The sequence below is a fragment of the Rhinolophus sinicus genome, chromosome 15, assembly GCF_057876585.1.
Source record: "Rhinolophus sinicus isolate RSI-liver-muscle chromosome 15, RSI-T2T, whole genome shotgun sequence".
Lineage (NCBI taxonomy): Eukaryota > Metazoa > Chordata > Mammalia > Chiroptera > Rhinolophidae > Rhinolophus > Rhinolophus sinicus.
This window is the reverse complement of record NC_142515.1, coordinates 62,394,089-62,465,993: the sequence shown is the minus strand read 5'-3', so window position 1 is coordinate 62,465,993 and position 71,905 is coordinate 62,394,089. Positions and strand designations below refer to the sequence as shown.

Sequence of the window (71,905 nt, the reverse complement as noted above, 5' to 3'; positions counted from 1 at the left end):
TCACCAACATTCTTCCCAGAAGATATGACTGTACTAGGTCAGGAAATTTCCCAGGCTTAGAGAGAAGCTCTTAACATCATGGTTCTGTGCATGGATTTACCTGTCTGTATCATCTATGTATCTGTGTGTGTATGTATGTATGTATGTATGTATGTATGTATCTATCTATCTATCTATCTATCTATCTATCTATCTATCTATCTATCTCCATACCAATATCTAACTCCATAACTATATCTAGACCCATACTTACATCTATATCCATATCTATGTCTGGATACTTTCATGCTTACTTTTCTCCTGTAGACCCAGGGCAGCACCTGGCAGTCGGCTGGACTTCCTTGTTTTGGCCTCCACGTTGGCATCACATTTTTGTAAATTGCATGTCCACATGTTTCCACAGATTGTCTCACTAAGCCTGAACTTCCTCCCCTCTTCCTGCTAGTGGCACTCAAAACCCCTCCACTGACCCCTAGCCACTGACCCCTCAGGCTGTGCAACTTGTATTTGGAGGGTTGTGCAGTGTTTTTTACCAACTGTGGCTCCAAGGTGTACCTGTTTTCTGGATTCATCACATGTAATTTTTTTCTGTTTTTACTTTTCGTTAGTGTTTCCAAGTGGTTTCAGAAGATAAAGACAAAGACCCATTCCTCTATTATCATCATCCTTCTACGTAATTACATATCTTCATCCTTTTAAGTAATTAGAGATCTACTCGCGATTCAGATTTTAAAGAAAGGACATAGCTTGCCATAAAGGAATGAAGAGCACATTCCAATTAGAGAAACCAGAGACCCTATAATAACAGAAGTCCCCAGGCAGGTAAGGGGTGCAGGTTAATCAGCAGGCAGTTTGTGAACAGAAGGAAAGGAAAGTGAGGCTGGGGAGAGGAAAGAGCCGTTCCCCTAAGCTAGGGATGTGAGTGGGTGCAAAAACGAGTAAAGGAATAAACTCCACAGGAGAACTTAATGTAACATGGTTGTTGCAGGGAACAAGAAGGAGGAGGAGGAGGAGGAGGAGGAGGAGGAGGAGGAGGAAGAGGGGGAGGGGAAGAAAGAGAAGGAGGAGAAGAAGAAGAAGAAGAAGAAGAAGAAGAAGAAGAAGAAGAAGAAGAAGAAGAAGAAGAAGAAGAAGAAGAAGAAGAAGGACTCTTCAGAACAGGGCCTTTCAAGAGGCTTCCTTTTAAAGTCTTTGGGGAAAGGCTGGGATTTCCCATCTTTTGCAATTATCTCAACACTAGATCTCAGCACCTAATCCTGAGATTGACAGCAAGGAAAAAGAGATGTATCCAATCCCATAATTCAGGTCCTTCCTTAAGGAGAGATGATGCGCTGAGTTTCACTGCGGCACCATGGCTGGAGCCAGGCCACCATTGCTCAATTTTATAAAAACCTGCCTTTTCCTTTGTCTGAGGGGCTGGAAGTCTCCATGTACTGCTCCTGCAAGGCCAGTGCACACGTTTCATCTTCTTTACCCCAGACAGCAAAGAGATAGCATTTGTGATTCTCAGGCTCTATCTCTTGCATTTCATTTGCTGTCTTCTGACTTATCAGCCTCTCCAAGAGATCTAAGTACTGCTGCATGCCACTGGTTCTCCAACTTCTGTGTGCATTCACGTCACATGGAGGACTTACTAGAATGAAGAACGCTGGACCCACTTCACACTTTCTGCTTCAGTAGGTCAGGGGTGAGGGTTGAGAACTTATTAATAACTTGTTATTAACAAGTTCTCAGAAGACACTGATGCTGTTGGTCCGGGGAAAACCATAGAACCAGGTGTGTACCTTTCTATGGGCAACTTCACATTCCTGTACCTGCTGAAGAGTCAGGATCACTGCAAGGAAGGACTCCATACTTTCTGAAATTAAAGATAGTAAGAAACTGTCCAATGACTGTCCACACTGCTGAACTTCAAACCGAGTAAGGTTCAACTTGTTGCTAGTTATAACGTGGTGGGTAAGTATATAGTTTTGGCCATTAGGGCTTTGAGAAGGGCACCACCACGATGGGAGTTGGGAAGAGGCAAGGAGGTTTGCTTAATTATGGTGGAGGTAGGGGGAATAGGGAATAAGGGAGACATTTGTGATGGGCCCAGAAGCAATGTATTAGGTAGGTGCAAAATCAATTGCGATTAAAAAGGTTAAAAATAATTGTAAAAACTGCAATTACTTTTGCACCACCCTAATAGATAACATGGCAAAAGAAATTAGGCCATGAATTGTGGGTTGAATTGTCCCCAAAAACAATATTTTGAGATCCTAACCCCTGGACCCTGTAAATGTGACCTTATTTGGAAGTAGGGTATTTGCAGGTGTCATTAAGATGTAAGTTAATGCCAGGTCATACTGGAGTAAGGTGAGCTCTTATTCCAACATGACTGGTGTCCTTATAAGAGGACAAGCACATAGACACACACACACACACACACACACACACACACACACACACACGAGAATGCCGTGCGAAGACACATTCACACAGAGGGAAGAAAACCATACCATGTGACAACAGAAGCAGAGACTGGAGTTATGCAGCTGTAAGCCAAGAAACATCCAGGATTACTGGAAACCACCAGAAGCTAGGAGAGAGAGCATGGCACTACTGATGCCTTGATTTTGGACTTCTGGTCTCCAGAACTGCAAAAGGATAAACTTCTGTGATCTAAGCCAGCCAGTTTGTGGTTCTTTGTTACAACAGCCCTAGGAAACTAATACCAGCAGGAAATGTTGATTTTCTCTTTCAAATGCAGTAGAGTAGACAGATCATCCATACCCTCTTAGGAGGCTGGATCATGCATACTCTCATACTCCCAATTACCTCATACAGAAAATGAATAAGGCAGATTGGGGGAGGAAAGGATTAATTTGAATAATGATATTGGAAGAGAGCTCTACAGATACCCTGGACCACAAGAAAGACAGACAAGTTGGTCCTAGGGCTAATTAAGCCTGAAACATTACTGGAAGCAAAAATGACAAAAGTGAAACTGTCCTACTTCGGGGACATCATGAGCAGTCAGTGTTCTTTGGGAAAGACAATAATGCTGGGAAAAATAGAAGACAGCAGGAAAAGAGGAAGACCAAATGTGAGATGGATTGACTCTGTAAGTAACAGAAACCATAGTCATGAGCCTACAGGAATTCAGTGGGGCTGTTGAGAACAGGAAATTGGGGACATCACTCATTTACAGAGTCGCCAGGAGTCGGAACTAACTCAATGATACATAACACACACACAGAGCAGGAAGGAAGCTAAAGGCAAGAATCCCATTTGCTTACCTTTGAGATGGGTCAGCTGAACCTGAAAGAAGCACAAGTGACCCCAAAATGCTTGTTTCAAGGTCAATGATCTTGCTTTGCTGGCCCTTCCATATCTGCCTGTTCACGTAGCGTCCTGCCTTGCTGGGCTTAAATGCATGGGTGAAGCTCTTACCCCTATGTAATGTCAAGTTCTGAGTGGACTAGGTCCTGTCCATGATGATGAGAACAGTGGCCAGTCGGCTTTGTTAAAAGGGATGGGACTCCAAATTCCTTGAAGAAAGTCAGTGCTATAAGGACTGGAAAGGAGTCTGTGAGACTTGACTCAGCCTTCGTACTCAGCGCTGCACCATCAACGATTCTCTAGACCTGACAAGACAGAAGGGCCAGGGCATCCTCTCCATTAAGCATTTTCATCACAACTCTGGCCTCATAATCTCCAAGTTGTTCATACTTGGACTAACTGGCGCTTGGATCTTCTCATTACTCTTCTTCCTTAAATGCAATAAAGCTCACAATGTGATGCTGTTCATACCACTAACATGTCTAGAATCAAAATGACAGGGAATAACATGTGTTGGTGAGTATGTGAAGAAGTTGGACTCTCATACGTTGCTGGGGAGAATGTAAAACTGTTCAGCTACTTTGGAAAACAGTCTAGCAGTTCTTCAGAAAGTTAAACATTGAGTAAGACCCAATAATTCTACTTCTAGGTATATACTCAAGAGAAATTTTAAAAATATATTTTCACACAAAAACTTGTATGCGAATGTTCCTAACAGCATTATTCATAATAGCCAAAAAGTGGGAAGAACCCAAGTGTACATCAATGAATGAATGGATAAACAAAATATAGTATGTACTTACAATGGAATATCATTCAACCACAAAAAAGGAATGGGGTACTGATATATGTTGTAACGTGGATGAACCTTGAAAACATTATGCCAGGTGAAAGAAGCCAGTCACAAAAGGCCATTTGTTGATTCCACTTACAGGAAATGTCCAGAATAGGTAAATCCATAGAGACGGAAAGTGGATTAGTGATTAATGGCTAAGGGGAACAGAGAAGAGAGAGTAAATGCTAATGAGTATGGGTTTTGTTTTGTTTTGTTTTTTAGCGTTGTGATAAAAATGTTCTGAAATTAGAAATAATGGTTGCACAATTTTGTATACAAAGAACAACCAACCATAAAATTTAAAAGGGTGAATTTTATGGCTATGTGAATTGACTCAGAAAACATATTAAAGCCGTCTATAGTGTTCATGGATGAAATACAGATAAATGACTTTTGACCTCATACGGAGTTGATGCACTTTCTTCTTCCAGAGCCTCTCATTTGCGTTTTGTACTTCATTCACATCTACTGCAGGCTCCTCTACAGGAGAATATGAAGCTAAGAGCAGCATCTGATGATGATTATCCTGGCTACCATGTGCCCCATGGATTGGAACAATGAGAAGCTAGAGGTAGTCAAAACAATCAAAGAGAAAATTGCTACAAAAGACGAAAAGCCAAGGACTGACAATGAAAAGTTGCTATGGAAACAGAATAGCAGGACATGTGGAAATAGAGAAGAGTTGTCTAAAGAGCATTTCAGAACATAGTGAGAGTGGGCTAAACCAGGGACCAGGGAGTCTGCCCAGACGTGACCCTAGAACCCCCAGGACTGTGGGAGTCTGCCTGTCAAGCCAAAGGTAGTACATCAGATGACCCCCTTTGGCCATTTTGCCTCACAATGAGTGTAAGAAGAATTGAAGATTTCTAAGCCTCTTCAATCTTTAGTCCCTCTCTTTCTACCTGTGGTAGCTGGTCTCCAAACATGGCCTCCCAATGAACCACGTCTACCAAGATCCACATCTTCATCTAATCCACTCTCACTTTGAATCTGGCTGGTCTGGGCCAATGTAACCAGTGAAATGCAACAGAAATGACACAGTGTGACTTCCCACACTAGGTGAGAAGCCTTGAGTGAAAAAGGTATGAGTGAAAAAGATATCTTGGATGGCCAGCCTAGGTTAGACTTCAGATAACTCTAGCCCCAGATGGCATCTGACTGCAAGTACATGGAAGAGTATCACCCCGCTGAGCCCAGTAAACCCACAGAAACACGAATAGTCATGACAAAATGTTTTAATTCTTTACATTTTGGGTGTGGTTTACTATACAGAAATTTTAAAAAATGAAACATTAAACCAGGAAGCCATGTGAGGGCCACTGTCTCTACATACACTCAGACCATTTCCATGGATCAGGGTAAATGGGGAGCTGTCATTCCTCCCCCTCTCCCCCCACTGAAGCTATTTAATAGCTTCACAAGATGTGCAATACCCATTGATACTAGCCTTTTCCACATTTATCTCTTGTCCCAGATGATCCAAAGCTCTTCTGAGCCCATGGACCCCACTGGTTTTGCCTAATTCTGGCTACTAATTTCTGTGGCAGCACACATTTATTTGGGCAATGCCAAGGACCCTGTCATTTGTCACCTGTCTGAGTCTCCATTTCTCTATCCCAGAGCTCTGAAATACCCTGCTGCTGCCTATCCCAGACATGGGGAGGAGACCTCGCTGTGTGAATCTGGAAAAGACCTGGAAAGAGGCTGTAGGAATCAGTGCCAGCAGAACTCCCTTAGTCTAGACTGGAACCCACTACATGCCCTGGCTCTCCCTGCCTGTTGATCCGGGCTCTGTGTATTTTTTTTTTTTTATTTTATTACTGGTTGCCTCGGGTCCAGGCTGCACATAAGTGTTTATGCAGGCAACAGGGGGAAGAATTTCCTGGACTGTGTTTTGGGGGAGGAAAGTCATGTTTCAGAGGTTTAGTCTCTGTATGTTGTCAGTTTTCTCCTCCTAACCCTGTGTCAGAGTCAAAACAGAGCCTGCTTCTTGGGGTAAAAATTCCATTCTTAACACCCACGCCTGGCCTTTTTGGGAGACGCACTAGCTCACCCCATAGATGAAGCACTTCTCCCCCAACATGGGCACGGTGTGGTTGCTCATGGGTGTGTCAATTCTTCAATCCTGTTCTCCAGAGTTTCAGGGCCAGGTTCCCAGAAAGATGCTTGTATGTGACACTGAAGGCTTAGCTATCAGTGACGTTGTTATTTAGACCCATGATTTCCAGATTGGCTGTCAGAGTCACGGTTCTCCTGACAGTGTTACTGGTGGTCTTCACCTGAGCTGACCCTGATACTAGCCTTGTTTAACTGAAACAAGCACACCCCCTTGATGGTTAAGACCTGGGGGAAGTAGATTAGAGACTTGAGTAGAAACTGTAAATGCAAATTCTATTAATGCGGTCTGTTTTAAAATGTCAACCAACTCATTAACACACACACGCACACACACACACACGCTGAATGATTTGGGTGTATGTAGGCAAAAGAGAATTACATTTATATTTCAACTGGCTACAGACTGGGACAGTTTGCAGGTTCCACATAACTGGATACTCGGCTTATTCTGGGATGGGGAATCTGACCAGCTCTTAGCCCCTAATCTGGCTCCCCTTGGACCAGTGGTCTGGAAAGGAGCAGCTCATTGACAGCCAGGGAGGTACCAGTTTAACAGCTGAAAACGGCCTCTTTGTCTGCCCATGGGCTCTTCCCAGAGCCCACTCTGTACCACCCAGGGAGGTTTCGCTTTCTCTGACTCCTTTGCATACTCCCCAGTCCTGACTCCAGTTTCACAGTAAGAATGGAAAAACTGAGCCACAGGAAAGGAAATCCAGTTAGTTGGACATTCAGCAAAGAGCAAGAGAGCCAGGTCAGAGCCCGGGAGTGACCCAGTTGCCCAGGAGGCCTGGAGAGAAGCCACCAAGACTTGAGGATGCTGGGGCAAGAGGACATTGAACCCAGAGAGGGTGTTTACTGCCAGGATGAGTGGGCTTCGAGCTTGGGCCAGTGGCAGAAGACACATGTTGTGTGAGGAAAGTCACTGAGCTGCTTTGAGCCTGTCTCTTCCTCTTTAACATAGGAACACACAAGAATGCTCTGCCTCTTACTAACATTTTGCTCACTCTTCATCAAATCATGTGGATATAAAAAATGCTTTGTAAAGTACATATGTGATGTATACTCACTGTTATCACTGTTGTCAACAGCAACGTCTAACAGGGCCTGGAGAAAACCCTCAGACCAGCCTTCCACATTCTACTTGGCAAGTCCAGGAGGAGATGATTTCAGATGGTCGCCATGTTATCCTTACCTCCCTGTAAGCATATGCTACTCTTTATGTCTAAAGGAGACATCTAATACACTTTCTTGATAATGGGCTGGCCTCAGTGACTTGTCTGGCCAGTACAACATGGTGGAAGTAACATTCTAGGATTTTTGAGACTGGGTCAAAAGGAACCTTGTAGCTTCCACCAGGCCTCTTGAAACACTCATTTTTGGAATGCTCTCTTAGCTGCTCACCTCCATGCTACATGGGGAGGCCACAGGTAGATGTTGACAATCCCAGCTGAGCTCCTAACCTATGACCTGTGTTAACAGCTGGCCATGTCAGTGAGCCATCATGGATGTCCAGCCTAGCTGAGCCCTTACACCCTCCAACACAGTCACCATCAGACTGCAAGGGCATGAGACACGCCAAACAAGAACCACCCAGCAGAGCCCAATCCAAACAGAACAGAACCAGAAGAAATAATAATAAATTGTTGCTGTAAGCCACTAAGTTTTAAAGTGGAGTATTTCAAACAGATATACGAACAGTTCTTCATATACCTACCGTGTTTTCCCGAAAATAAGACCTTGCCGGACAATCAGCTCTAATGCATTTTTTGGAGCAAAAATTAATATAAGACCTGGTCTTATTTTACTATAATAAATATAAATTCTGGTCTATATAATATAATATAATATAATATAATATAATATAATATAATACCGAGTCATATTAATTTTTGCTCCAAAAGACACATTAGAACTGATTGTCCAGCTAGGTCTTATTTTCGGGGAAACGGGGTATGGACATCTGGGCTCCTCATTCTCTTGTCTGAGCCCTAGAGTCTGAACTGTTTTATCCTCTTCCCAGTATGGCCTCCTCTCACTTTGTCCCTTGACATCACTCCCCACTTTCTGCTGTCCCCCCAGATAAGACCTAAGACCAGGTGTCTTTCTCAATTTAGGGCTTACTACAGGTCCCCTGTGAGAAAATGAGATAACAGAGTCACAAATACAGGGAACTGACTTCAAGTGGATCCAGCTGCGCCCCACACACACTATTCCTAGCCTGAGGTGGTGACTTCCTCTTAGATGATAACCAGGAGAAACTCTTGAAGACTTGCCAACAAACTCTGCTCTCCTGACCTTAGCACCCCTCGCGCTTCCCCCAGGAGCACCGTTGAGCAGAGCAGAGCAGGGACCGCCATGTGTGGCCCTGTGCTCTGGAGCATTTCTGGCTCTGCACATCCATATCACCTCTGCACACCCTCTCTCAGCTTTGACCTTCGTGGCCCAGGAGCAGGGAGACTGGCCAAAATCATGGCTTTCAGAAGTGACCCCACCGAACAGGCTTTCTGGCTCTGACATCTGTGAAAGCACCACAGATGTTAGGGCAAATTAGGCACATTCAGCAACACCAGACCTATCAAACATATGAGGCAGAGAGGTCGGCTCTGGGCTGAAAGGTGAGCTGTTTGTTTAAGGAGGTGGGTGGTCTCTAGCAGGACTTTCAGATTAACCTAAGCCCTCTGAAAATAGAAAATGGAAGATTGGGCAGCCTGAGTACTAATCAAGATAAGTGCAAGGCAGGCGTGAGGTCTCCTTTGATTTCAGGAACCTGGGGTAGGATGGGGTGGGGGGGTGAAGGGTGAGGAGGATGGAAGAGGAAGGAGGGCAGAATTCTTTCTGGCTCCAGTCAGAGACCAGAGGGGCAGGCTGTCTTGGGGCAGGAAAGATGCAGCAATCTCCTGCAGGCCCATGTTGCATTTCTGGGAAGTTTCTGAAGCGCTTGATTGTTAAGCAGCCCCACAGGCTCTCAATTCCTTCCTATTTCTGGGAGCAGCAGGAAGATTTGGCCCCAATGTCCTGGTTTAGAGTCCAATTTTCTCGACTTCCCATAGGACCCACACCAGACCCTGGACTTCTCTCTTCTAAGGAAGGAGGTCTGTGGTCTCCATTGGCCCCCTAGGACAAGCTACAAAGTTTTGCACGTGCAAATCTTGCTGGAAGTCTCTGGACAGATAAGAAAACCTAAGTGTTGAGGTTTTAGGGGGTTCAAAAATATAACACTGCTCTTACACATCCACTAAGAGCTAAACACAGGCATCACACTGAAGGATGTCAAGATATCACTTCTGTTATCACTGACAAAGCTGTTTGGAGAAAGTGGCCTTAGATGTGCAGCAAAATGGACCTGCCGTATAGACATTTCCCTTCCCCTAATCCATATGGTCAAGAGTGCACAGAGCACATGTCCTCTGCACAGCAGGCAGATCCCCAGAGGGGAGGAAAGTCTGAACATGGACTGGTAATCCCCACTCTGAGCCCTTCCACCACAGGGAGCAGAGTGAGGCCTGGAGTGTGACTCAGTGGGCTTCTGAGTCGGAGCAGGAGGTCCTCCCCACCAGCAGATAGGAACAAACTAAGGAAAGCTGGAGGTTTCCAGGAAACTCAGATTCATCTTCTTAGTAGGTTTTGAAAGTTTCCCCACACTCTCAGGAGTGACAACACACAGTAGTGAAAAGCACATGACCTTGGGGACCCCAGGCAGGATAGATGGCCTCATCCAGTCTGTTTCCTCCTTCGCAATGTGCAGTGACAGTTCCCACTTTGTGGGAGTTATTGAAGCTGGATTACAAACTGTCCCAGTGTTAGTGCCCCAGAAACCCTTTTATCTCAGACAAACCGAGGTAGTTGGTCACATTATTGAAAGCACCTGGTACACAATGGGTAATTTGGAATTATTTTCCCCACTCCTTACTCACACTTCTATTTCAAGAGAAAGTTGGAGGGTTCCTCAGGCCAAGAGAACAGGCAGCCCCTCACTCTCTCAGGTTCATCCTAAAAGCCCCTCTATGGAAGGGCAGGAGAGAGGAGCAGGGCATTTGAATTTGTAACTTTGTCATGCAGGGAGTCACGCAGGGTCTCAGCTCCTGCTCCCCACATAAGAACGCAGGACATTTAGGGTTAGGGTTAGAGTTAGGGTTAGGGTTTACCTAAGGAACACCCACGGAACCATAGGTAGGGGGGTCATACCACTATACTCTTGCTGGCAGCTGGGTTGGAGACACACGGAACAGGAGCCACACAATTCTCAACCCTCACTGCCCCGCTTGCAGGCTCAGCCACCATCTTCTTGCTAGGCCCCATTTTCTGCTAGCTTAGCCACAGCAGTTATATTAGTGGCCAATGGCTCACTGGTTACAGCTGACGGCCAACTAGCCACAGCTGATGGCCATCCAATCACAGTTGATGGCCATTTACTACCTGAACCAGCACCTTTCCATGTGAGGCCGAGAGCCTGGAAACTGCACTCCTGGCTCTGGCCCCACACTCCACCCCTACAGGCTCTCGCCTCACAATCTACGCGACAAGCATCTTCCGCAAGGGGCCCTCTGCGAGGAGCCTGGCGGTGAATGCAATATCCTGAACACAGCCAGGCTCTCTGGGCACAGCCAGGGTTTCTCAGGGCACCACCAGTGCTTCTGGGCACAGCCAGATTTCCTGGGCTTCTTAGAGCACCGCCACTCTCTCTGGGCACAGCCAGACTTCCTGGACTCAGCCAGGGCTCTCAGGGCACTGCCACTCTCTCTGGGCCTCTCAGGGTACCGTGATGAAACAACAGCAACTCACAGTCAAGGTGCTTACATATTCTCGATGGTGGCCGGTCAAGACGCAAAAGCAAACATCCGCCAGTTCCACTATATGGTGGTATGTTCCCAAGCAAACAGTCAAGCGGTCCATTAAATTAGGGATAGAAAGCAATTCCCCATAGTCCAGTGTGGGGGCAGAGCCCCAGAAAGTAGTTTCCAGGCTCTCGGCCTCACATAGACAGGTGCTGGCTCAGGTAGTAAATGGCCAACTGTGATTGCATGGCCATCAGCTGTGGCTAGTTGGCCGTCAGCTGTAACCAGTGAGCCATTGGCCACTAATATAACTGCTGTGGCTACGCTAGCAGAGGAGAGAGGAGGAAAAAAGAGAAAGAATGGGGGCTAGCAAGAAGATGGCGGCTGGGCTGGCAAGTGTGGATGGCGGTTTGCAGACAGTGTGGATCCAGCCTCCAGTGAGAGTATAGTGCCGCCAGAGAGAATATAGTGGTATGACTCCCCCATCTATGGCTCCGTGGGTGTTCCTTTTTGGCCTCACCATATCCTGCGTTCTTGTGTGGGGAGTGGGAGCAGAGACCCCACAGGCCGTCCCGCACGACAAATGGCGCAGCGAGCAGGGTCTCCCGCACGACACCATAGTCATTCACCAGGGCTTTCCTGGGGGTGAGGGACAACCTTGACCTCACCCTCATCTCCCATGTAGGACTCAGCAAGCGTTTCCTCCTGGGACTACAAGTCCTGCATCCAGGCTGCCTCAGCAAGCAATTCCCAGCCCACAGGGCCACAACGACCTTCGCTTTCTCCAGCCTATGCTGGTTGGGGAACAGTCCATGTCTTTCCACCCCTCCACGGGGGTCCAGCTTTCCGGCAGCTGCTCCTCCTGGTCTTCCTGAGACTGAGGCACAAACTGCTCCACCGCACTTCGGAGAGCTTTGGCCAGCACCATACCCTGCTCGCTGAGCCATTTGTCATGCAGGGTGGCCTGCAGGGTCGCCTGCAGGGTCGCTCCCGCTTCCCACATAAGAACGCAGGATGTGGCTAGGCCAAAAAGGAACACCCATGGAGCCATAGGTAGGGGAGTCATACCACTATACTCTCGCTGGCGGCTGGGTTGGAGACACAGGAAACAGGAGCCACACAATTCTCAACCCTCACTGTACCACTTGCAGGCTCAGCCACCATCTTCTTGCTAGCCCCCATTTTTTCTGCTAGTGTAGCCACAGCAGTTATATTAGTGGCCAATGGCTCACTGGTTACAGCTGATGGCCAACTAGCCACAGCTGATGGCCATCCAATCACAGTTGATGGCCATTTACTACCTGAGCCAGCACCTTTCCATGTGAGGCCAGGAGCCTGGAAACTGCACTCCTGGCTCTGTCCCCACAAACATGCTCTGGAGGTATCACTCCTGTGATATCACCCCCAAGAAAGGTCAAGTGGGACAACTTCCTGGCACACAGTTCAGTGCATGTTGCTGAGAAAATGTTTGGACTTCCTTTTGTGGGTACCAGGCAAAGCAAGGGGCAGATGAATTGGTTCATTAACCATATCACCTTCCCAACCATTGACCCCACATGGCCCAAAGCCCACCTCTCTACCCCTTGCAGCCAAGTTCAATGTCAGAATTTGCAGCCTGCTATCTGTGTGGGCACTGCTACAAGTGTCCATGATGCCAAAATGTCTCTGGAAAATGGGATTCTCTGGGAGGTAAACAGTCATTACCTAGAAGGTGTTAATAAACAAAATTTAACTGAGTCAATGTGAAGATATTATCAGCTTTATTAATTCATGAATCGGACAGTATCTCATCTAGCAAACAGAGAGCTACTTCAAAGGGCAATAGAAGATGGAAGGCTTTTATATACAGGAGGGAGGGACAAAGAAGTCATCACCCAGAGAAAAGTGGAAGTTCACTGGAGGAAAGTAAGAATTCAGGTGACGATAGCTTTTCATTGGCTGAGCTGTGGCATTTCCATTGGCTAGGCTTGTTGCTGAGCAAGAAAAAAACCTTCTTTCCTCCTGCTGGAGTAATAAAGCAGCTGCACTTCCTATTTGGGGGTGCAAGGTATGTCTCTTCCTATTGAGGTCATAATGCAATCGACATCTTCTATTTGGAGTAATTGATTTTAAGTGGTAAGAGATGAATGCCTTCCCAACTCCAATTTTCACTGAGGTTCCTTTACTAATTTTCACAAAGCCAAATTGCCTTTCTGATGGATGTTCCCCACTAGGTAAATTTCCCAATCCAGTGACTGACTTTGGACAGCGTTGACCAGCTGTCTGGGCATATTCCGTAGGAGGCCACCAGGGAATGTGCTATATCATCTGTGTTATTTTGTACAGAGTCAATGGCACCCGGCCATCCCTTGTAATAAAGCAAAATGACCAATGGACCTCTCCAAGCCCCCTCTCTGGAGCTCAAGGGAGCCTCTCAAACTGGGCCTGCCAAACCCAAGCCACCCAGGAAGGGGTATAGGGCATGTACAGGGCAAGGCCCAGAGCCTGCTTCAAGGCCTGGCTATGGCTACTGATAGGCTCAATCAAAACCCAGATGGCATCTCACCAGTGTATCATGGAAGCCAAGCCACACCTCTCAGGACCCACAAAGGTTCTTGTGACTTTGGCCACAAGCAAGGCATGGGTGAGGGGTGGGGCTCACCCCAGAGACTTCTAGCCAGACATTTGGAAATTACTGCTCCACACATCAACCCTTGCTTTCCATACTTGAATGACAGTCCCACACTCTCCCTCGGCTTCTCATTATAGTAATAGTTAATATGTCTGTGGCTCTTTAAAGTGTATATCATGCCCCACATCCTTTCAACCACACTATGAGGAGGCATTATTAGTCCTGATTTGCAAAGGAGGAAGAGGAGACTCAGGGACGCCAAGTCACAAGCCCAGGTCAGCGGGACTGTAGTCGGTTCTTGCACATGTGGATGAGGGAGTCTCTGTAAGGACTGTGCACCATGTGGATTCTCAAGCTCTCAATCAGTGATCCTTCTGCTGCTGCCTGTTGTTCCTCCAATTTCCAGGCTGAATGATGGTGGTTCCTCTGCCCCCCCCCCATGAAGATGTGGTTGGGGGAGATGCCCAGGATGAAAGTGACATACGGGCCCAGGCTCACCTGCAAGGAGCCAGAGAATGGCACCTTCTGTTGGTGGGGTTTGGGGTTCTTTGGATGTCCATCCTCATGTCACCCACTTTCTTATCCAGGTGAGCATGGTCTAGATGGATGCTCAGCTCCTCAGTAACCCCCACTGAGCCTCAGAGACATGGGATGGACAAGTCTCTTCACATGCTGGTCCCAAGTCCTGGCTGCTTAACCCCTGGAGGCCTTTGGAGAATCACCAGATTTCAGAGCCTATTTCCCTACCTATAAGAGGGGGTCGTAGGGGTGCTGTGGGAATCAACGAGAGAGTGACAGCACCTCATGTGAACAGACTCAAGCCCATGTCTTCCTGAAGGGGCCTCAGCAGCTTGAGCACAAGCATGAGCCAGCACTGTACTGGGCTGGGGTTGCTTTGGTACTGAGGGTCAGACCTCTAAACACATGCCCAGCCCCAGCCTTCTTGAGACCAGGCAGATGGGGCCTCAGGTGCCCCACAGAAGGCATGGCCAGTGAGCAGCACTTTGAACCCCCCCCTCCGTCAGAAGGGAGGCCTGGCTGCAGTCTAAACAATGCGAGCATGTCATTGGAAGTAGATCTCCAAACCAAAGTATCTATGCTCATCTATGCCAGGCTCCCTGGGCTTTTGTGATAATCCTCCGGGACAATGCAGGCCAGACGGGGCCAGGGCATGAAGAGCTCTCAGAGGTGCAGCTGGAGCCCACACAGGCTGCCAGTGTCCACTGCAGAGAGCCCCACACTCCTCTACGATGTCCTGACCCCAGGATGCGTGACCCCAAGCAAGTTCCTTTACTGCTCTCCATCCTCTCTCCCGAGAGGGATACAATAATGAGATGGCAGCTAGTCACAGTGAAGGCTTTGGGCTGTGGCTGCAGAATTGTTCTGGAGCCCAGACCTTGGCCCTGTCCAGGAAACTGCCAGGAGCTTTCTTGTTCAGGCTTTTCTATTCTGCCTGAAACCATAAGCTCCTGGGGCTGTCCCAAACTTGCTTCCTCTCCATCCCCATCATCTTTATTTGGAGCGTGGGACCAGAACATGCAGGCCCCACAGCGGGGCTCTTGTTTCTTGCAAACAGCCTCGGCCTTGTCTGCCCAGGCAGGGGTGCTGGTTGCGGAGGCCAGGCTGGCCATGGATGTTGCCCGCTAAACCCAAACCCTCCATTAATACACACCAGGAGGAGCTATTGTTTTTGGCCTCGGGAACCTGCTCAAAAGCCCAAGTTGATTTTGGTCATAGTTAGCCATCAAACACCCATGTGCTCAAGTTCTGCAGGCCCAGTTTGGGTGAGCAGAGTATGAGCGTCAGCCTTGAGAGGCAGAGTGAAGAGGGCTGGGAAGGAGGTAGCACCCTGGAAGACCCTGACTTTGGCTGGAATTGGGGGTGCATCCAGCCCCTCAAATAAAATCCTCCACATTTCCTTCTCCCAGAGTGTTATCAGGCACAGGTCTGGCCCCAGACTGTGGATGGGAAGAGTTCAACCCCGAGACCTGCCCACCGCTGGCACAGGCAGACATTGACACTGCTGCTGCTTTTCCCCTTTGATTTATTCTCCCTGGTAGCCCACAGAGCTGGGGCAAGAGTTACTTCCAAACAAAAATCTTTTTTGTTTGCTGAATATAAGCTTCTATCCCATCAGAGAAAAATATAAGGCTCCTTCCATCAAATTTCTCTTGGAAACTGGGCCTCTAAAGTACCTTAAGAAATCAAGTTCCCTGACTTTCTTCTGCTCTGCCTGAATTGGGTCCCCAGCAGGCCCTCACATCCTGTTGTGGTGTGTGTACACCCCCCAGGGGGCCTTGTCAAGACACACATTTGGTTCAAGCCCAGGGGTAGGGCTGAGACCCTGTGTATCTGACAAGCTCCCAGGTGACGTGCACACTGCTGCTCTGCAGGGCACACAGTAGCCAGGGTCAAAGCTCTTAGCTGAACCCTGCTTTCCAGGGGGTACTCTGCTCAGACCCCAGAGGGCAAAGTCTTCATGGCACTCCTGGTAGAGCAAGCAGACACTCGCAGCCTGACCGCCATGCTGGGGTGGTCAGAGAGCATCGGCAGGCTGTGACCCACCCTGTGCTAGGAAGGGGGCAGCCACCTCTAGTCCTTCTAGACTATAGGAGACCTCAGAGTGGACCAGCTGACCCAGGGAGGGAAGAGGTGCAGGAGAGAGGATGAGCAAGGACAGAGCTGGAGGGGATCCAGTTGTCTAAGTTACTGGTAAAGAAAGGAACCTGCAAAGGAAGTGGAAAAGGAATGCCCCCAGAAGGGTGATGAAACTCACGGGTGAAGTGTCCCAGTGGAAACCAAGGAGGAAATGATCTATGTGCTCCAAGTCATGGGAACTGAAGGCTGAAATGTGCCCTTTGGGTTAGGTTCACTCGGCTTGTGGGGCTGCGGGCCCCACCCCAGCACAGCAGCTCACTGATGGGGTGGGATGGAAGTCAATGAGCAGAGGAGAGGCCTGGGCATGAGGCTGGGACGTGACAAGAAATTTGGTCAGAAAAGGGAGAGAAAGAGTGGAAGCAGTAATTGAGGGAGTGGAGGGAAATTCGAGCTGTTTTCTTTTTAAAAAGGAGTGAAGCAGAAGCCAGCAAGGAAAGGGTAAACAAAGTAGATGCCAGGAACAAAACTGTGCCACCAAAGAGCAAAACCCCAGAAGGTGTGAGCACAAGGAGTGCATGGGAACTAGTCAAGAGAGTATGCTTGGCTGCCATTATGGCTGCAAGGTAGGCAGTGAGGCCACCTGCTGAGAGTGCAAAGGAAATTTGGAAGTAGCCACGCTGGAGAATGGGGTTCTGATGGCTCTGGTGGTCTGATTTTCTCCAGCAGCAACAAACAGTCTAATATCAGCTCTGAGAGAGGGGTGGTTTGGTCAGTCTGTGGCTGGGATGTTGCCAGGGAGACTCAACACGAGGAAAGTAAAGCAGGAGATGTGAAGATACCTATAAGAGAGCAGCTGCCATGGTGCTTCATTAACTTGAAAAAGGAGAGGAACAGAGAAAGGCTGGAGGGATCCCAGAGGTAAGGAGAAAGCAGAGGGAGCAGTAGTCCGGGACATCTGATGCTGTGTTATCAGAATGATTGATTGAGATAGTTATAAGGAAGGAAGTTATGGGAAAAGTGAAAATATTTAGTTCTGGATGGTGACATACATGAGTAGTGAAGCAAATACAATCATCAGAGCTGATCAGGTAAGGAACTGGAGTCCAGGGTAACGGACAATCCCAAGGGTGGCCACCTAGAAAAATGACTACTGAACCCCCCAGTTCAGTGGGGACCAATCCAGCCCTCTGTTCCCGAGATGTGGACCTATAGGAAATCACATTCTCAGGGCAGCACTCTCTTGCTGATTTACAGGGTGGTGTGTGGTGGTGGCATCTGAGAACAAGTCCTTCACTAAGGGGGAGAGACCCAGAGCTGGGCCCATGGTGAGACACAAAGCACTGTGGTCTCAGGGTGGCAGCCTTGCTTTCCGAGGGCTCTGAGGGCTATCCTTGTCCACCCAAATCATCCAGCGACAGGAGAGATGCTACCAGCACACATAAGGTGGATGTGAGCCGAGCTATGGCACAGAGGTTTGGAGTAGTCATTGAGTCAGAAGGAAACAAACATAACACAGCATGGGCAAGTGAAGCTCTCCTGAAGGAAGGCATTCCTTTAATTTTTTTCCTGCTAAAGAATCTGATAATTTATGTGCCCTAAACTGACTATAAGGGCCACTATTAGATCCCACTCAACTCTACTACATAAGTGTTACATACATTATCTCATTTAATCTTCATAACAACTCTGAACTGGAAAAATGTGAACTGGCTTACATGTATTTCTATGTGGACACACTTGTTTACCCAAATAGAAAAATTCATAAAAACTCTGGCAGAGAAATCAGGTTACAAGCTCCCTTTCTCATCCAATCATCCATTCAAGTGGGACATCTCAATATCCACATGCAAAAGAATGAATTTGAACTGACCCCCACAATATACAAAAATTAATTCAAAATCAATTAATGACCTAAATATAAGAACTGAAGTTATAAAACTACTAGAAAAAAAAAACACATAGAAATAAATCTTTATGATCCTGGATTTGGCAAAGGATTCTTAGATATGACATCAAAAGCACAAACAATATAAGGAAAATTAGATAAATTGGACTTTATAAAATTTAAAGCTTTTGTATATCAAGGACATCATCAAAAATATAAAAAGACAACCTATGAAATGAGAGAAAATATTCACAAATCATATGTTGTTAAAAGTCTAGGATCCAGAATATATAAAGAACTCTTACAATGCAATAATAGAAAGACAAACAACCCAATTTAAAAATGATCAAAGAATATGGATAAACATTTCTCCAACAAATGGCCAATAAGCTCATGAAAGATGCTTGACATTATTAGTCATTAAAGAAATGCAAATCAAATCAACAATGAGATACAATTTCACACCCACTAGGATGGCTATCATCAAAAAGTCAGATAACATAACAATGAGTGTTGGCAAGGATGTGGAGAAATGAAAACTGATACACTGCTGGTGAGAATGCAAAATGGTGCAGCTGCTTTAGAGAACACTTTGACAGTTCCTCAAAAAGTTAAATAGAGAATTACCACGTGACCCAGCTATTCCACTCTTAGGCACATACCCAAGAGAAATGAAAACATCTGTTCACACAAAATCTTGTACATGAATGTTCATAGTAGCATTATTCATGATAGCCAAAAGATGGAAACAACCAAAATGTCAGTAAATATGAATAAACCAATTCTTGTTGACCTAGACCATGGAATAATATTCAGCCACAAAAAAGAAATGAAGTAACGATCCGTGGTACAACTTAGATAAACCTTATAAACATTATTCTAAGGAAAAGAAATCAGACACAGAAGGTCACAAACTGTATGTTTTGGTTTATATGAAATATCCAGAATAGGCAAATCTATAGAGACCAAAAGCAAACTAGAGGTTACCGGAGGCTGGGAGGAGAGAATATAGAGTGATTACTTAGTAAGTATGGGGTGTTTAATGGAGTAATGAAAAACCTTTAGAAGCTAGAGATAGCTGATGGTGGCACAGCATTGTGAATACATGAAACACCCTGCATTGTACATTTCAATATGGTTACTTGTATATTATGTAAAATTCACCTGCCGGTGGTGTGGAGAGACTGCTTAGAGATGGAAAGGATGAGCCAAGTCCCAAAGGGACATCGCAGCTCACATTCCCCACCGGCTTCTGGACAGGTGGACTTTGGCTGCAGCAGGTGAGACAAGGTGAGGCGGGCCCTGGTCACTTCACTGGGGCATGGTGGTAAGTGAAACCTCAAATCAGTGCCTTGACACCCTCTACCCATCAGCAGCTACCCGGTCACCAAGGTGACAGAATTCAGCTCTAACAGTTCTGTAGCCCCAGGCCAGGTGGTGTAAGGAAGAGTATCAAGGAAGGAAAAGCAAGGGAATTCACAGCGGGATGAACAAGGAGGCATTTCGTATCCTTCCTTCAGTTGAGCACTTTGTTGCCTCCCTTCCCAAGATTAAACATATTTTCTTAATTAATGTTGTTCATTCCACTAAAGATCACCTCTAGATCCCTGACATTTTAGAACTGAAAATCTCTCCGAGATCATCTCATCTAACTTTTCTTTTCAACAATGAGGACAATGAGGCCCAGAAAGGAGAAATGAGTTAGTAACAAAAACAAGATTAAAACTATGTGTTTTGTCACCCAGGCCATCCCATATTTACTGGCACATAATAAGTTGTTGCTTCAAAGCCAGGAGAATTGAAGAATGTTGGAAGGCAGGAAGGTATGCTAGAGGGATAATGTCAGGAAAATGTTTAGACTGGTAGGAAAGGGAAATTGTGACACATGCAAGTATTTCCGGGATCTCTCCATGTAATGCGTTTGAGGGGGGCAGGGAGGGTAAGTGTACAATGAGGGAATCAGGACACTTCAGTGCAAGCTCTAGGTCTGTAAGTTACCACCAGTATTTTCTCAGATGAGCTGCTTGACTCATTTCAGCATCTTGACTATCTTCGTTCACCTGGGAAGAAGTAGGTCAGCAGCATAGGTCGTGTTGGGTTAGAGTGTGACGGAAGGCTGTGCCAGCCTCACCCTAATCATCACAGAGGCTTATAGGATGGAGGAGCCAGACTGTGTCCTCAGGGAGAGGCAGAGGAGCCGTCACTATGGCCATTTCCTAGTCCTCTCCTTCCTGCTCCCACAGTGCTCCCACTGTGGCCTACTCCTCTCCACACCATGGCAGGACGTGTGGAACCAACCACCCCGCAGACGCCGTACCTCCCAGGTCTGGCTGTGAGCAGCCAGCTGGCCACAGGCATGTTTTTTCCCGCAGCCGGCCAGGGGCCTCTGTGGCTGTTCTGACCGGGTGGTGACTCACAGCTGGCAGGCCTCTGGCCTGGCGTTATTTTGAGATCCGGCTCTGTGATGGGCTGATGTGACAGCTTTGTTCTCTCAGACCCCTTTGATTTGTGAATATTCCTTTGTGGCTGGTGGGGATGCTCAGGCCCTGCTGTTTCTGGGCTCTGGCGTCCCCTTGGCTGGGCAGACCAGGCTGGCTGCAGTGGGGGTGGCCGACTGGAGGAGCAGGAGCAGCAGAACCCAGGGCTGAGTAGTGTCTGGCTTGGGCAGCTCGGGCTTCACTTCCAGGCAACGTGGGGCTGCCTGGGTGGTCGTGGAAGAATGATAAGTGTCTGCTCAAAGCCAGTTACGAATGGCCAGATCACAAACCGCAGAGCTAGACAAGGGCTGTCCTGCTGTGCTTGGGCCTGGGCCCAGAACTCTCTACAGTGTCTGTGAGGCTCAGAGTGGACCAGGAGGAGCAGCCCGGGACTCGTGGGGCAGCCAGCCCTTGGGAAAGCGTACTTGGGGCCTGGGAGGGCCCCACTAGCCAAGAAAGACTCCAGGCCTGTCAGGCAAAGTCTGTGGAACCCAGTTTACGGCATTGAACTTCAAGGCAGGCACTGTTGTAGAGAAGAAAGACCTTTAGAGCCAAGGTCCACGGGGTTCAAATCTCAGCTCAGCTCCTGGCTGATGCTAAGACCCTAAGCAGGTTACTTAACCTTTAACTTCTAATCTCTCAACTATAAAATGGAATTGTAAGACCCACCTGTCTGAGTTGTGCAAGGTTTAACTGAGCTATAACACATACAGATGTGCCCTGCATTATATTTGCTTGGTAAATATAGTCTCACACACACACACAAACAGACACACACACACACACACACACACACACACACACACACACCATCCATTCCCATCAATCCCCAGCTGCCTGCCTCCTTCTGTGATCCATGGAGTAGAGATGGCTTGTTCTCAATTGCTACCTGGCTAGGTGTCCCCTCCATCCTCACAGTTCCATGAATGCTTCCTAAGATTGATGTGTTCCCAGGTCAACGAAGGCCAGTCTCTGTGGACTGGGGCAGCTGAATTCAGTACACACACTCTCACTGCTGACTCCCAACACCAACTCCACAGATGCTGACGTCAACAGGGCCTTGTTCGGCTGCTGAAAATTTCATGGTCACAGGTGTCACTTCTAGCTATACAGCTGGCTGCCACTGGGCAAAGCATCCTACAGAAGAGGGAAAATGCAGACCCCTAATCAAGTCTTGCTGAATGAAAGAAGGAGAAGCAGGAACCAAGGAGCTTCACAGATCCAGGAGGGTGTGGTTTGCCTTGGAGTTTCAGGGCCTCACCTGGAAGAGACAGCATGAGTCTCTTCTTATGATACAAATGTCTGGGTTGTAAGAAGTCTTTTGTGTCATCGTGCCCAAGCTCAATGAGGTGGTGGACATCTATACTGTGGGAGGAATAACTGTTCACTTCCCTTTAAGCAACTGGAAGTATCAACAAGCCCTCTAAAATGGTGATTCTTCCCCCTGTAGCTTACTGTGAGTGGACCTATTCCACTGCCTGGGGCCATACAACACAGATCTGTTCCCTGTTCCTCAAGACAAGCTGATGACACCCTGAAGCTTCCATTAGTCTTCTCAGCCCCAGAATAAGCCATTAACCGAGGACCCACCTTTCACTGCAGGAAATGGTTAAGAGCCCTGTTTCTTTCTTCTGTCCCTGGCAAAGAACAAATGCATCAGCTTTATCCTGGACTAAGAGGGCTCTGAGGAGGCCTCCAGGAGCAAGTGCTGATAACCCTCCCCTGGGTTCCCTCTATTTGATGACCTCTTTAAGGGCCAGAGGCACCTCCCCTCGGGGGTGGGGCGCTCTCTTTTGTCCTGCACAAGGCTGGGAGCTGGCCTGACTATCTGGGAGCTCACCTTCACCCCCAACTGTGGCAGCTTTGATCCTGTAACTCTCAGCTTTTCCATCAGAATTCAGAGGACAACAATAGTAACTGTTTGCTTATAAAGGGCTTGGAACTCAGAGGAGAAAAGGTGTCAGACAAGTGTGAAATGTTATTACTGGCATAGGCCAAAGAATGGAATGGAAAATCACCAGTGAAAGTTGGAACTCAAGGGAAGTCATTTGTCAGCTCCTCTGAACAGGAAAAGGGGTCTCCCCACTGCAGGCAGGCACACCCCAGGTCAGCCTGAAGAGCTGGAGGAGAGGCAGGTGAACCCAAAGGAAGTGTCTGTCCTGCTTCCTGACTTCAATACTACTAAACCCATTCAGTACCATACCTTCAACCTGACGACCTGCTCTTCACTGCCCCAAAGGAGACTATTAGCCAGACCAGGAACCCAGACCTCCCAAGCAGTCATTTCAATCAGAGTTTTCTAGCCTCCTAGAGAAAAGGGCCACCATACTGACCATCTGGAAGAATCAGCCCCATTCTCAAACAGAAAGGCACTAGGCAGATAAGCAAGTCAATGTGTGTGACATGGACTGAAAGGGCAGACAATAGAATGGACTCCTGCAGAAATGTAGATAATTCAATGAACAAAAGAAAACTTTATAAATCTCTAATTACTACTCTCAGAAATTCAGGGAGATTGTACATTCATTAAAAATATTCTTAGAAGGAAATACCTCCCTAGACATTATAAATGTAATCCACCATTCCATGTCCGCAAAATAAATATCAGTAAATGAAACCAAAGAGAAAGTCAAGGAAATCTGCCACAACATAGAACAGAAAGATAAATGGAAGGAACTCCAGATTAAAATGACCCACATACCCTATTAGGATAAATGGGAAAACAAATACCATGTAACATTTTAAAATACAAAGGATAAAGAGAAAAGAGAATCACCTATAAATGAGTAAGACTCAGAATGGCTGTAGGATAAACAAAAAATGTTGGAAACATGGGTTATTTTAACACATACCATATTTCAAGATGGGAAGACTTAATATTATAAGGATATCAATCTTTCCCAAATTAACCCAAATATCAGATTATTCTCCCTGACTCCTGACAACTAAACCTGTGTATGGACAATAAGAAAATCCCACTGTTCTTTGAATCTGCAGCCAGAACTGCAAAGGATCAGGAAATAGTTCAGAATTCACTCCAGTGGTGGTGGTGATGGAGATGGTGGTGATGGTGATGATGGTGGTGGTTGTGACGGAGATGATAGTGGTGGTGATGGAGATAGTGGCGATGGTGATAGTGAGATGGGAGTATCCAGCGTCCAGAGTCTAGTGCAGACAATGTAAACAGAGTCAAGAGACAATGGTAACAGAGCCTCTTGGCAGCAAGCCTCCAGGGACAATGGTACCAGACTGACCCCATGGTATCATTTCACTGTGTTCTTAGTTCTCTGGCCTCCCTCTAAAGTTTTTTTTTTCAAAGCTTGTTTCCAAACACCCCATCCTTTCACTAAGATATCTAGTATTCTTCTAATAAATCCCTTTTCTGCCTAAGTTAAATAAAGATGATTTCTCCTCCTTGCAACCAAGAACACAGACTAGCACAGAGGTGTTTTCTTTTTATTTTTAAGTTTATTGGGGTGACAATTGTTAGTAATATTACATAGATTTCAGGTGTACAATTTTGTATTACATCATCTATATATCACATTGTGTGTTCACCACACAGAGTCAGTTCTCTTTCCATCACCATATATTGGATCCCCTTTACCCTCACCTATCACCCCTCACCCCCCTTACCCTCTGGTAACCACTAAACTATTGTCTGTGTCTATGAGTTTTTGTTTCTTCATGTGTTTGTCTTGTTCTTTTGTTGTTTTCAGTTTTATATACCACATATCAGTGAAATCATATGGTTCTCGACTTTTTCTGTCTGATTTATTTCGCTCAGCATAATAATCTCAAGATCCATCCATGTTGTCACAAATGTTCCTATATCATCTTTTCTTACCGCCGAATAGTATTCCATTATGTATATATACCACAACTTCTTTATCCATTCATCTATCGAAGGACACACAAAGGTGTTTTCTAATCTTGAGTAAAGGACAGGCTTTTGTGAGCAAAGCATGAAACCAGAAATACTATTTTAAAAATAAAGACTGACTAATTGAACCACAAGGGCTTTAGACAGTTCAATAGAAAAAGAGGAAAGTCCAAGTTATTAAGTAGCAAAGCACATCATGGAGAAGAGGAACATACGATAAACATATGGAAAGATGCTCAATTTTCCTAGTAATCAAATAACTGCAGATTAAAGCATCAAAAATACCTATTTTTCCCTTTAGGTTAGCAAAATATGTAAACAATACATAATATTCGACGTGTGACAGGGAGAAAGATGGGCTCTCTTACAAAGAATTGGGGAAAACAAGTATGGTTTTGACTGGAAAATGAATGTTATCTCTCATAGTTGAAGTGGGAGTTTCTTCTACTCTAAAATGTTATTTCTAAGTATGTATCCTTTAGAAGTACTTGCATAAAACACAAAAAATGTTAATGACTGACTGGATTGTTTATAAGAGTCAAAAATTGCAAACAAGCTAAATATCACCAATAGGGGAATGTTAAACAAAATATGGAAAACACAGGAGGAATTAAAATGAGTTAAGTTTGTCTCTACTCACCTAGAAGACCACTTGATTTATTGTTTAGTGAAAAAAAATGCAAAACACTCTATATGGTATGATTCAATTTCTCTTTAATTTTTTTTTCAATTGTAAGGAGATAGCTGTGAGCATGTTCATACTTATATACTTCTGTAACAAGTAACATTGTACTTACTGGGTCAAATAAATATTGTACAATTTCTGTACATGCACACACAGCACATTCTATAGAATATTACGAGGAAGCTGCCTATATTTTGCAATTTCCGAGCAAAGCTAAAAGTAGATAGGAATTGGAGATGGCAGGAATATCCTTTCAGGGATAAATCACCATTTTCACATGTTATTGTGAACCTGTTGGGGGCACTAGGCTGGGTGTGGGCTGGACCTTCAGCTGTGTCCTGCAGAGCTGTGTGGAGAAAGACTGAAGAGGCTGAACAGGCGTTTGGTTTTATTCTACAGCCTCAGGAAGACTCCTCCGGAGCCTAGCTCAAGCTAATGGGGAAACACTGAAAAGAGTAATATTTAACCTTCCTTAAGAATTTCCGGTCCCTTGATGTTCCATCAGAGGAGAGATATTAACCGAAAGGAATACCCCCATGCAATAAACAAAATCAGACAAATGAAAGCTGTTGATTTGACCCAGTAAGTACAATATACTATGCCCGCAGCACATCCTGAGGGGCTATTACTAGGGGGTTGCCTGTGTTTTGCTGCCTGACTTATCTATGATTTATGGAGCCAAAGTAAATGACAGGCAGGGCCAAAAAAAATTCTTTAGAGATTCCGACTTACTTTCCATTCCATTCTGTAGAGAAGATGAAAAGACGTGCATGTTATGATGAGACTGAGTGAAACTCACAAACCATGGAAGGGGGCATCCGTGCATCTGTATCAGGGACTTTTCTGTGATCAGAAGGGGACTTCCAACCAAGGTGAGTCCTGAGGCAGGAGCAAAGCTCCATCAGGGGTGGCCTGAACTAGATGACCATTTTGTTCATTGCTGGGAGTTTGCTGAGCAAGACTCAGGGGGAGCAGTTCCTGAAAACTGATACACAGCCCTGTTCCCAGTAGGTCAGCTTGCCTTTCAAAGAACCAGAAGGGGAAGTTCCTTAAAAGAAGTGAGTGTTTTCATGAGTGAATGATCTGTCCCTTCCCTAAATTGAACACTCACGCGAAGCCTGAGAAGAAATAGCCACTGGAAGTCATGGGATGTAGTGGGCTTGGTTTCAAACCCTACCTTTGAGTAACGTTGAGTAAGTCACTTCTCTGAGCCTTGTTTCCCTCGTCCATAACATGGGCATGATTCCATCTTCTTCATAGGGTTGGCAGACGTATTCAGTGCAATGATGTATAAATTTGCTAGGGCTGCCATGACAGAGTACCACAAACTGGGGGGCTTAAACAACAGAAACTTGCTGTCTCCCAGTCCCGTCAGCAGGACGCCTGAGCTAGACAGAGGCCTGAAGCATCATCTCAGGAGGCTAGTGTTGGAGATTAAGGTGACAGCGCGTTGAGTTCCTTCCGAGGGCTATGAGGGAGAATCTGTTTCATTCCGTTCCTCTGGGTTTTCTGGTGGTTTGCTGTTAATCTTTGACATTGCTGATTTGTTGAGGAATCACCCCAATTTCTGCCTTAATTTTCACATGGTATTTTTCCTATGTGCATATCTGTCTCCAATTTTTTTTCTTTTTTTATAAGAATACCAGTATATAGAATTAGGGGACCACCTTAATAACCTCATCTTAACTAATTATATTGGCAATGACCCCATTTCCAAACAAGGTCACATTCTGAGGTACTGGGGGTTAGGACTTCAACATATGAATTTTTGGAGGACACAATTCAACCCATAACAAGTGTCATATATAAAGTTACTGGCATATCATAGCTCTTCAATAAATAGTATTTATTGTCCAGGAATCCTCCTCTTGCCAGCATCTGGGTTTAAAGAGGCAATGAAGGGGGACAACGGACACCCTTGTGTGAGGCAGCGGCTCCAGGTCAGGAGATGCCCACCCCACACTGCTCTTGCCCTACCTACCTCCCCTCAACGAGGCCGCCTGGTGTTCTGCCTCCTTGGTTGGCACAGCAACTACCCCAGCCCCAGGGGCTCCTTTCTGACCCATGTTGTCATCCAAGAGCAGGTCTGCCTCTCCACTTGTCCTATTACCATGCTGTCATTGCTGAGAGCCAAGATCTGCCACGCTAGCCCTAACCTAGCCAGGGCCTGGCTGGGAGTGGTCTATAGTAAGTGTCTGAAGGATGCAGCAGCTACAATAACAAGGTAAGACCTGTTCAAATGCCGCCTTCATCCCCGGCATTCCTCCCTCCATCACATGCAAAGTGCTCTTGTCGCTCTGGGTACAGAGGCCCAGTGGACAAGCCACCAAGCACTTAGCACAAATGATGATCCGAAACCTGTTAAAACCTGCTCAAAAAATCCACAATGACAAGAGTATGCAGAACACAGCCCATGCTCACCTCAGTTCCCCCAGGAAATAACAATATGTCATTAGCAACTCTTCACAAAACAGAACATAAGAGAGAGCCCTGGGCTCAGAAGCCAGGGTTTAAGCCCTGGCTCCTGCTCTGTCTGCCCATGTGATTGCCAACTTGTCACTAAACCTTGGAGCCTCAGGTCTGAATCTCATACACTGGGTTAAGGATACCTCCCCATGCTATAAGGACGGAGGAAAATAAAGACTGCAAAGAGTTGTAAAGGTCCGCTTTGAACCAAAGTCTTGGTGTGTCATTTGAGTCCAGCAACATGCAGGACTCACACTACACACCAAGAGAAGTGTCCAAGTTGTCCTCATGGGTGATCCCAAGGAACATGGCATCACTGAGCACTGTGACAAATGTCCTCACCTACATTTTATTCAGTGATGTTATGGACTGAATGTGTCTCCCCAGAATTCATATGTCAAAGCTCTGCCCCCCAGTGTGATGGTATTAGGGGATGGGATGCTACCTTGAGAGGTAATTAGGGTTAGATGAGATCATGAGGGTGAGGCCCTAATGGTGAGATTAGCGCCCTTCTAAGAAGAGACAGCAGACAGCTCGCTATTCACACTCTATGACGACTCAGAGAGAAGGTCGCTGTCTGTCAGCCAAGAAGAAGGCTCTCACCAGAACCTGACCATTCTGGCACCTTCATCTCAGATTTCTACCATTCAGAACTGTGAGAAAATAAACATCTATCATTTAAGCCACCCAGTCTGTGGTATGTTGTTATGGCAGCCTAAACTGATTAATACAGGTAAGAAACAATTTCAGTTTCACTGCTTTCGGAATTCATTGACTCTTTTTTGTAACATTCAAATGTATTTAAAAGCATTAAGAAAAATGTAATTGTCTTTAAAGAATAGCTAAGAGGAAAAAACAAAACAGCTATTTTTATATATAATAGCTGAGCTGTGTCCTACGATGCCACTAGCCACATATGGTTAGCGAGCCCTTGAAATGTGGCAAATCCAAACTGAAATGTGCTAAGTGTAAATCACACAATGGATTTCAAAGACTTACTACCAAAAGAGAATGTAAAAGTAATAATTTTAATATTGATTACATGTTGAAATACTAATATTTTGAATCCATTGAGTTAAATAAAACATATTACCGGGGTTAATGTCACCTGGTTTTCCCTTGTTTCATGTTGCTGTGAGAAAATATAAAATTACATATCTAGCTCATAGTTGTGGCTCACATTCTATTTCTATTAGACAATGCTGGTCTAGAATCTGAAGCATAGACAAAGCATGGGCTTTTGAGTCAACAGCTCTGCATGCCAATCCAAACTGTCGTTAGCAGCTTCATGGACAGGGGCAAATGATGGAACCTCTGTGACACTCGGTCTTTCCACATTGAAATGGAGATAAGACAGTATTGCACAGTGTTGTGGTGCGGACCAAGTGGAAGAGGTCCACAGAATGCAGTTTTTTACCTAGTAGAAACTCAGTAATTGTTCGTTTCCACTCCCTAGTTATAGGAAGAGAAAAACCATGCTGTCAACGCTCTTAATCAGCTCCAGCTGCAGTGCTGGTGGCTTTGCAAAGATGGAGTTCAGAGTAAGTATGGTGAGTGTGAGGAAGTTCAGCCACACAGAGAAAGTCCTCAGTGTTACGCTGCATGAAAAGTTTATAGTTGTATTGGGGGTGGGGAGTCTTTATTTAAATGTACCAGCTTGTATTTCTTTAAAGCTGGCTCTACAGCATGAAATGTGTTCTTGATAAGTAGAGAACTGTGATGGATCAACATTGGTGCTATGTGTGCTACGAAGAAGTCACAGCTGCACAGAACACATCTATTGCTCTCCTCCCATCCTACACACACACCTAGAAGCTCTGTGTAGGTCCTCTCATCTCCGAGTTTGCAGGCATCAGCTGTGCCTGGCAGCAGTCCCAGGAACTATGTATTACCACACTCATAGAGACTTGTTGGAGAGGACCAGTCTCACAGAGCCAGTCTTTTAAATAGAATTGAGATGAAATACAATTGAGAGAAATTGAGTATCTGTTGTGGAGAGAAGGGTCTTATCTTGGCTTGGTTGTCCAGATAATTCATAGTAAAGGCCTTGAAGGGTTTACTGACTGCATACTGGGGCTAAGGCCATGGTAGGCTGTGACTCCCCACACTGCTCAGTGCAGCACCTGGAGTCTGAAGGCACAATGCGTGGATACCAACAGTTCCTGTGGGGGAGGGGGGTGTCTGAAGGGTTGTTTAGTTCTTCACACCACATTCTAAGAAGGAAATTGAAAAGTAGAGCTTGTCCTAAGAAGCATAAGCAGGTAGGAACCAAGCCTATGGAAACAATGGGAGAAACGTTGTCTAAAAAGAGGAGACGTGGGAAAGATTCAAACCTTGGAATCACATGTGAAGAAAGTTCTAGACTCACTTTGCTGGCCCCTTTGGATGGGAGCATGGCCAGTGGGTGAACTCTCTGGGAGAGAGATGATTCACTCCCATAGGAAGAGTGTATTTGTTTACCTGTGCCCACCCTTATTCTTAAAAAGAGGTAAAACAATAAAAGGAACAGAGTCGCAGGCCAATGCAACAAGCCATTTCATTAGGCTGTGGGCTCTGTGTCCCTGGAGATATCCTAGCAGTTGTCACGTGTGCTCCAGAGTGGAGGTGCTTGTGGAGTGAGGACCTGCGACTGGGGCTTGGAAGGGCAGACACCACTCCTGTCAGCAGTTGGGTGTTCCCAGGGAGCTCAGAGGGCCTGCCTGTTCCTGCTCCTCAGTGCCGTCAGTGCTGGGGCCTACCTCAGTTACACACGCACGTTTGTGAAGTTAGAAAGATGGTTTGGAAGCTTCTCTCCTTTAGAAAAGTTCACTTTCCCTGTCTCTTTCCAGGCCTCAGTGACCTCAAGCTCCTGGTCCCACCATCAGGCTAAAAGGGACTCCCAAACCAGCCTACTCTCCAGTGCCCAAATACTAAGGAAAATTAAAGCCAAGAGTGGAAAATGCAACAACACCTGGTGTGGAAGGAGGAGAGGTGGGCTGGTTGGAAGAGAGTCTCCAATGCTCTAAGTGGCCGGGGGCTGGGGCGGAGCCTCTGGACTGGGGCAGCAAACAGCTCATGCTCTTCCTGGACTGGATGTTGTTTTTCTCAGCTCTGCCTGCACTCTGGACTGAGTGAGCTCTGGGGATGGACTTCTGTTTGGGCAAGGTGGGAGGTGCTTTCAGTGTTTTTAAGTTGCTGTTGCCTTTGGGGAATAGGAAAAAATGAGTCAGACACAGTTCTTTGAACTGGGACCCCCGGCCTGAACTTTCAGGAGACAGGAAGGCACTTTGGTTAGTCACTATTTCTGAGGGGCCATCCCGGGTAGCAAAGCCTGCCCACGTATGAAGGGCACTACGGGCCTTTCCACGGGTGGGTATCAGCCCGCTCAGGAGCAATAGCTTCCAGTTGAATTATCCAAGGCTAGCAAAGGCCCCTAGCCTGGAATGCTCTTCAAGGTTTCGAAGACCACTGCTGCCCATAGCTCTGGACAAGAGAGGAGAGTGGAAGGAAAGGGGAGAGAGGAAGGGGCTCACAGAGGACCTTGTGGTCAGACTCAAGCCAATCTGTTGGTCTAGGACAAGTGGACAAGGATTTTGTGAGCAGAGGACTCTCACTGCTCCCTCTGGGTGCATGGAAGGTAGACTCCTAAGGTCGGTCTTTCTCATAGGAGATCAAGAACCTAAAAGTGTTTAGACCCTTTGAAGTAACAGTTCCAGTCTGAGAACTGACCCTAGATAATTGATCCCAGATTTTACAAATAAACCACCAAAAAATGGTCATTGCACTATTATTTATAACAGCCAAAGTTAAAATGGACAAACTAACCAACAACAGGAGATCAGCTAACTACCCCAGTGCTACTCAGCTACTGCTTCTGATATTTAGAGAAAAAATTATAATCACGTGGGAATATGTTTCTGTCTTTCAATAAAAATATAAAATCATGATATGAAAATGTACAATTGTATAACCATCGCTGTGTAAAAAAACAAAACAAAAATATACACAAGAAAAGTCAAGAAATGTAAGGTGCCAAAATTATAGTTAACATTGTGTGATAGGAATAAGGATTACGTTTTCTTTTCTTTTTGATATTTTTCAAACTGCCTGTGATGAATGGATATGTTTAATAATTATTTTGATGTTTTACAAAGTAACTTGAGGCTTACAGCAAATCTCTAGCCCTTCCATGCCTCCGTAAGTGGCCCCATGGGTGGTAACAGAAAAGAAGCTTTTAATGCAGGAGGCTTCCGTGTTGACTGGACTCAATGGAATTTGAAGACATAAAATCCATAGAAAGTTGCCTGAGGATGAATGTGCTGGTTCCACAATGCGGCCATGGGTCAGCGCTTCATCCTGCTCTTCCCCACAGGATTCCCTACAAGCCCCCAGAGAAACCTGACCGTCTTCCAGGGAGGAGGCCCAGTCACCCAAGGAACTGCAAGAGAGGGGACGTTTATCCTTCTGGGTGTCCCCTGACAGGATCCATGAATGGACAGACCCAGGGAGTGGACTGACCATGCATTCTTAGTCCCCGACCCTTAACTCTGTCTCCTCTTCTTATGTTGACAGTCACAGAATGAATAATTTCCTCACTCTTCCCATGAGTCTGGCCCAAGACAGAGGGACACAATTGCCACATGTGTGCCATTTACCAGTCTCAGAGACCCTCTGGACTGATCTTCATCATGCCCGAAGAGTGATGAGATGACTCATGGGTAGCAGAACTTGGCACATGTCTTGGTGTTTCTTCACCACTACTGTTGTTTTCCTGTTATCCTTAACAAAGGAGGATGTTTTTGCCCTTCAGTTGAGTGTGCTTCCAGACCCTACAGACTTGTGCAAAAACAAAAATAATATTGTGGTCGCCAAAGAGTATCTGTCTCTTAAGGGATTAAGAACCATCAGCAAAGTGATAAGCTACAAAAATCTCATACTGATAAACATGAAGACTCAAATATTTCCAAGTAAGGCAGCGGAAGACTTTAACAGTGGCTGAGACCACTTTGTCCAGAGAACATTAAAGCCATGTAGGAAAGGCATCTACTTGCTGTGCACTTGCTGCTCTTACAGGGGTGAAGCCGGGGCTGAAAGAGAGAAGAAGTGGTTGGCCCAAGTTACTGGCAGAACCAGGAAAAGGTCTAAGATACATCCTACAATTGGCATCCTGGTGACCTAAGAACCACTTCTCCCATGAACGCAGTCAAGCAGGAAAATGACCCGGGGAACACGGATGTTTGGGACATCATGTATCATTTCTTCTGGATGGTGGAGTCTTTCTAGAATCCCTGGGCTCTCCAGAGCTCAAATAACTTTCTAGCTGCAGGCTTTGTCATCAGTTAGCAGCCAGAGGGCTACCTACATCCTCTCCCTACTACTGCATGACATATAAAGACAAGGAGCTCCTTGTTCTTCCTTCCTGTCCTCCATGATGTTCCTACACAGAAGCAAACCCACCTTCTGCCTGAAATCACCTGATGGCCCCAGAGTTTAGATGTTGTGTCTGATCTGCCTCCTCCCGAGCAATGGGGTGGAACAGCAGGAGAAACGCCTCCTAGATGAAACCTCAGCAGACTCTGCCCTGCTGTGGGCACTCAGCTGGATCACAGTGCCATGACTGGGCCATGTAACAAATCTCCTCCCCAGGACGGTGCTGAGAATCCCAGGTTACATGTTCCTCAGGGAAAGAAAGCAGAAGAGAGTGACCACCTGCCATATGCCTGGTGGATTGGGAAAGGGCAGTGTGAACATCTCCATTTTACTACTGGAGAAACTGATGCTCAGAGAGGTTGAGAGACTTGGTCAAACTTACCTAGTGAGCATGTAGTGGGACCAGGATCCAAACCTGGGAGTATTTACCTTTAAGTCCCATCCTGCTTCCCCTAGCTGGCTGCCATTGTCCCCAAATTAGGGAGAAAAATGAATCCCATGGAAATAGTGGGGTGTCAACTGCAATTATACATAGTGGATAGAAGTGACATTGTGTCCACTTCTTCCCCAAAATTCCAGTAAAATACTAAACGGAATTAAAATCATAGACCTACAAGGGAAAAAACAAAAACAAAAACAAAAAACAGATGGCAGCAGATTAGAGATGTCAATAGACTTATGGGAAGTTAGAAACGTGGAAAGTTAAGCTTATAGTAAAGAAGACAATGAAAAATCAGATCATTTATCCTAAGAAAACACTGGAAGGGTTCAGGAAATACGAATGTGGGGGTGAGGAGTGGCTGAACACAGAGGTTTTGTGAAAACTCTGAATAAGGAAGGTTATATTCTCCCATCCTCTCCCCACCCAGCAGAGCCAGATGCGTTCCCACCCAGAGCCCTTGGAACACACATGGTGTCCTTTCTGGGTAAACTGGAGAGAAGAAACTCTAAATCCAGAGACAGAGTTACTTCTAAGGACTCAAGTGAGGCACCTAATGGGAAAGGGAGATATGGTGAACTTTGGGCATGAATTTTTATACCCTCAGCCCCTTCTCCCCCGTTATTTCCTCAGCCTTGGCAGCCACACCTACCCCCTCCCCAGAGAGATGGGAGGCCTCTTGATCTGCCCATGAGAAAATGAACTGATATTCTGAGTCTCCCAGTGGACTGATCAAGTCCCCATGAGATCACATTACTTGGAAGGCCCTCAACTGAGCAGCTCCAGCCCTCACCCCACCACAAACCTTGACCCCAGAGTTTCCAATTCATTCTAGTGTCTCAGCTTGGGTTTTAATTTTATGTTTTGTTTTGACTTTAGAAAGACAAATTTAAGTTAATCAAATGCTCCAGTTCAAGCACATTGGCACCACTGGTCCCTGCAATCTCCTCCTTAGTTTCCCCTCTATCCTCAATCCACAATCTGAGCCCTCCAGAAGTAGCATTCTGATGTATTTAATAAGCTTCATCAGGTCTTTCCTGTACAGAAAGGACCCTGTCCACCTTGCCATTGTCACACTCTCCCAGATGGCCTGCTTCCTGCCTTCCTGGAGTCCACTCTGCTGGAAATAGCTTCATATTTTGTCTGCTCACATCCACTAAAATACCAGCTCATGGGAGAACCCTGCTGCTTATTCCATGACCTCCCAGGGCCTAGCACAGCACTGGCAGGAGTTGGAAGAGGGAACACTTGCTCCCCCTGTTCTATGGCTGAGCCTGGGAGTGCAGCCCCCAGGGTGGACCTGCTGGGGTAACTTGGTAACCTCTACTCTTAGGGGAGGCCTAGCCAGCAGCACACAGCCAGCCGATAGCTACCTACAAGTCTATGAGATACAGATCTGCTTGGCTGCACCATAAAACCCTAACAAGACATGTAAAATCCTCCTGCTAGCCCACAGATGCCTTTGCAGGCTCCAGAGAGGCACTGACAGGCCCCCATGACAGACGGTAAAGGTCTTGGATACAACAGCACCAGGCTACATAGGGTCCCCAGATACCTGGCACCTTAGCACAGAGAGGAGGTGCGGCAAGGCTGTGGTGGGCAGCTTGAAGAACACCACCTGGCTGCCCTCTCACTCTTAGGTGGAAGAGACCTGGCATCATGAGAGGGATTTAAGGAACGTTGTTTAAGTTTCAGGACACACCAGGGAGATGCAGAGTACACCAGATACAGACACTGTGCTTGGGGAGTTGAAGGTTGTCCAAGGTCACAGTCAGGCAGGCAGAAGCTAGGCCTCCACCCCTTGCTGTCTGCAGGGACAGCCATCCTCTCTGCCTAATCCATGGGCCAGGCTTCTGAGAATCCCCGCCCCAGTGAGAGCAGAGAGATGTCTGCAGAATCCCAGTTCCTGCTTGGCTGGTGGAATGGATGGCGAGAGCAGACTGGAGTCCTGCTTTTGCATCATTTGGTTCACTGGCCTGCCTGTAGGGAGGACCCATGTCCTATGCCTCTGCCCATAAGTGGTCCATGGATTCCTCTGTGCTGCCCTGCAATTCCATGTTTCTGCTTCAGTAGGTGCCGCATGCCTCTTCCTTCTCTCCCAACTCCGTGCTCATGGTGGCTGTGATTGTTTGAAAATGGTATCTTTGCCTCCCACCTTAACCAGCCACTTGCAATTCCTGGGAAGATCACACTTATTCCTCTCTCTCTGCCTCCATATACTCTGAGCCCTTGGCCTGGAATATCTTTCCTTCCTCTTTCCCTGCGCTACGTCCTTCTTGGCCCAGTCACTACCTCCTCTGGGAAGTAGATCCCTCCTGGACCTCTCCACGCAGGCTCAGTTGGAGTCTCCCAGTTGAAATTTTGACCATCACCCCTTGCCTCACACTCTCCTCTCTATCTTCATCTTGTGCCCCACACACAAGGTTCTAGAAGCTGCTACGCTCCCTCTAGCCTTGAACACTCCTGCTCTTTGTTTCTGCATCCCCAGAAGTACCTGCCTCAGTGCTCAGCTCATTGTGGGCCTTCGAGAAACATTGTCAAATGGATGTTGAAGAGGAAAATAATTTCCAAACCCCACTGGACTCAGGATTCCCAAGGGCACTGCGAGCCAGGCTGGAGTGAGGGCAGGACCAGTGTGTTCCTGAACTGCTTTTGAGGGGTGTTCTGGCATCTGCTCCATTTTCCCATCATCTGCATGTAGGATCCGAGCGTTCTTCCTTCCAACCAGAACTCACACTGACAGAATGGCTGCCCAGGATGGGGAGAGGGCAACCTGGCTGCTCAAGGACCTGTGGGTGCCCCAGAATGAGGTCAGGGTGCAGGGATGCAGAGAAGACAGCCAGACCACGCAAGGAGGGGTCTCCTCTGCTGTGTGAGTGTGCAGCTGTCCTTGCCACAACACAGCCCTGCTGGAGGGCTCCACAGAGTATCACAGCATCTCATACTTCCTCACAACCCTGGGAGGAATTGTGATCGCCTGTCCTCAGGAAGACTGACGGACAGGTTCAGAGAAGGGATGTGTCTGAGGAGGTTGGCTTACTCCTACTCCAGAAAATCAGAGCTCACCCACCTCACCTCACATGACAGGCCAAAGGAAACCCACCCAGACCAAACCAGCAGGTGTTATAATGTATAAAAACAAAAGTGAAATATTAGGTTGGTGCAAAAGTAATTGCGGTTTGGGGCCATGAATTTTAAATCATTATAACTAGGCTCAAAACAGGAACCATCACAATAAATACATTTTTGCCAACAAGAAATAAGTTTGTTTATTCCTGTAGCATAAAATCCATGCTTCAGGATTCGATGAGTTCTTGGAAAGCATTTTCTGCATCCTGCTGGTTGTGGAAGCATTTTCCCTGCAAAAAGTTGTCGAGATGCTTGAAGAAGTGGTAGCCAGTTGGCGAGAGGTCAGGTGAATATGGCAGATGAGGCAAAACTTCGTAGCCCAATCCATTCCACTTTTGAAGCGTTGGCTGTGCGACATGTGGTCAGGCATTGTCAAGAAGAAGAATTGAGCCCTTTCTGTTGACCAATGCTGGCCGCAGTCATTGCAGTTTTTGGTGCATCTCATTGATTTGCTGAGCATTCTTCTCAGGTGTAATGGTTTTACTGGGATTCAGAAAGCTGTAGTAGATCAGACCGTCAGCAGACCACCAAACAGTGACCATGACCTTTCTTTGGTGCAAGTTTGGCTTTGGGAAGTGCTTTGGAGCTTCTTCTTGGTCCAACCACTGAGCTGGTCATTGCCAGTTGTCGTATGATATCCACTTTTTATTGCACATCACAATTCAATCAAAAAATGGTTCATTGTTGTGTAGAATAAGAGAAGATGACACTTCAAAACGATGATTTTTTTAATTTGCGATCAACTCATGAGGCATCCACTTATCGAGCTTTTTTACCTTTCTAATTTGCTTCAAATGCCAAACGACCGTAGAATGGTCGACGTTGAGTTCTTCGGCAACTTGTCATGTAGTTATAAGAGGATCAGCTTCCATGATTGCTCTCAATTGGTCGTTGTCAACTTCCGATGGCCGGCCCCTACGCTCCTCATCTTCAAGGCTCTCCTCTCCTTTGTAAAACTTCTTGAACCACCACAGCACCGTACGTTCATTAGCAGTTCCTGGGCCAAATGAGTTGTTGATATTGCAAGTTGTCTCCGCTGCTTTACGACGCATTTTGAACTCAAATAAGAAAATCGCTTGAATTTGTTTTTTGTCTAACATCATGTCAATAGTCTAAAATAAATATAAAATAAACAGCAAGTAATAAGTCATTAGCAAAAAAATGAAAAATAAAGTGAGAAATGCACATTAAAATGATGTATAACATAATCACATTTATTTAAGAATGTATTCCAATATCAAACAGTAAATTGTAACAATGTAAAAACTGCAATTATATTTGCACCAACCTAATAAAATACACAATACAAGAGAAAACTATAATTGAATATTTAACCTATGAAGGGAGGATGTCACAAGGCTTAGAAGTATCAGTGGTTACCAGAAGAATCACACTTGATTTTATTAAAAATGTAAAACTTGATACATTAAAAAAACTTCTTCAGGTCACTTTTTTCTAGATAGTTTAAAACATGCAAAAAAGCTCTATAAATATTGATCAAATAATTTCACTTCTGGAAATCTGTTATTTGATACCATATATCAAATTATTTGCCAAAGCTGTAATGATTCTAAATATGGAAAAATATTTATTGCACAAAGATATTCCTATGGTATTGTTTATAACACTAAAAATTGGAATAGTCAATAAGAGGAGATTGGTTAACTGAACTATGGTAAAGCTAACCAACGAAATATGCAATTAATTAAAATATGCTTTTGAAAAAATGCTTCTATTCCAATGTTTAGTGACTAAAAGAAAATTCAAATATGCAAACACAGAATGATCTCAACTATGTGAAAATAGAAGACATTCAAAGTAAAAATGGAAGAGACTTGAACAACCTATTGAGCATGAGTTTGGGTGGTACAAATATAGGGAATTCTTTTATCTCTGAATTTTGTATTTTCCATATATTCTTCAATGAGTTTTAAGTCTAGTTATAATAAATAAGCAAATTCCTTTATTCAGCAAAGCTGCAATGATCCTGCCTGTGTCAGTATTCCTGCTTTACGGTCCGGTGCTGGGCTGACTGGGGGAATGCTGGGAATTATTACAGCCATGGGCTCAGCATGCTTGGTCTCAGAGGGAGCCCCCACAGCCGGGATGGGCACTGAAATCATGCACAAAAGTGGGCAAAAGGAAATATTAAGCTACACAAAAGAGAACATACTGAGAAGAACTACATCTAATGACTTTTACCTGAAGTAGATAAATTTAATAAATGCTAGAATTCTGGATTGGGTAAAAACAAATGCTCTGTATCTTTCCAATTTTAGTATACCGGGCCTGCCAAAAAATGTATACACATGACTTGTATTCATCTTTTGTTATCGGTATATATTTTGAGTATTATAATTTTAATACAGTTTTTTCTTTTTAAAAAATGTGTATACATTTTTTTGGCACCCTTTCTATGTACTGTCATTAGAAAAAGGAAAAGGATCAAATATACGGTGATAGAAGGATAACTAACTCTGGGTGGTGAAAACACAACGTGATATATAGATGATGTATTATTTACACCGGAAATCTATATAATTTTACCCCAATAAATGTAAAGAAAAAAAATAAAATAAAATGCTCACAAAACAGAAAATCCGGGGCAAACTCCTATTGGATTACCAACTATTTTATATAAGGTGACTCTATCCCATCCAAAATGTTAATTTGATGAATTTGAATTTGAAACAAGGGTACCACTGGGCAAACTGGCACTAGAAAAAGGAACTGTGCATCTAGTTTGCTTTGAGGGGAATTGGCTAATTTAACTCTGTCAATCAACTCAACCCTGGCAGTAAGTGTGGGGACAGAGTCCCAGAGAACAGTTTCCAGGCTCTCGGCCTCATGTGGAAAGGTGCTGGTTCGGGTAGTAGATGGCCATCAGCTGTGACTGGTTGGCCATCAGCTGTAACCAGTCAGCCAATTAGCCACTGATATAGCTGCCATGGCTGCATTGGTTGGTTGGTTGGTTGGTTGGTTGGTTGGTTGGTTGGTTGGCTGGCAGGCAAAAAAGCAGACGGGGGATTGCACATCATGTGGATCCTACTTCGTGCGTCTCGCCCGGCCGCCAGAGAGACAGGTACAGGAAGACCCCTTGTTGGAGTACTGGCGGATGTTCGCTCCCTGTGACTACAACCCAGCCAACAGTGAGAATATAGTGGTATGACTCCCCTATCTATGGCTCAGTGGGTGTTCCTTTTTGGCCTCACCATGTCCTGCGTTCTTATGTGGGGAGCGGAAAGTGAGACCCCACGTACCACCTGGCATGACAGTAGGAAATGGCAGAGGCTGAGGGACTTGCATCCTGGTGCCATGTGCTGCATCCACAGCCCTCAGCAGACATGGAAGGAGGACAGAAGGCCTATAGCCTGAGTCCTTCCAGGAAAGCAGGTGGGGGGGGTGAGCAGGGGTAGTTCCTCATTACCTTCCTTCTGGGACCCCCAGGCCCAGTCTCTCCACAGTCAACCCTCCAAGCCCTCTTGATGCAGCCCCTCCTGCTGACAAACCTCCCATGGCTCCTATGTCCACAGAAGATGCCAACCTGTCCTTCTCAGTCCAGCTCTTCCCATTCTGTGTCACCCAGTGCTCCCCATGTCCAGCCCACCAAACCATTCACTCTTCCCTGAAAATAGCTAAATGTCAGGGAATAGCCTGCAGCTACAAGTCTGAACACCTCGTCCCATCCATCACAGGAGGAAAAGCCAGTGAGGGCAAGGCATGAGATCCAGGAATATGTTTGTTTTCTAGTTGCCGAAGGGAAGTGCTAGCCTATGATGCAGACCTCAGTCTGGGTGAACATGCAGGACTGTGAAATGGATGGAGACAGCCAGAAAGAGAAGTAGAGGAATAAGAGTAGAAGCCTGAGCTCAGAATCTACCAATAAACTGAGGCCTGAGGTCCAAAAGAAACTAAATCCTGCCGGTAACCTTGTGAGGGAGCTTTGAAGCAGATCGTGCCCTTGAGATAACTGTTGAACCTTCAGATGACTGTGGTTCCACCCAACACCTTGCTTGACTGCAGCCTTGAGAAAGACCCTGATCTAAGCCATGTTCAGTTCACTGACCCATAGAAACTATGAGATAAGTGTGCATTGTTTTAAGCCTCTGTAAGTTTTGGAGTAATTTGTTACGCAGCAATAGATAACTAATACACTCGTATATGCCTTCCCTCCTTTGCCCTCATGTCTTTGTCTCTGCCCCCCTCCTCCCTCTCCCCCTTGAATACCTTAGGTCCCTTCTATTAGAGATGGGTCTCTGCATTACGGGGAACATGGTAGCATCAGCCAGATCTGGCCTTATATCCTTCCATTTGAGCAACCTGAATAGTGGGGCTTTCCACACCAAATCTGCTTAGCAAATCCCTACAGAACAGTGACTGACCAGCTTGAGATTCCTCCCTGGATTGCTCCTGGAGGAATGTGACCAGCATAGGCGTTAGAACTGGCTAGGTCATAAACCTAATCCAGTGGTATGGCCACAGGGCAGCCTCGCTGGCAGGCAGCCCCACTGAGCCACATGTGAGCCACATGTGTAGTTGGGGCGGCAGCCCCCCTCCACAGGAAGGAAAGTGCTATTTCAAAAAGAAGGTGAGAAGCCATGCCTGGCAGACAAAACAACAGACGTCCACTGCAGGGGCCTCAGTTTCCTTGGTGGTGTAGATGCCGAGTCATCCACCGAGGAAAGGGATGCTGGGCAGATGTGGAGCTGCAGGATGGTGGAGAAGGTGTGAGAGAGCAGCTGAGAGAAGCAGAGAAGAGATGTTGGGGTGGGGCTGCTGGGGTCAGGGAGTGAGTGGTCTGGTCCCAGAACATGGACCTAGGAAATGCTGGGCCAAGACTGGCAGGTGGCCTGGGGGAGGTGCAGTGCTGCTGGTTAGAGGTGGGATAGTGTGGTGGAGGGTGCGTGGAGAAGCCAGGCCTTTCAGGGTGCTAAAGTCGGACATCAAGGTGAAGGACTGGCTGGGCAGTGAGGGAGAGGTACTCCGCCCTAGGATCACAGGGTCCATGAAAAGAACAGCGGGCCCATTCCACACTCTGTTCAGATCTGTGGGCAGGTAGCGAGGGGGAAAGGTGGGTTGACTGGCAGCTGCAGTCAGAAAAGAGAGACAAGATTGCGATGTCTTCCAGGGAATGACCAAGTCATGGAGCGGATGCAGTGGCCAGCACTCAGTAGTGCCGCTGAGGGGGCCAGGCTCAGAGGGATGCCCGAGAGATTCCCCCTTCCTTTTGATCGAGGACTATGCCTGTTCCTCATGTGTACAATGTGAGGTAAGGGGGCCATTCACAGACACTAACCTTCCCTTCCCACTCACCCCATTTCCCTGGCAGGAAGAGCCCCACCTCTGAGGACAGACCAGAAGGGCCAGAAGCTGGTGACCATAGACTCACTCAGCTTGTTCGCTCATTCAGCTATTTGCTGAGGCTGCTGTGTGGGTTTGCTATTGCTGCATGACAAAGTGCCACAGTGGAATGGCTTAAAATAACACACTTTATTATCACGCAATTTTCACGGGTCAGAGTCTGGTGTGGCTTAGCTGGGTCCTGCAGCCGGGGTCTCACAGCTGCTACATAGGTAGTGGCCTGACTATAGTCCTTTCTGGAGCTGGAGGTCCTCTTCCCAGCTCCTCGTGGTTGGACGACTGAGGACCCTGCAGTTCCCTCAAGGGCCCACGCACAATATGGCAGCTTGCTTCTTCCGGGCCAGCAGGAGGCACCCACTTCATGAAGGGCCAACCCTTCTCTTAAGGGCTTCCACCTCAGTCGGGCCCATTCAGGATAATCTCCTTTTCAATTATCTCAAATGAACTGATTCAGGGCTTTCATAACGCATGCCAAATCCCTTCACCTTTGCCATATATTATAAGCTAATTAAAAAGAATGACATGCATCATATTCAAAGGTCCCACCCTCACTCAAGATATGGGATTATACAGGACATGTATACTGGGGTGGGATTCTGGGGGCCATTTTAGAATTCTGCCCATTACACCCACCCGTGTCTTGGCCATGCTGGGTGCTAGAGTTACAAAAGGGAGTAAAAAAAGACCCAGAACACAAGGCCCTCATTGGTCAGCTGCAGAATCAGACATGGAGACAGACCATTCCACACAGTGAGACAGGTTTCATAAGGAGGAATGAATACTTCTCTTTAATGCAGGGTCAGAGACCTCACAGAAAAATGGAGTTGTGGGCTGGTTCTTGCCGAGTACTTATTCACCTGGTGCAGAGAGAGTTCCTCCAGGCAGAAGAAATTGCAGGGGTAGGTGTGTCACATATTACCATCCTTCTGTTAACTCCTTCTGTTCACGGCTCCTGCCACAACTCTCATTTACGTACTGGTTTTTCCTGTAAAACAACTCACTGTTTTTTTAAATATTTATTTTAAATATTAATAGAACCTTTATATCAAGTAAAAATGGAAATTTAGCATTCCTTGTTTAAAGAGAAGTTAACCATAAAAATAAATAAAAGCAACTTGAGCTTATAAATTCCCAGATCTGGACCTATTCTTCTTTGTTAAAAAGATGACTTAGCACAAGAGTGATGTTAAAGAAATAGTAGAAGAAAAATTATATTTTCCTCGGACAGGCTGAACCAGAATTAACAGTAAGCAGTTGTCACGATGGATGCATAGGGATCACTCTTTCACATTCAGCCTCCCAGGATCCAGGCTTGCGGATGGAGACTTGAGTGCAGCAATTTTGTGGGGAAGGCACGTGGGAACCTCATCTGTGAGGGATGAGGAGGCAGGCTGGATAGAGGGCGGAGCTGAATGGGAAGTGGTTACAGTGGGGGCTGTGGCTGCTCCTACAGGGGCCTCTGAAGCTGCGATGGTCCCTGGAAGTGGTCCCAAATGAAGACCAGGGAGCCCAGGCCTTTGTACTACCGCATAGACCAGTCATAGGAGGTGCTGGGGACAAGGAAGCATGGCCACGGGCAGGACAGCTCTTCAAGCAGCCGAGAGCAACTCCTGGGGAGGGTCTCAGGGTGAGCCATCAGCAGACAACACTTCAGAGAACAGGGAGAATGAGGGTTTGGGTCCTGAAGGGGGATCTGGGCAGCAGCACCCCTGAATCCACTGCAACCTTCTCTGTAGCTTGGGTCTATTTGTCTCGTATCATAATCCCATCCTGTGTGGGAACAGTTCCCCAGGTTTCTGGTTGATCTTGTTCTCCTGGGAAAACTTATAAGAGGAAGGTTAGGGGGATAAAAACAGCCCTCACTGGACAGCTGGGCTCAGGGCCATTGGTACTCATCGTCCTCCTGTACTACTCATTCAAGATTCTTCTCCATCTTGGCTAGCGCCTCTGCTTGTCCAGGGGCCTTACCTGGTAAGGTGACCCAGATTCTCATCCTTGGAGGCCATCACATGCTTCTCAAGTTCTGGCTCCTGCCAGTGTCTATGTGCCATCAGAATCAGGCAGAGAGTACCAGGAGATGTCCCCATGGGCAACCTGGGTGCTAAACACAGCCTCCTTGCCTTTGTGTGACAGCACAAGGCTGATTATCCATGTGGGATGGTCTGTGGGCACAGGAGCTGGGAGTGACTGGAGTGACCTGTCACTGAACATGGAAAGGGGCCTTCCATGTGGTCTGGTGGACGTGTTCTTCCTCTGAGCACCAGGAAGCCTGGTCCTGCGGAGCCTGGAGTTATGGCTTCAGGGAGCACAATTCCCCTAATGGGCCACAGAGGGTGATGGCAAGCAGTGTCATTCCTAATTCTACACCCTGGTCCCTGGACCTACATATTCTACTAGTTGAGGGCACAGTATCATGCATTGGTCATTGATTTAGAGTGTGTATCATGCTCTGGAGGTTGGCACCCCATCCTGTCAGAGTATCATCTCAAGATGGTACTTTAGCTACACTTTCCAAGGCTGCACCAGGACAGCAGCTGGTGAGATGTGATAGGACCATATGCACTGCATTGCTGTAAAGTGAGCCTCTTGGTCCAGTGTTACATTAGGATCCTGTGTCAATGTATCCAACTCTCTGTAAGTCTGGTGGTCAGGCTGAGGCTCTGAAGGCAAGAATGGCAAACCATACCCAGGTATGTGTAGACTCCAGTCAAGAGGAATCATTGCTCCTTCCAGGGTGGAAAGAAACCAGTTAAATCATCCTTCCACCAAATAGCTCCTGCCACAGCAGGGGCTCCGCATTGGCCTCCCTTGCTGGTAGGCTGGACACTGAGAGTGGCAGTAGCTAAATGAGCTGTGGTTAGTATTTGCTTATGTTATTGTGTTATGCGTAGCTTCCATTCCTGCCATGGCTGCTCCATTCATGCACACAGTTACTGGCACTGGAGTGGCTGGCTGACATCAACTGAACAAGCCATTCTAGCTCCTTGGTTGTTTAATGCCTCTTCCACAGTGAGTGCTCTCTGGTAGACACTGATGTGCAATACGCAGATTTTCTCACTTTCTGCCCACTCCTGTACATCCATCTACATGCCTCACCCTCAGGCCTCTTTATCCTTGATATTTCAGACTTTTGTTGCCAGGTCCCCAATCAACAAAGTGAGCTATTTCCCAATGCCCACAAATCTACCTGTATTCTTACCTCAGGTCTCTTTTCTTTCCACACAAAGTGGATGACCAAATGTGCCCCCTAAAGCTCTGCCCATAAAGAGGGTTTCCTCTCATTGCTATCTTTCAGGGCTACCCCTGAGTGGAGGTGTAATGCAGTAGAAGTACATTTTCAGTTTGTACCCAGATACTGAGCCTACACCAAGTTCATACATTTTCCTTCTCCATCAGCTGATCATCAGGGATCCCACATGCGACCATAGGTGTGAACTGAGAGAGAGGAACAGGTGCAACAGTGATGGATAGCACGGAGGTCTGAGCCACCTGCTCGTGCTGCTTCATTGCATCCCTGGCACTGCTCAGGCCCAGCCTCAGATGGACCACATCCATTGAAGAATCACTGCTACACCTGGCCAGACTCACAGTTTGGTGAAACTAAGAGAACACAGCTCATGATGGGCAGTTCTGGTTGCACAATCACCTGATGTCCCATTTTTAGCCTTTATATACCCACCATTGCCCAGCAGCCACTCGGGAACTGCTTTTCCAATGGCATATACTTCTTTGCTGCAGATGACTGGCCTTGCTCCAAAATCTTCCTGTTAGGCCTTGCCATAAATTGCACATGGTGTCTTTCCTCCACCAATATCTCTAATGCCACAAGGTCTGACAGGTTGCATGGTCCAAGCATCAGGTTCCTGCTCTGGGTCCCATTCAAGACTGGCAGTTTTCTGTGTCCCTCTGAGTCACCAATGATGGTATTTGTAGTATCCAAAACCCGAAGCCTACCAGGAGTTGTGTTTCCTTCTCAGAGATGGAAAGTATAAGATACAAGGTGTTGTCTGCTTTAGAGAGGATGTCCCAGCATGCTCAAACCATTAGTCCCCCAATAGTCTCACTGATGCAGCAGACACCCAAAATTTTATCGGTCTTGTCTTGCACCCTCTGGAGCATATGTGTCTTACCCGTGTCTCCAAAGTACTTGCCACTTTTCACTGCTTTAGTCTGACTAACACGATGTCATCAATGCAGAGAGCAATGTGGTATTCAGTGGACTATCCACATGGCCCAGCTCCATTGGATCTATCATGAAAAAGGTGATAGAGTTAACATAGCCCTAGGGAAATAAATACACAAACAAGTAAATGTATAAGGGTGCATGCCCACATGTGAATGCAAATTGCTTCTAACTCCTTCTTGAAAGAGATGGATAAAAACACACTCATTAGATCAAAGTCTGCAAATTCTATACCCGAGGCCATGCCCATCTGCTCTAGCTAGGATACCACTTCAGGCACCGATGCTGCAAGTGGGGAGATTAACACTATACTTGGCTGAGTTTGCATTCTGTCATTCTCCAGCGTTGGTCTGGTTTCTGTCTGGGCCAGACTGAGGAAGCATCCTTTATACTTTTAGGATAGTGCTAATCTCTGCTATTGCCCTTGGGACGTAACACTGCTTTTGATTTTTCACTCTGGCCATGGCTGGAGTAAGGGAGCAGTTTCAGAGGCTTCCCTTGGACTACCCTACCATGGTAACCCTGCAAACTTTAACTTGCCTTTCCCTCTATCACATCTCTTACCCTGCAGGCTAAGAAACCAATGCAGAGCTCTGGCAGCTACCAAGGATGTTCATTCTAGCTATGCCTGAGGTTTGGAGAGATGACGGCTGGATGAGAGCATGGCCTCAGTGAACTGGGCCTGGACGAGGATCCATTCGTTATTTAGCCTCCTAGAACTCTAACAGGGGGTTAATGATGCTTTGGGCACCCAGTATCAGAGTCAACTTAGATCCTGTGTCCATCCATCCTTGCAGAGTCCAGATGTTCCCCTCCCCCCTTGTACAGTTGAATCACCAGCATTCACCCTTGCTGTGTTTTTGCAGGATCCTTCTTCCTGGGGACCCAACTTCTCCAGTCAATGTTTTCCAGGCCTAAAAACTGACTCAGATCCAGAAACTGGGCAAGAGTGTGTGATTTTTCTTGGGGTAAATGCCCTCAGCCTCCTTGCTTTCATTTTGTTTGCACAAACTGAACAATACTCTTGTTGGTTGCCCATCTATCTGTCACCTAGGGACTCCATGTTCTAGTAGGTACCTCTGTAACTCCATGTGAGTTAGGCACTCTGTACTTTGACTGTGTCTCTCATTTGATAACTGTACTCACCTTGATTTGGGCTTTTAAGTACTCCATCATTTTGGGATCCTTTTGTCCCATTTCTTCTAGGAATCCCAGTTTAGCAATTACATTTCCTACCCTGAGCCCTACCCTACAGAGAACAGCCATCACTGAACTTTACATGACCTTGGTAGCACCAATGAATTACGTGTCACTTTGGTTAATGAAGCATCTTCTGAGCCTCCCACTACACATACAGGCCCTTGGTTTTCTGGCCTTATGTACTATTTCCACTCTGGCACGTTCACTTCTCTGAGATTTTAATCTGTTCTTCTATCATTTACCTTGCAATTTTGGCATTGAAACGTCACTTAGTGCAGGCCATTGCTTTTCCCAAGCATCCAAGAGCCAACCCATAAGCATATTAGCCCCATGTTCTGGGGCCCTTGCCATGGTGTAAATCCTGCATCATTGGAGAGTGCTTCTGTATTGATAAACTCTCCCTCATCCAACTCTATAACTTGACCCCCTCGATCCAGCACCCCCAGGATCCAATCCCAATCATACTCTCCCACGTCCTGCTGGTACATGTTGACATGTATGAAGACCCTTCAATCTACAGTACTTTCCTTACTGAGGAGCCCAGCACTTCCATGTCTGGGTAATGTGGTGCCATGACCCCAGGTTTCATTGGGCAGCCAGGAAGGGAGGTGTGGGTAGATTATGTTATGTCTGCATCACCCACAAGCTCGGGGGCCATGGGCCACTCCCGCAGGCCCAGAGCATACAAGCAGGTATCAGGTTTTAAGGTCTCAAGTGCATCAACCAAGATGTCCCCATCCAAGTCTCAGGGTTGTACCCCTTCCCTGACCAGGGCCCTGATTTTGGCATAGCAGACTTGCTGGGGTTGAGAATTTAACCATCACTGGAACTCTGCTACCTTCAAATCAAAGTCCTGGGCCTAGCTGATGTAAGAGATGAACGTTTGTTTATATCCTGCCAAGAAGGCTCTCTGTTTTTCACACTTCGCCTTAAATTAGTGATTAATCACCCTCATTATCTATCTCCTATGAATCCATCTCACTCAGCAAGAGCCAACCAGTTCCATTTTCTTTCCAATGTCCTCTTCCCCTGAACCTTTAGTAATGAGATATTGAGCTCTCCACATCACCATAGCACATGCCAAGGGCTATCTCGACTCCAGTTACCCTCTGGAGGCTGCAGGAGCCCTCTTTGTCATTGGGGAGCAGATGTCTCAGCCCCCATATCCCATTTTGGAGCCCACTTCCTCACATCACTCACTATCTGGGTTAGGTGTCCTAGGAAACATATTCTGAGATGAAAATATGCATGCAGAAGTTTGTGGGCGAGTGTTTGTGGGAACCAGATTGGTCAGAGGGAGAAGGTAAATGTGATGCGGCTGCAACAAAATCTCGGCAGAGCCCTTGGGGTGTCCTGGAGCTGGGGGGTCTTGTGCAGAGCTGGCCTGCCTTAGGGCAAGGAGCCCAGGCCTTTGCAGCCCTCAGGGCCTAGTCACTGCCTTTGGGCTGTGCCAGGGAAGGAGACAGCTTTGGGTCCCCTTTGAGGCAATTCCTGGATGGCAGCTGTGAGCCATCCACAGACAACTGTCCTGGAAGCTGGGGGATGAGAGTCTGGGTCCTGGGTGCTGCCACAGCATGTCTGTAGGAAAGCACTGCAGGAGGGGGCTGGGAAGTGTACTGTGAGGACGGGCAGGAAGACACAGGGAGAGGCTCTCCAGAGACAGAGACAGACCGAGACACAGAACGGATGATAAGGACGTGGATACCATGACAAAGACGGGAGGCTTTCTCCCTCCTGCAAAGCTTGGAGGAAGATTATTTGGGGGTTGTAAGGAGTCTGAGCAGCCCCTAAGGGGTCCTAATTTCTACTGTGTCCCTTTGACTGCCTCCCCCGCAGATGTCTCCTAACTGGCTTGCTCTGGCCAACTCACACACAGCACTGCCCCCCTCCCCCAAGTCGGCTCCCTTCAAATTGTCACTCCCCACAGTGCAGCATTCATGCGTCAGTTCTAAATAGTCCCACTGTTGAGCTTTAACAAGAAGTAATACCAATCCCCATGTTTGCTCAGAGAGCACTATATTTCATCAACCCAGAGCCCGTGCTGGCTCAGATTACTGACCGAGACAATGTTCTATAATCCTGGCTTATTCACATGTCACGGGTATTTTAGCAAAACAGAAATGAATGGCCCAAGCCACCCTAGGAAGTAACGGGAAAGTTGGGTTCCCGCCCAGGGAAGTCATGCTTTCTCCTGCCACAGTTCTCGAGGGAGCTGACTTTGATTCTCAGAGTTTTTCTCAACTTTCAGAAAGAGAATATGGGTTGAGGAGGAGTCACAAAGTGGGTAGTTATTTCCCCATAAAATGGTAACTCCACGGATGGATTTTGCCAGACCAAAAATAAAATCTGTCATTGATTATAAAGTCCTTTGTGCTTGTTATTGCACAGATTTATTACACTTGGGCCCGGAGGCCTGGGGAGACCCGGGGATTCTTGTCTCTAGCATCCCAGCAAACCCTCCAGCCGCTTTTTCACGGCTCATGCCCCAAATGGGAACAGGGACTCGCTGGCATTTCTTTTGTCCTAAGTGCCAAGAGCTTTGGAAATCTAGATGAGGAGCTATGAATCATCCCCCCAATCTTTGGACAGGGATCCACAGATACTGATAATAAAGGCTCATTAGTAGAAGTCTATGACTTCCTAATTAAGGAAAACATTCTCTTTCCTTTTCTTTTTCTTTTCAGCTCTTGGCACTGTGTGCTAACAAATGTATTTCTTCTGCAGAGCAAGGAATGACCAGGCTGAACCTCTCATCAAATCTCCCATAATCTGGTTCCACTTTAAATAGGCTACAACTTCTTTTGAACACCAGAAAAATAAAAAGAACAGGAACAAGGAGCTATGTTATTTAGTACCATCTTATGTTAAAACCTTACCAATGATCCTCATAATACCCTGCTCTTGTCCCCATTTCTAAGCTGAAGAAACCAACATCCAGAGAAGTCAAGTAACTTGCTAGTGGTGAAAAGAGGGACACAAACCTCGTCCCAATTGACTCCAAAGGGTCATGTGGACCCTCTCACCTCAAGAATGGGTTGACATGAGGTCACAGACCCAGGCATAGAGTGTGGAAACTGAAACAGAGCCTGGGAGGGTCAGCCTTCTCATTTAAAGAGAGGAAACTGGGGCTCCAAAGAGGCAATGGGGCTGGCCCAAAGTGACAGAACTAGTTCGAGCCACAAACTGACTCTCCCACAAATCAGCTGGAAAATATCATGAAGCAATTGCTCGGGTACATTTCATGTGGTGTTACTTGGGGAGAGGTTCTGGATGAAACGAAATGAGCGTGCTCTTCAGTACTGTCCAGGGTTTTCTATCTCCTTTACCCAGGCATAGAGCTTTGTAACTCTTGAGCCTCTTCACTCCTTCCTCAGGGTTTTCTGAGCTTAAGAACCCCTGCTAACCCAGAGTGTGCAGCAGAGAGGCCTGGAAGACTGCAGGTCCTCAGAACCTCTCACCTCACCAGAGAGAGCACTCTCCACTCCAAATGGCAAGCTCAAGACCTCAGCGCCCTTGGTGAGACTAGTGTCTGATACTCCCAGAAACGGGATAATTTTAGTGGGAAGCTGTCAGAAATCACAGCTCTCAGGACTTGAATCCACAGTCTGCCATCTCAACTTTTATTTTGAGCTGCAGGCTGAGCTATTAAAAACAAAACATTCTCATTGGCAAGCTCCACAATTAGCCTCATTTCCACGCTAGAAACACTGTTCTGCATGAGCTGAAATTGCACAGCAATTGTTTCTCGTCTTAGCGATGCTGTTGCAGACCATGCTGGGAGCCAGCGAGGATGTGACCCGGTGGTAATCTGAATTGCTTCACCAAACACATTTTTATCCCATCATCTCGGCTACATGAAAGGGGGCCATCGTGCTCCAGTGTTCAAGACTTTACAGTCCCGCTGTTCAGCAATAAAATGAGGCAAGAAATATTAGCCGTCCCTGGCTGACGCCTTAATTCTTTCCCAACAATGTCAGCGAATCTGCACTCTACAGGTTTTAGTGCCGGCTAAAGCCTGACCCTCTGGCTGGCTTGAATGGAGTGGGAATGAGTTAAGGAGAGTAAGAAGGCTTTAATGGACACAGATCGAGAATAGCCCAGCGTGTCCCGGTCTCCTGCAGGCTCACTCCCCTTTTCACAGGCCTCGATTGTGCATGGACCCAGCAGAGACAAAACTACCCATGAGCAGAGGTTACCCCCAGCCGGTACAGGTCAGAGGCATTCTGGGGGAGAAGAAAAAAGGGGGGGCAGAGGGGAAGTGAGGGACACATGGAGAAGGAGGAAAGTGGGGATGGGAGTGGGGGAGGGAGCAGTAAAAGATGGTGTGGATCATTTATAAGGAAAGATGCATCATGATCAAGACTGGGATTTCATCATCTCACCTCCAGCAAACTGTTTTTGAAAATTTTCACAGAAGAAATAGAGCTATAGGAACGGGAAGCTGAATGAGATGTGTGCTTATTATCAAAACCAATAAAATGCTTCTCTACAGTTCTCCAAAAGCTGCAGGCCTGAAGTTCAGAGAATCTCAATAGGATGGCCTCTAATTTGACACAGCAAGGAAGGTTTTTCAAAATTACAAATGGGTTGTATTTTACACACCAACAGAAGCTTTTTCCAGCAATTTTTCAATTATTGCATTGTGAGCCCTCCAAGAAAAGTAACTATTTTGGCTCAGGAAGCCCAAGTTACCAAGTAAAGGGAACAGCGTGTTCACAAGTTTGCAAATAGTCCTTTGAAATGTAGCATGGACAGCATCCTGGACCTGATGGAAGAACACGGGTTTGAAGAGGTCCTTTCCTTCCTGCAAAAGGATTCATAAACTTTTTGTGTGGGCCTTGGACTCCTTTCTCAGTCTGAAGAAGGTGTGGACCCCACCTCAAAAAGAATGTTTTTAATATGCTGACTTATAAAGGAAGCCAATTACATTAAAGTATAATTATCAGAATATTTTAAAAGCAACTTTGCATCATAGTAATGTATGTGCCTTTTTAATTCGTTAAATAGCTAGTAGAGGGCTTCGCAGCTACTTCAATTTCTGAATAGTGAAGAGCAAAAAAAGATATTTTGATAAATATGAGAAAACTCTCATATGATATATGTGGAGGGCGGCTACTTGTGGCAAAGTCACCGGTATGGTTAATACCACTGTGGTTGGCTGCTTGAGTTTCTAATATGAGGAAATGTTAAGTTTCCGTTACAGGTAAGTGAAAATAAAGATGTAATTTTCCCCCCACCCAAATTCCCAGACCCCCTGAAATTCTGTCTGTAGGTAAGAAACCCTGCTAAAGGCAAGATGAAGTTCAGGACCTTCTGCCCAGGGCTAAGCTAAGGGGAGGTGGGCCAGGGACTCATGACACCCTCACTTCATCGTGAAACCTTCTTGGGATAGCCACTGCTTTCTCGCCTCCTATTCTGACGCTTTGAAAACGTTTTGTAAAGTCATTTGAAACCATGTCCTTCCTCAGAACGATCTTGATGACTACATGTACAAAGATTAGCAAGGACCTTTGATGTGTTTCTTCAATAACTGGGCTCACTGTCGCCAAATCCAGGATCAGCTAATCGACCCGCTCTGAACTTTAATCAGGATTTTGTTCCAGTTGCCCTGGTTGGTAGAGCTTTGGGGTTAGCAATTTTCTTTTCAAAGGCTGCCCAGTGCTGATCCGTGTGCCCCTCACTCTTGCATTTTGGACACACACTGGCTCAAGGGCAACTGGGCGCATACACATCCCCTCTCGGGTCCTCACGGGGGAGCTGTCATCTTGCAACCACATAGTCATCGCATGCCATTGCAGGGGCAACCCAGCAGGCGGGCCCCCCTCCAAAACCTGCCCAGCCCCCGCATAGCCCCAGGCAGGCTGCGGCGCCGACTCACAGGAGCCGCCTGGGTCGCCGGTCTCCGGCTCTCCGCAGGGGTGTGGGGAGCGCGCTCGCCCACGCCCACGCCCCCCACACTACGGGCCTCACATTCGGGTGCAGAGCCCTGCACGCGCGCGCGCGCGCGCGCGCGTATCCACATTTGGGCGCAGGCACCCGCAGCGGGCCAGGCACAGCAGTGTAGGCGGCAGCCCCAGTGGTCAGGGGTGCGCAGCCGAGTCCCCCCGAGGGCGCTGCGCGCTGCCCCGCCCCGCCCCGCCCCGCCCCTCGAACCCGCGGAGCCCGCCGCGCCTTGGGTTGCAAAGTTTCGAGGCGCGAGTCTGCGGAGGCAGCGCGCCGTCTCGCGCTCCGCTGCGCAGAGCTCAGAACGGACTTGACCGCTGGTCTGGGGTTCGCGCTGCGCGGACGGACCACGCGCTTGGCTGGCTGCTCCGCTCTGCCTCGCGCCCCGCGACCCCCGGCTGCCCCGGCTGCGCGCGTGCCCTCGAGCTGCAGGGTCTGTCCGCAGCCTCGGATCGCCTGCGCTCTTCTCCTTGCCGGCTACAACCCTTCGCCGCCGCCACCCACCATGGCCCGAGGCCTCGCTCGAGCCAGCCCCGGACGGGGGTCCCAACTGCTCTCGCTGCTGCCGCTGCTTTTGATCCGGGTCGCGGGCAGCAGCCACACGGCCCCGGCCCGGTCCGCCCCGCGCGCTGCTGCCGACGGCCTGGTGGGGGACAAGGCCCCCCAGCTGTTCCTGGGGGACGCAGCCGCTGCTCTGGGTCCGGGCGCCCAGGACATGGTAGCTGTCCACATGCTCAGGCTTTATGAGAAATACAGTCGAAGGGGCGCGCGGCCTGGAGGGGGCAACACAGTCCGCAGCTTCCGTCCTAGGCTGGGTAAGTAGAGGACCCCCCCCACCCCTCTTCTCATTCTCCCTCTTCCTCACTTGTCCATCCTCCCACCCCTGCACCTCTGCACCTCTGCTTTTCCTCTTCCTTCTATTCATTGACTCATTCATTCATTGTTTCATTAAATATTCACCAAGCTCTGTATGCCAGCCCCTCGGCCTCCAGTGGGGAAACCGAAGTGGCACAGAGTGACAGAGTTCCCACTCCTGCGCTGCTGCCAGGCCTGGGAGGGTGTCACACTTGCTAGACACGGAGCACTCCATACACAAGTCTTTAAGCACAGGATGGAGATGGGACTGGGTTGGGGAGCTCATGGGTGGAGGATCTATGTCATAGGGGTCAGTTGTGTTGGCTTTGACAGATGAGGAGGGCCTCTCAGGCAGCCCTGACAGAAGTTACAGGCACTGGGCCCAGACAGGGGGTGTGAACCTCTAGCTGGAGGCAGTGGGTTAGGTGGCTGGGGAAGCAGAGTGGACTGAGAAGGCCCTTTGGGGCCTTGCCTTGGGTACCAGGACTGCGGCGTACTGGCATGAAGTGTTCAGACTATGGGGCTTTTGAGGAAGGGTCCTGAAGCTTGGGCCAGGGGACCCCACCCACCTGGGCAGATCCTTTCCCCTCTCTCCACACCTTGAATGGAGCTGGACAGAGGCTACTTGCACAACCCTCCCTGCCCTGCCAGAGAGCACCACCAGACTTCAATCTCAGCTGTCTGCCCTGGGCTGGGCTACCTCTGCAGGCCTCGTGGTGCAGAAAGGAGGTGCAGCTTGGTGGCAGGGGTGGTGGGAAGACCCTGGCTGTCATGGAGACTACTCATGGTCACAGAATGCCATCTAGAAAATGTGGGTCAAGGTCCCCTGCAGCCCTTGTCAAGAAGGAGGCCATTTATCAGGAGAAAGACCATCAGGAACAAGCCCAACATTGGAGCCAGACAGCCTAGGGTCAGATCTGCCACTTGTTGGTTACTGGCTGTGCAACTCAAGGTAACATCCATGGCCTCAGACATGGGCAGCTTGGCTTCACATAGCCATGTACTGGGGAGCACCTACCACAGAGAGACCCTGTCCCCCATTCTGCACCAAGCAGACTCACGTGGGCTCCAGGTCAACCAGATCTAACTCCATCCTCCCTGGTACCTTTTATTCACCACCTGGGATCCCTTTCTGCAGCATCCTTATTAAATTAAGCCACTCAGGAATCATCTAGCATGGATGTGACCTTGGGCAAATCATTAAAGCATTTTGGACTTGGGGGTACTCATCTACAAAATGGGTAAGTCATGCCAGTATCTTCCCTGTGGGGCTGCAGAAAAGTTGAGATGAGGTAATGTGTGTAAGCCCAGACCCAGCTCTGGCCAGATTAGGTGCTAGTGTGTGTTGTTGCCCTAAGAGTACAAAGCATTTTTGTTCATATAGATGTAGACTTAACCTTGTACCCATTAAGTCAGTCTTCAAAGCCTTGCAGTTGAGGAAAGCAAGGCCTACAAGCTCACTGCTGCAACAAGAGGTGAGCATGCTCAGTGAGCCCCACCACTTGCTGCAGCCCCAGGATGGAGGTGCAGTTTGTCTCTCTGTTTTCACAGAATAAGGGTAATACAAGCGACTGAAGCACAAGATCTTAGCCCTGAAAAGGACTTGGAAACAGTCCTTCAGAGGCAGGGCATGGGGCTGTTCACAGTGGCAATGGTTGGTGCCTCCCAGGTGCCAGGCTAATACTGTTCTCACTGTTATCTCCCTCTCCCACCCCCATCAGAACTAAGCCCCAGGTTTGGGAGACAGAAGGTGGAACAGACAATTTGGGAGATTATTCTGGACCAGTCTGGGACTGTCTAACAAATCTAACACTTGTTTGGGGAACCATTAGACAGCCATGAGTACAAGTCCCCACTCTAGCAGCTACTGCCTGTGTGCTGTGGTGCATGTCACTTTACCTCTCTGAGCATTGGTTTCTTGTGCGTACAGTGAGGAGGTGAAGATTCAATGGGATAAGGTGGGTTTTGTGCCTGGCACAGAGCAGATGCCTCCCTTCATTCACTTAAGTTATTTCATACCCGGCCCCTTGCCAGCCCTCAGAGGTGCCTGCTTCCTGACCCAACAACCCTACTATGAGGAGGTGTGAGCCTAGCCAGGGACCCTTCATCTTATGGATAAGGTACAAAAATAGGAGGTTCCAGCTCTAGTCCTAGATAAGACCAGTATCAGCCTGCTCCAAGATGGTGGCCTCTGTGGGATGGCACCCTTTCCTGAACAATAACTGCATCAGTCCCTGCAGCCCTTGTCACAGTAGAACCGTGTTCCTCACTTGCCACGAGGCAGCAGAGCTCAGGTTCCCAGTTCAGGCTGCGAGCTGGACTGACATGTTCCAAATCCCGAGTCTGTGATCTGGGCCAGGGACTGAACTTGCCCATGACCCAGGTTTTTTCACTTCTAAAATGGGACTAATAACTGTCCCTTTCTTATAAGGTTTTTTAAATGATCTGAGATATGCCAAGTGCTTAAAACAGTGCCTGGCACATGTAAGTGACAATAATTAGCTTGTACTCTCTTTGCTCCAGCCACCCCTCCCTCCCTCCATTGCGCCCTGAAGGGCGTTTTGTTCCTTATTAAGTCTACATCAGTGGAGAGAGCCTCCGAGCCTGACCCTAAGGGTTAATATTAGACACCCCTGCCCCAAGTGACCTGTATTTAAATGTAAGCTTTCCATCCACCTATGTGATATTGTGCAAGTTATTTAACCTCTCTCAGCCTGATGGGTGTAATAATACATATTCATCTGGCAACAATACCATAGTCACGTTTATTTCAGTTCCCCAAGTCTTTCCTAAGCACCTCAGTAGGTGGCAGGGCCTGTAAGACCAGATGACACAAAAATGCATAGATTGTTGGCCCTGCCCAGAAATGTTCAGGAGCTGGTGGGGAGGAAAGGAGTAAGCAGAAGAATGTGGGCAGCAGGACAGGTGGTCTGACAAAGGGCTGGGGTGTCTTTTGGGAGCCTCAAGGGACAGCACTGACCCAGCAGAGAAGAGGCCCTGGGTAGGGGTCAGTGAAGCCCTCACAGACTGGTGAGGCTCCAGACACACTCAGAAAGGGCAGGCGGTGTTTAGGCAGGTGTAGAAGTGAGGCAGTCCACTGTATACGTGGAACTGAGGACTTTGTTTCCAGTGAGGACATAAGATGAGGAGAGAGGCAGGAGATGGAAGTGGACCAGTAGGACACAGCCAGGACATCAAGGCCCTGAGTGTCAATCAGTTTCCTGTAGGCATTGGGGGAGTGTACAGTGTGTACAGAGAGGGAGGGAGGGGGAGGGGGGAAAGAGAGGGAGAGGGGGGGAGGGGGAGGGGGAAGAGGGAGAAGGAGGGAGTGGGAGAGGAGAAGAGAGAGGGAGGAGGAAAGAGGGGGAGGGGGAAGAGAGAGGGAGAGGGAGGGAGGAAGGAGGAGGGAAGGAGAGACTCAAGGGGAGGAGAACGAAGAGAAGAAAGAGAGAGAGATTATAAAAGAAATGCATACATACTGGGGAAAATCTAGAAATCATAGAAAATCACAACTAAGGAAAGAATTCTAAAACACAAAATAAACAAACAAATAAAACAGAAACAGACTGATAGATACAGAGAACATTTTGATGGTTGCCAGATGGGAGGAGTGTTGGAGGGGGTGGGTGAAAATGGGGAAGGGATTAAGAAGTACAAATTGGTAGTTACAAAATAGCCATGGGGATGTAAAGTACAGTATAGGGAATATAGTCAATAATATTGTAATAACTATGTATAGTGTCAGCTGGGTATTAGGCTAATCAAGGGGATCACTTCATAAGTTATATAAATGTCTAACCACTATGCTGTACACCTGAAACTAATATAATATTGAATGCTAACTGTAATTGAAATTTTTTTAAATTAAAACAAAAAGAAGTCATCCTTAACCACACACTCAGATATAACTAGAGTTAATATTTTGGTGGAATACGTGTATTGTTTTTACCCTCATAGGATCATATTTTCAATATGCAGATAAAGTTTGTTATATCCTCACTTAAGGTTACCTTCTATTTTTAATTTCTAGTCACCCTGGACTTCATGTTTATTGCCCATTTGCAGTTTATCTTGTGGAAATTACTTCGTGCAATTGGGGTTCCTGTCTTTTCCTTACTGATTTGTGGAAGTTCTTTTTTTTTTTTTCTTTCTTTCTTTTTTTAATTAGTTTTAGGTGCACACGACAAAGTAATACTTAGACGTTTATCATTTATATCCCTCACACTGTGTGAACCCCCCTCCCCCATCCACAGAGCCATTGCATTTCCACTGTCTCTATTCCTAATGCTGTACTCCGCTTCTTATAGGTATATACATATACATATATATACATATATATACATATACATATATATACACATATATACATATATATATATATATATACACACACACACATACATATATAAACTTGTAGTTGACATTCATTATTGTTCAGCTTCAGCTTCAGGTGTACAATGCAGTGATCAGGCATCTACATCATCCCTGAGGGGGTCTCCCTAATGAAACAAGTGTCCATCAGACACCCTATAAAATCTTTACAACATTATTGATTACATTCCCCAAATTAATTTTCAAAACCCCATGGCCATCTTGTGGTTACTGACTGTTTTTGTGGAAGTTCTTTATGTAGGGAGGACACTAACCCTTCATCTATAATAGATGATTTCCTTGTGAAACATGAGCGTGATGTGAGGGGTCACAGTGCTCAGGGTCACGGCCCCCTGAGTGCAGCAGTGGCTCGTGATGCCACATGGCCAGCATGCTCTGAGCATGTGCTGGGTGTAAGCACCATGCAGCGAACCCGCAGAGAGGATCTCACAAGTTCAGGAGGTGTGAACAAATATTCTGCCTGATTTACAGATGAGAAAACTGAGGCACAGACAAGTTCCATGACTTGCCTAAGGCACCAGAGCTAGTAAGTGATGCATGCAAGGTTTAAACCCTGACTCTGGGGCCTGCCTGAATAAAGACCCCATGGTCCATGTTGGTTCTCTTCCCTTCTCTGTGTAGCACCACTGGCTGGCCCACCACTTCCTTCCTCCAGCTTATGTTGCTGCTTGCGTCTTCAGACTGGCGTTCTCACTCTGGTCACCTTGATGGCTGTTGCAAGGGCAATGGATGACAGGACAAGTATCCAGGTGGCTTGGGTTCTGTTTCTATAGGGTAGAGCCATCCAAGGGTCCTCTTGGCCTGAGGACCAGCCATGAGGGTGCCTGAGGGGACCCTGGGGCTAGGAGGCCTCTTCCCCGCCTCTTCCACTCCAGCCCCATCCCCACTGAGTTGGGAAGGAGGCTGATTACCCAGCAAAGTGGACCTGTTTAGGGTTCTGAGATTCCCAAAGATCCATAGGGAGAGCAGCTTGTCAAAATAAGGTGAGTCCTTTCTTTCTTGGAGAGTCACAACTCAAAAACATTCAAATACTGACTTGTGTTTTCAAAACGTTTTGCAATTCACAGGACATAATCACTGTTAGGCAGATCATGGTTCTATCAAAGGGTGTGGGCTTGGGGTGCATGTCTTGGCTCTGTCCCTTACCAGCTGGGTCACTTTAGGCAAGTAATGGACCCTCTCTGAAGTGCCATCTTTCTGTCCATAGAAAGAGCGACCCATCCCTGCTCTCCTTGCTGATAATGAGGAATCAAGATGCATATGTGCTTGGAGCTTGGAGCTCCATAATGGTAAATAATAGTATTCCTGTTTTAAAGATGAGAAAACGGAGGCTTAAGAGGAAGTAACTGGACACAGATGCTGCTTCCCAGGGTCTCCAACTAGATCTGCATTATGAGTTCTACGTTTCTGGACTACTTTCAGGATATGTTTGCTGAGCCCCACGGCAGCAGGCCAGGAACTCCCCATTTGCTAACTGAAGTGGACCAATCTAGCAAGACCTCACCCTTCCCCCATCATTCAACACGTACTTCAGAGCCCTGATTGCCACTCAGGCCTTGTGCTGGGGTCTAGGGGTACAGCAATGAACAAAGCTCGCAAAGCCCTGACTCTCCTGGAGTTTGTGTTCTGGGGGAAAGAGCAACACTAACAAAGAAATATATGTCAGAATGTTGGGAAGTGACATGAAACAAATGAAGCGAGGGACAGACAGAGTGATGGGGTTGCTCTTCCAGGCACAGGAGCCGAGGGCACCCTTTCTTGGAGATGCCATTTGAGCAGAGACCTGAAGCGGCAATGCCCAGAAGACGAGCGATGATGGCAGAAGGAACAGCAGAGGCAGAGCCCTGAGACTGGAAGTTCCATGTCAGAAGGACGACAAAGCCAGGGGGACTGGGGCAGAGATGGGTGGGGGTAGGAGATGGAGTCAAGGAACGCAGGCCAGAGCAAGTAGGGCCTCCGCAACGGGGTGCTTTATGTTGGGACAATGGCGGGCTCCGAGTGGGGCAGTAACCTACGAGTGAGTGTACCAGCACCTGCGGGCTCATGTGGACAGTGCTTTGTCAGCTGTGACTGCACTGCAGATGGGCACTGCCACAATTCCCTGTCTGCAGCATCCCGAAGTTGAGCTCCTCTGGGACACCGCTAACCACCTTTGCGAGGACCCCAGTCAGCCCAATGCTTAGCCCAGAGTGGGAGTTTCCTTAATGTTTATTGGAAAAGGGGAAGGAAGAAAGGAAAAGGAGAGGAGGGAGGAAGGGAAGGTGGGAGAGGAAGATGACCTTTTCTCACTGACCATGAGACGTGAGCCATAGGCACCAGCAGGGTTCATGGGAAATAGGGACTTCTCGTTGGGGTTTCTCCTTTGAGGCATAGGCTCATCCAAGCTGGGAGATTTCAGGCAAGTGCCTGCCTGGCATTTACCTTTGCATGCCTGCAGGGCCAGCTTGTGTCCCTTCATGCGGGGATAGGGTTGGCCTGTCTCCAGCTCAACAGTTCCCAGCAGGGCGGGTCTTCAGGCAGGAGGCTGCCTAGTGCGGGCAGCTCCCTGTGGCCAAAGGTCTTCAGCCAAATGGAGGAAGGACTTCTGCCCTGAGTGCAATCTATGGGGCTGGAAGGTTCCTCTCCATCTGACTCTATGAGCATGCCCTCTGGTCCTCCATTGTAAGTGCGTGGCAGCACTGGCTGTGCTCCTTCCTACACCCTGTGCAGAAGTAACCTCCAAGGAAAGCCAGTTTTCTTGCCACTCAGAGAGCAAACCTCCCAGCGTGTTGCTTTAGGCCATGCCAACCTCAGGCCCATCCTTTACCTTGTCACTGGAAGGGGGGCTGAGGTGCTTTTCACTGGGAGCCCCATCTCTGTTCCTCCAGTCGGCCTTTTCCTCCTTGCTGAGGGCCGCAGGTTTCCTGAGATGCGATGGGACAGCTCTTTGTCCTAGCACTTCTTCAGTGTTCTCGGGCATGGAATCTGCCAGCAGAACAATAGAGTTAAAACTCAACTGGATAAGAGAAAAACACTTTTATCTGCTGTATTGGCTGGGCCACAACTCAAATATTTGGATCATTCAGTAGGAGGTGCCTGAGTTGGTGGAGGAGGAGCTCGCTCTGCCAGCCCTGGTCCTTTGGTGAAAGGGACAGGGAACCACATGTGGGGGCTCCTCCTTTGTGTCTGCACTTTACATATGCTATTTATTTAATCCTCCAAACAATCACATGAGAGATTCTGTTGTCCCTCTGAAGCAGATGAGGAAAGTAAGCCTGAGAATGCTGTGTGGCCTTTCCTAGTGTGGGGGTAGGAGGGCTGTGTTGTTGGGGAACTTCCACCCCACCCACAGGGCAGTCCAGATGCTGCAGACCCACAGCCACTGCCCACCAGTGCTCCTCAAAGTTCTCTGATGGGTAGAATCCCCGGGGAGGCTGGGTAAAATGCAAATTCCTGGGCCCATTGTCCTAGACCTGAGTCGTGTCCAGGAGAGGAAGGCAGTGATCTGGGAGGTCTGGGAAACGCAGGACTCGAGGCCATGACTGCAGGGTTTGGGGAAGCCAAATTTAAATGTGCATTAAGACCACGCACTATTCCTTATGTGTGGAGCGGGCCTCACTTCGCTGAGGGGGTGGAGGGCTGCTACACCTCTCTGCGCGTTTGTTCTGAGAATTAGATATGCAGGATCTTTAGGGTGTCACTTCAGCCTTGACTGGCATTTACCAGGCTCTCCATAAATGTGTTTTTTTTCCCTTTCTCTCATAGTCCCTTAAGAGTATATGAAAATTCCCAATTGAATTATGCCTCCTTCCCAGTAGAAACAATTAACCTTAAACTGAAGGTTTTAGTTTTAAAAAAATCCAGCTGATCCCATGGGTGCAGGTGGCCCCTCACATGCCCTTGGAGAACCCAGCATCCCTGCACACATACACAGTCCTGCCCTCCGAAGCTCTGCTCCTCCCCCAGCTGTGCCCAGCACACTGACACTGGCAGCAGGAGTAAGCAGCAGGAAGGAGGCAGCCTACCTGGTAGCTCTCACTTCCTGCCTGTCCACAGCATCACCGGGAGGCTGGAGCATGACTCCTCCCTCCCATCGGAACCCCAGAGTGGACTTGGCCATTCAGAGAACTCATGCTGCCAGGTTAGGCAGTATCCTGGGGCTGCAGATGAGGGGGCGTGGCCCTGAACCCTGGGGTACACCTGATAGAACCAGGAGAGAAGGAAGGGGTGGTGAACAGCCCCAGGGATGCAAGGGCTGGATCATTCTCGAGCTGCAGATGTGATATTTGAGTGATCCTGGTTTTTATCATGATTTAGGCCTCTGGAGAGCAACCTGGACATTGGAAATCGTGTTGAGTGACCTTGTGCAACCCTGATTTCTTTCTTTGTAAAATCTTTATTTATTTTTATTTTTTTGTAAAACAAACTTAAGAGCCCTTGGGCAGAACAAACAGCAGACACCCAAATGGCTCTGCTCTTATGCCAGTTTTCCTCAGAAGGCACCCAGAATGCAGGAAAAGTTGAGGCTGTCTACTTATTTCCCCTCATTTGGAATACTGGCTATATTTAATATATTTAAAAGAGAGGGCTGTGCAAATACAGGAGGACTGCTGTAAGCAGCGCTTCGACCCAACCTGAACACCTGAACCCACCTTGTCTCAGTAATGAAGGTGTCAGAGATAATTTGTTAATTTGTTCATTGAGAGGCATTGAAGTGGGGGTGAGGGGGGGCATGGGCCGCCAGACAGGAGTTTTAAGGTCCAGCAGGCCCGGCACCTACGCTGTCTGCTGCTACTGTCTTCTCTTTTGCAATGAAATACTGATAATCCCTGGTCTCTCTGACCTTAATTCCTCATCCACTCATTGAGGTTAACAGCGGGCGCCCTCATCAGGTTAAACGTGAGGATTACAGGAGAGGACAGCCTGGCTGGCCTGGAAATGCTCCCTAAATGGGTCTTCCTCTTCCATCCCAGCCCTGGGTGGGAGACCCTGTGAGCACAGGGTCCTGTGCAGGAAAGAACCTAACAGGCTGTGGTCTGTCCTTCCCTTGCAGAAGTGATCAACCAGAAGGCTGTGTATTTCTTCAACTTGACCTCCATGCAGGACTCGGAAATGATCCTCACGGCCACATTCCACTTCTACTCAGAGCCAAGGTGGCCCCGGGCCCGCGAGGTGGCATGCAAGCAGCGGGCTAAGAACACGTCCTGCCGCCTGCTGCCCCCAGGCCCACCCTCACGCCAGCACCTGCTCTTCCGCAGCCTCTCGCAGAACACAGCCACACAGGGGCTGCTCCGAGGGGCCATGGCCCTGGCACCCCCACCACGGGGCCTGTGGCAGGCCAAAGACATTTCCCCCATCGTTAAGGCGGCCCGCCGGGATGGCGAGCTGCTCCTCTCCGCCCAGCTGGATTCTGGGGAGAAGGACCGCGGGGCGCCCAGGCCCAGCCCCCATGCGCCCTACATCCTCATCTATGCCAATGACCTGGCCATCTCAGAGCCCAATAGTGTGGCAGTGACACTGCAGAGATATGACCCCTTCCAGGCTGGAGACCCAGAGCCCCGCGCAGCCCCCAACAGCTCTGCAGACCCCCGCGTGCGGCGGGCCACACAGGCCACTGGGCCCCTCCAGGACAACGAGCTGCCAGGGCTGGACGAGAGGCCAGCCCAAGCCCCCCACGCGCAGCACTACCACAAGCACGAACTGTGGCCCAGCCCCTTCCGGGCGCTGAAGCCCCGGCCGGGGCGCAAGGACCGCAAGAAGAAAGGACAGGATGTGTTCATGGCTTCGTCGCAAATGCTGCACTTCGATGAAAAGACGATGCAGAAAGCCCGGAGGAAGCAGTGGGACGAGCCGAGAGTCTGCTCGCGGAGGTATCTGAAGGTGGACTTTGCAGACATTGGGTGGAATGAATGGATCATCTCGCCCAAATCCTTTGACGCCTACTACTGCGCAGGAGCTTGCGAGTTCCCTATGCCCAAGGTAGGGTGTGTTCCGCCCAGCGACACCTCCCATCTATTGGAGGCAGGGAATAGGTAGCCGGAGGTCCCAACGAGGTAGCCTATTGGGTGGATACAACCCACAGACTGATGTGGTTGAGCTGTGCTTTTGAAAGTGTTGACTTGGTTGAATTTAAATTTTAAATCAGAACATTTCTTCCTTTGGAAAGAGGAGAATGCATCTCCTTAGGTGTGTGTTCCCACAAAGCAACAATCTAGAGGTTGAGTAGACACTTCCCCCCCACCCCTCGTCCCCGCCCACACAGAGCTGGTCTCAGTGGCTTCCCAAAGGACTTCCTCCTCCCTCCCACTCAGGACAGGGACCCAGGTGACAACAGCTCTCACTGTGAGGGAGTCTGCAGAACACATACCATGGGGCTGTTTCAGCCATTGTGCTGGGAATGTTTTCAGATTCTCACCTTCCCTACAGGCTGCGTTGTGGCTCTGTCTATCCATCTCCCCACCCACTGCCTGAGCTGTGGTGGGCTGGCTGCCAGCTGATGTCCACCCTCGGGGCGCACACGCACACTTTCCTCCTGCTTAGCTCTTCTGCTGAATTCCAGGTCATGCCTTCCTCTCCAAGAAAGGAAGTCAGTGCATAAATCCAATTCGAACCTAAATAAATCAGCCAGCTGGGAAATCCCAGACCCAGACGTAGGGCGGCATTACCCTATTTGGGAATTAAGGGGTTTCTCCACAAAGCCGTACACGTGCAAGAGAGGGGAAGGGAGGTGCCCTACAGAGAAAGGCGTCTGCTAGAAGGACCTAGCAGATTTAGGAAGAGTACTCAGCAGGCTCCAGCTGGCTGACCCCACAATTACCTTGTCAACCCAGCTGGCTGCCTTCCCACCTTCCCTGACACCAGCCTGAACCCCGCAAATCAGATGTCCCTGCCTCCCTCTCCTCCTGGCTTCCCCACACAGGATGCCTTTCTCTTCAACATGCTATATATAAAACTCTCCTTGGCTGGCGATGCACTGCAGTGCATGTGGCTTGGTCCTGTTCATCTTGTCAGAGGTACTTGAGGAACGGCATTGTCTGTGCTTGCCACTGGGACCCTTCTGGATGTGAGAGGCTGCCTGGGGAGAGGAAGAGAGCTGGTGTGGCCCCAGCGGGCATGGTTTCTAAGCCTGGCTATGCTAACTAAAGGGTCTTGGTCCAGTTTTTCAGTCATTTTTAGCCTCAATTTCTTCACCATTAAGGTAACACCAACCCCATATGACTGATAGGATGACAAAAAGGAGTGACGCAGGTGAAGCATCATCTGGCACCTGCAGTCAGACCCAGCTAGAAAATGTCAGTGTCCAGCCCCATCACTCTGCCGTACACGAGCGTGCAGGCTTTCCCCTTCAGTGCTAAGAACACAATCATACGGAAACATGTCTGTATTCCCCAGACTGTGAGGAATGTAAACCTAGGCATCTGTGGCCCCAGGTAGAACTGGCTGGGCACGTCCCTCAGCCTCTCCTCTAAATGCTCCTGCCCAGTTCCAGGTGCTCCTCGGATGTGTGAGGCACAGGTGCCCCCAAGTGGCCAGTGCCATGTAGGGGATGTGGCTTCCCTCTGGGAAGCCTGAGGGTCAGGAAGGCAGAGGCTCTTGCAAACCTCCCTGGGACTCAGTCTGAGGCTGACTTGGGAGGAAAGGGGTACCAGCCCTGGGATCTCACCTTTTCTTTTAGGTTGACACTTTTTCTGAGGCCGGAGTCAAGAACGTGCAGATGGCACAGTGGGTGGGTGAGGGCAGAGCCCCCCAGTAACCACGCTCCTTTCCTGCCTTGCAGATCGTCCGCCCGTCCAATCACGCCACCATCCAGAGCATTGTCAGGGCTGTGGGCATTGTCCCAGGTGTCCCAGAGCCCTGCTGCGTTCCTGACAAGATGAATTCCCTTGGCGTCCTCTTCCTGGATGAGAACCGGAACGTGGTCCTGAAGGTGTACCCCAACATGTCCGTGGAGACCTGTGCTTGCCGGTAAGACCAGCCGCTCTGGGGTGGAAGGAAACCTCCACCCCGCGCCCCACAGAGCAGTGTCCTCAGAGGCCCTGGAGTCAGAGATTGACTGGGGTGCAGCTGCAAATGCAAGGCAGAGCTCACAGGCAACGTTGCTGCATCCCAGGAGCATCTGTCCCCAGGGCATCAATCTGGGTTTTCCTTTGACTGAGCCTCTAAAATGCCAGTCTGAATCCCCTGAAGGAATCTGGGAATCAGCCCTGGCCTGAAGGCTGCCCACCACACATGCCGTCTGCTCTGAAGGCCTGCAAACCGAATGTGTCCAGAGTGTTGGCTTTGGTGATCATCATCTCATAAGTTGCAAAGAAGACGGCAAACCTGAGGGAACCCTCACCTTTCGTGTGGAAAGAACCTTGTTTAAACAATCAGTTTAAAACACTTCAGGCCACTTATTGATACTGGAAAACAGGGCCTAAATAATGATATAAATGGATGCTTTCTTTCAAACTCCACTGCAGAAGCTTTTATACATACAATATGCACCTATAACCAATTTTGGTTTCTTTTTCTTAATATATATTTTATTTTAAAACAAAAAAGAGGGAGTTGAGTCCATTCCCCACAGAGGTGAGCATGCTGGTTAAGTGTGCATTGTTTAAACATGCTTATTGAAATAACACATGCAGTAATATGTTGGAATACTAAAAAATAAGCAATATTTTTATATTTTTGTAAATTATACTTTCTATACTGTAGATTGTGTATGTTATGTGTTTTTATGGAAAGCTAATAAATTAAAGGTACAGTGGTATCTTGAAAACTAAATGTTACCCATTCCAAAGTATTGATGGCTCTCCATCCGTAAGCATGACATCTGGTGGTTGCTGGGGACACAGTCTTCTTTTAGAATCAGCTGAATCCCCTACTAGGCCATCTCCACTCTCTATCTCTGTCCCAAGCTCCAGAAACTGACTGCTCCTATGCCTTCCAGGATCCTGCCCACCCACTCCAGTCCACAGCTCCCACCCTGGACTCATCCAGGCAGGACTTGGCCCAGGCAGCCCAGTAGCCTTACAAGGCTTCCTCACAGTCTTAGCCTCAGAGGGGACAGTGAGTGATGGGAGAAGTCTGAGACATTGAACGAATGTCTATAGTTGCCTGGTCACAGACCTTTCACTTGGGGAAATTCAAGCAGGAGATTCAACAGAAGCAGTGAGGCGTCTCTCCCGAGGTACAGGGGTTCCTGAGGGGATGGAATGTCTGCTTCTCCCTGTGTGTGTTTGTAGAAGGACCACCCTGCTTCCTTGCCAGTGGCCTGTCCCAAAATAACCTCTCCCAAATGGCTCCATTACCTCTGAGTTGGCATCACCCTACAGATGTATTGCCCGAAGCTGATTAACCAGAATTCCTGAAGAAGAATCTGGGTACAATTTGGGGCAGGTGTCTAACAGTCCTTTGACAGGGATGTGAGACAATGACAAGGCACCAAGTCTTACTTGGAGGAGATTGGGAAGCCATGAGCAGTCCTCCAGGAGGGGACTTAGAAGGAGAAAAGAAGCCCAAGGAGTCTGTCTTAGGTTGGGCTCCGGAGACCAGGGTTCCTGCACAAGGGACTTATGAGGAATTGCTCCCAGGAGAAACGGGTATAGAGGGGGTAAAGCAGGACTGGAGGGCAAGAAACTAAGCATCCCAGGCTCACCTGGATCCTGTGGAAAGGTCTGGAGCTTAAATATACCTCAGGGTTAGTCAGTCCTGCCTTGGCAAGGGAGCTGGATGTTCAGACGTTTCTCCAGGCTGCCTCCAGGTGGGTGGGGCTGGGTGGGAAGGGATGGAAATACCCAGGTCTCTGGACCTCTGCGCAGGCAGCCATGGGAGCTCCAGAAGCCCAAGCAGCCTCTGAAGAAGGCTGCAGTGACAACTACTGGCGACAAAGCAACTCGTGAGAGATTGCCTAGAACAGATAGGTAGGGGGATCTGAGGGTCCCTGAGTGGAGCCCAGTAGTGTCTGCTGAGCATTTCCTTGGAGGTGCTCTAAATGGTCCTGGTACATGAATGTGAACAGCTGCCCTGGGCAGAGATCAGGTGAGGTGAGGGAGGGGTTCCTTTATCCGAAGGGTTTGTACCGGGACTCAGTGATTCCCTTCAAGTGGCTGTGGATGCCTGGGATATCTCAAATGGATCTGCAAACTTAGTGCTTGGTTTGTCACGTCTAAGCCTTTTGGGAAGACGACAGGGTATGAGTTAATCACAAAATAAGTAGTCATAAAAAAAGTAGTCATAAAAAAAGCTCCCAATGCCTTTTTTCTCAATACCAGATTCCTCACTTTTCTTTCTCCCCTTCAATTTTCTCTCATTAAATTGCCCCTTTTCCATTCCTTGATGTAAATGGGGTGTCCTATAATAGTTCTGTCTTATTTTTCTGGCATTTTCAGTTTCTGGGAGGTCTTCTGAGTCACCCTAAAAGCCTAGAACTCCTCTGTTTCATTTCTGGATTTTGGGGGTGGAGGAAGCAGGCTGAGAAGGTCACCCCTGGGTCCAGACATGGGCAGGGGCTTCGAGCTTGGACTGGGATGGATGGTACTTGGTGATGATGACTCTGGGGTTTGGTGGAAGGAGCTGGTGTCATCGATGACCCCTTACATTGATAGAGCACCATGCCGTTTAGATGTGGCTTCTCGTTCAGCCTCACAACAACCTTGCAACTTACTACCCAGTTGGTGCCTCAGAAAAACAGGCTCAGGACGGGTAAGTAATGTGGCCACCCATGTCTTATCAACTTTGATGCCCAAGGCTGACTGATTCAAAACCGTGCGGCTGGCGCTGCCCCTCAGCTTCCTGGCCCGTGACCCCACTACCATTGGCCCACTCCCAAAGGCACTGAGTGACCTCACAATAAAGCAAGGTTTAAAACAAAATATATGCCATATGAGACAACTTCTTTTCCTCTTAAAACCAAAATATTAACATCACACTGTCATAAGAGCAAGAGGTTCCATCACACAGCCCAGATGCGCATGGATCCCTGAGGTCCCTCAGCTGAGTCTGTGTTAGTCTGGTGGGAGCAGTGTGGTGGCCTGCCACCAGGTCCTATTCCTGAAGTCACACATCCTCTGGAAGGGTAGGGCCTTATAGATTACTTCATGTGACAAATATAAACAGTGCAACTGAGGCTTGAAAATTTAAGGCTGGGAGGAAACTGGAAAACTGATAAAACTCTTTTGCTGAACAAGGGAGGAGACTGCATCCAGGTACTACCAGGTGCCTTACTTGCGGTGTCCCAACAGGTTTCTTTGTATGTCTGATTTACTCATAAAATGCCATCAGAGCTGTAAACTATCAGTAATGCTTCTTCTGTGGCCAGGATGGAGACAAGTCCATGCTGGGGTGGGGGAGGGAGGGTTTGAGAAGGGACTCCAGAGAAAGAGGAACAGAGATGACTCCACCACGATGGAAGAGCTGGACTTGGCTGGTAGCATAAACACATTGCTAGTACCAGCATGTGCAAAATGTTTTTGATGGCACCACCTACCAAAGAGGGCGAGAGGGGCATTCAGTGGAAAAACCAAGAGAGCAGAACCAGCTTGCCAGCTCTGATGTAAACTGTGCACCAAAACATTCAGGTTACAGTTCAAGGCTATTTCCTTTTACCAAACATAAAATCCTTTACTGGTAAAGTGATACTGAGATTTCCATTCCCATCACTCTTCTCCCTGAGCTAATGATGCTCATTCAAGCTGTGGTCCACCTTTCCTTCTCACTCAGGTCTCATCCCATCCTAAATTCCTCCAGTCTCTCCCAGAAGTCCTGTTTGTATGAGTAGGGGGTGGGTGAGCAGAAGCATGGACTTGTTTTTATTTATTCAATTATTTATCATCTGTGATGTGCAAAATACCATGTTAGGCAATATGTACATACTTTATCCCTTGACAGACTCATATGAATTTCCTGTTTTATCAAAACCAATGTGCAAAGTTGAACGTGAGTCAGCGTCACCTGGAGGGCTTCACCAGGTTGATGGGCCTTGCCCCTAGAGGTTCTGACTCAGGCCAAAACTTGCATTTCTAATCACTTTCCAGACACTAATGCTGCCGGTGGTGTCCAGGGACCACACTTTATGAACCACCGTTGTAATGAGTGTGCTAAGTACCTGGGCGCAGTCTCGAGACAGGGAGTTCACATTGGCTGCCAAATGGAAGCAGCACCTCAGGGAGACTAGGCCAGAGCTAGGAAGTCATCTACCCTCTGCTCTGCTTGGCTCATGCTCTCCTTACAGCTTCAAGGTAGGTCCAGTTTTCATTCCTCTGAGCAATATGTGGGTGAGTATGGAGTTTGAGAAGCTCACAGAGGGCCAGGGGTCCTTGTAGTCATGCCTCCTGGGACGCCAGTGGTTCCTGACCCCCTGGAGGCTGCCATATCACAGAAATTCCAGCAGATCTTCTCCAACCTCCATAAATAAAGGCTGAGGTCAATGTCTGCTCTGTGTATGAGCTTCACAATCCTTGAAACACCTGGATGAGGCCCATCTGCCGCTCTTCATCATTAAGTTATACTTCTCCCATTGCAGCTGCCTGTGATGAGTCTGTTTCTGTAATTCACAAGTCCTGGGAGGACATGAGGCTACTGAGTCTCTGATTAAAAATCACCACAGCACAGTAATGCATAACTGTCTGAGCATCAAGTATAGATGGGGACAGGTTGAGCTGGCCTGACCAACATACCGTGTGGAGCGCCCCAAGGTATTTGTCGTGCGGGAGACCCTGCTCGCTGCCCCATTTGTCGTGCAGGGTGTCCGGCGGGGTCTCTGCTCCCGCTCCCCATACAAGAACGCAGGACATGGTGAGGCCAAAAAGGAACACCCACGGAGCCATAGGTAGGGGAGTCATACCACTATATTCTCTCTGGCAGCACTATACTCTCATTGGAGGCTGGATCCACACTGTCCGCAAACCGCCATCCACATTTGCCAGCCCAGCCGCCATCTTCTTGCTAGCCCCCATTCTTCTCTCTTCCTCCCTCTCCTCCTTCTGCTAGCATAGCCACAGCAGTTATATTAGTGGCCAATGGCTCACTGGTTACAGCTGACAGCCAACTAGCCACAGTTGATGGCCATTTACTACCTGAGCCAGCACCTGTCTATGTGAGGCCGAGAGCCTGGAAACTACTTTCTGGGGCTCCGCCCCCACAGTATTCAAGGACCTATGAGGAGATGAGCCAGCAGCCTGCCCGGGAGGGACCTCAGCTCCGCTGTGAGCACAGGACTGGCTCATGGGCACGTCAAATTGCAGGAAGTGTGTGTCACCTCAAGTCAACAGCAGACAGCAGTCCCAGGGCCCTGTGTAATACTTATCAGACAAATCCAACAAGTGCTGTTGCTTAAAACACACAGGCTGGTGGATGGGAGTCCCACACAGGCACTG

The 71,905-nt window shown here is 47.8% G+C and overlaps 1 protein-coding gene across 1 annotated transcript; it reads left to right on the top strand.

Annotated features, from left to right (window-relative positions):
* The first annotated feature begins 53,393 nt into the window (after window positions 1-53,393).
* On the top strand, window positions 53,394-67,313 carry GDF10 (growth differentiation factor 10). Its single transcript, XM_019718070.2, has 3 exons — window positions 53,394-54,133; window positions 63,598-64,523; window positions 66,322-67,313. The coding sequence occupies exons 1-3, from the start codon at window positions 53,824-53,826 to the stop codon at window positions 66,511-66,513; spliced, it is 1,428 nt and encodes a 475-aa protein (XP_019573629.2). The 5' UTR covers window positions 53,394-53,823; the 3' UTR covers window positions 66,514-67,313.
* Window positions 67,314-71,905: the final 4,592 nt, after the last annotated feature.

Bases quoted from the DNA above. Each gene is read 5' to 3' on its own strand.
- GDF10 (XM_019718070.2), top strand. From the start codon at position 53,824: ATGGCCCGAGGCCTCGCTCGAGCCAGCCCCGGACGGGGGTCCCAACTG. The intron at 54,134-63,597 runs GTAAGTAGAGGA...CTTCCCTTGCAG, and splicing joins CAGCTTCCGTCCTAGGCTGG to AAGTGATCAACCAGAAGGCT. The intron at 64,524-66,321 runs GTAGGGTGTGTT...CCTGCCTTGCAG, and splicing joins GCGAGTTCCCTATGCCCAAG to ATCGTCCGCCCGTCCAATCA.